The 67,390-nt window shown below is 31.1% G+C and overlaps 2 protein-coding genes and 1 pseudogene across 4 annotated transcripts; 1 reads left to right on the forward strand and 2 right to left on the reverse strand.

Annotated features, from left to right (window-relative positions):
* Positions 1-15,083: 15,083 nt before the first annotated feature.
* On the reverse strand, positions 15,084-25,429 carry LOC107923373 (uncharacterized; annotated as a pseudogene).
* A 1,242-nt stretch (positions 25,430-26,671) lies between these two features.
* Positions 26,672-34,252, reverse strand: LOC107924799 (nucleobase-ascorbate transporter 1). 3 transcript variants are annotated; one of them, XM_016855394.2, is made up of 14 exons: positions 33,546-34,252; positions 31,358-31,455; positions 30,776-30,952; positions 29,860-29,960; positions 29,697-29,772; positions 29,179-29,238; positions 28,886-29,073; positions 28,703-28,799; positions 28,518-28,604; positions 27,966-28,024; positions 27,787-27,878; positions 27,560-27,637; positions 27,294-27,454; positions 26,672-27,203 (listed from the first exon to the last, which is right to left on the reverse strand). In XM_016855394.2, the coding sequence occupies exons 1-14, from the start codon at positions 33,619-33,621 to the stop codon at positions 26,991-26,993; spliced, it is 1,563 nt and encodes a 520-aa protein (XP_016710883.1). In that variant the 5' UTR covers positions 33,622-34,252; the 3' UTR covers positions 26,672-26,990. The 3 variants fall into 3 exon arrangements, with proteins under 3 accessions (XP_016710883.1, XP_040937244.1, XP_040937243.1); XM_041081310.1 differs by lacking the exon at positions 33,546-34,252 and adding an exon at positions 32,816-33,505; XM_041081309.1 differs by lacking the exon at positions 33,546-34,252 and adding an exon at positions 32,816-33,507 and having other exon boundaries at positions 29,697-29,960.
* Positions 34,253-48,928: 14,676 nt separating this feature from the next.
* On the forward strand, positions 48,929-51,833 carry LOC107944937 (endoglucanase 11-like). Its single transcript, NM_001327477.1, is given in 4 exon segments — positions 48,929-49,183; positions 49,276-49,689; positions 49,792-50,046; positions 51,180-51,833. Coding segments are annotated over 4 exon segments (1,578 nt in total).
* Positions 51,834-67,390: the final 15,557 nt, after the last annotated feature.

Genomic DNA, 67,390 nt, shown 5'->3' on the forward strand with positions numbered 1-67,390 from the left:
CTCGTTCGTAATCACTCAATTATAAACCTTAAAGTAATAGAATACTTTTGAGAGCATTACTCAAACACTTGAAATGCACTATTTTTTTATGGCTTTTCTGTTTATTCATGGCTTTTTACTTCGATATCTTAAAGAATTTCTACAAAAATTCTCATTTTTTTAAAGTAAAGCTGACTTAGGTAATTTGAACCTAAGAAATTGCTTAAGGTCGTGCAATTTACCAAACTAAAGTTCTATTCCCGTGACATTAAAATCCTAGCCTCATGACATAAGCAAGTGTCAACAAACAAAATATATTGTGCTTATATATATAAACATCTCTGTTGGTTGTAAATAATATCTTGAGTTGAAATTTTTCATGATTTTGATTTAAGTTTCACTTTGACAAGTTATCTTCTTTTTTTTTAAAGATGTAACTTTTTTTAGATAAATATTATATTTTTAAAAAATATATAAATAAAATACTAAAAGGTATACAAATTCTTATAATAATATTTATTAGTTTTTTAAAAAAAAATTATCTTTTTTATTTCAATCAATTAACATCAAATCCTTTCAAAGCTTTTTATTTATTTTGAAAGTTTTTTTTTTGAAAGAAATGTTCAAAACTTTCATAAATTATGGGTTTAGGGTACTATTTAGTATTTACCTGCCTTTTGAATGTTGGCATGAATTGGTATTACAAAAAGATGTAGTTTTGCGACCGGCCAGCTGAGTACTGAAGTTTGAATAATGTGAACCAGGGTTATCACTTATAATTACATGAAAAAACTGATTTGGTTGAGCCTTGAAGATCTTTAACTATTCCATTTGTACGAGCCCAATTTGTAGGCCCAACTGACATAACTAAAGCCCAACCTAAAACAGGCCCAAATAACCCCCAAAACCCAATCAAAACCCAATGCCTAACCCTAGTTCAGTTGGCCCACTACCGAAAATCAGAAAAATAATAAACAAACCCTAGGTGCACTGCACCTAGAGACCTTTGACCGGCCACTTGCCTAGCCACCGCCTCTGCTTCCACTGACAGGTCATGTAACACTCCCTACCCGTATCCGTCGCCGGAATAAAGTACGAGGCATTACCGAGGAGTACAAAAAACACTTACAGATAATTTAAATATATTTTCATAACAACGTGTCTCGATTTCATACTATTTCATATTTAAGCTTTACTCACCAAAGTATTTGAAATATCATCTTTATGCAAATAGCACACATGAGGTACATAATTCCATAGTTAAGAATGAACACATTTATCAAACATATTCCACATTCATATATCAATGTCTTACATTTCCATATATCAATAACCGTCATTTTTCTTGTTTTTCAGATAATTATGTGTAACCATTGATAAGCATGTAATTCATTGTTTCTTCCTGTCAATCACAATTTCAAATGACAAATTCGTGTGAATCAGCTCAACCTCATTAGGTGTTTAAATTCTATCACTTTGATTCATATACTCATAATTTACTAACATATCTTGTCAAACACAATCTCTGAATGATAAAATCACATAATTGAGCTCAATAATAATAATGATAACATTACTTACATTTCTTTTTCCACATGTTACATTTACGACTTACCAACTTGTCCATCCAAGGAACAGCTTACGGATTTGAGTACATTGTGATCTGAAGCCCGAAATCTAGTTGAAGCACATAACTGCGAAACGGCAGCCCGAAGGCTAACTGAAGCACATAAGTGCTAAACGGAAGCCCGGAGGCTAACTGAAACTCATCAGAGCTGAACTGAAACCCCAGAAGAGTTAATTGAAACTCATATGAGTTAACGGAAGCTCGTAAGAGCTAAACGAAAAGCAAACACGAGAATTCGCAACAAATGCTGAATCTCGGTTTACTTGGGTAATTTACCGTCAATTCATCTTTTTCACTGAAAGATCGTACTCATTTCCTGCGTTCTGTTCCTCCGAAATTCTCAGTTTAATTTCATAACTTTTGTACATAATTTACTTATTTTCAACAATTAACATACATAAATATTAATCACCATTCATAAAATAATATTGAAATTTAATAATATTAACAAATGGTCACTAAATTTTGTTATATAAACTCACAAGTTCGATTTTTGTATTATAGCGATAATCATAATTTCATAATAAATATTCCAAATAAAACATTATATCATTTCTAATTCAACACTTATCGATTATAATCGGGCATGTAATCAATTTATACACGATTCATTCATATATTTTTGTATATTTTCCTCCTCCTCCTCTCCATCCACATCTTTAGTATAAACAACACACTTGTTGTAACACCCCTATCCCGTAACCGTCGCTAGAATAGGTAAGGGGCATTACCGGACTTGTAACTCATGTCAGAACAGTAAAATTTTAAACTTTTTCTTGAAATAAAGATCATTCATTTAAATAAGTACTAAGCACAGCCAGAGATAAAATTTAAACTCCACTAAGTAAACATTCAAAAGATGCCATTTTCGCATGGCTTATATACATTAACCAAAAATATTCTTCCGCCACTAGTCTATTCTATACATGCCATAAAATAGTTCTAAACATAACAGTAACAAGCAGTGGATAGTGATAGTGTGACTAGTTGCTGACGATCCCCGAGCCTGTAGCTTCGCAATGAGATCTATAAAACAGAGGAAACAGAGTAAACGGAGTAAGCATTACAATGCTTAGTAAGTTTTAAGCAGTGTCAACAGATAACAATCAAATTATAACATAGTTGTTCGAATTTTTATTTCACTCTTCCTTCGGGCATACCATCCCTTTACCGAATATGCACATCTCATCATATACAATAGGTAGATAAACTTTCACATAAAAGTGAGCTCATGTGACATAGATATATCGTATGATTTCACATAACCTCTCACACTGATCCGATGTCACATAATCATAGGAATAGTCTCATAGATTGCTCTCGTATGCATCACATAACTACCTTATGATTTAGTGCAAATCAAGCTCACATATAAACTTGGAGTACATACCTGTTTAACCTTTCGCATTGAATATATTTATAAGCAATTCTTATTACGAAGTCTTACCCGGACATAATCTCCACACGAAGTTATCGGGTCTTACCCGGACAAAATCCCCACACGTAGTCATCGGGTCTTTAGAGCTCGGATATAGTACGAGCACGAAGCTTACGGACATTAATCAATGATAATGTTCTCGCATAAAGCCTGCGGGGTTTTAACCCGGATATAGAACTGACACAAATGCCCTTCGGGACTTATCACATTTATACACTTTCACATCCATCACGTTGGCCACTCGGCCTTGTCACATATATACACTTTCACATTCATCACATCGGCCATTAGGCCTTATCACATATATACACTTTCACATTCATCACATCGGCCATTAGGCCTTATCACATATATACACTTTCACATTCATCACATCGGCTATTAGGCCTTATCACATATATGCACTTTCACATTCATCACATCGGCCATTAGGCCTTATCACATATATACACTTTCACATTCATCACATCGGCCATTAGGCCTTATCACATATATTAGGCGTTATCACATATATACACTTTCACATTCATCACATCGGCCATTAGGCCTTATCTCATATATGCATGTTCACATCCATCACATAGAATCCTAAATCAAAATATAGATTTTCATGTATTCACATCACAATTATCCAAATATACTTCACATACCACATATACTTTCACGTATACACACTGTCTTGGCTGAATCTACATCTATCATTTTCCAATATCACAATTTAGAATTCACGTATGGGTTTAATCAATAGCTTATGAGCAACTAAAACAAGTTTATCAAGGTTTACAACACAATCTCAAATTCAGCACAAGCTGTTTTTCCTGAGCAATAGTCACTAAATTATTTATAACTGGAGCTACAAAACTCCAAATCACTTTCCGTTAATTTTTCCTGAATATAGACTCGTATATCTTCCATCCATAAAATTTCCAGAATTTTAGGTTTGGCCAATCAATACCAGATTTTTCTTAAAGTTTCCCCTGTTTCACTGTTTGACTAATCTGACCACTCTTCACTACGAATCAAATTTCTCATTTTACAGAATTCAAAATGTGTTGTATTTGATTTCATTTGAAACTAGACTCATTAAGGAGTATAAGCATATAAATTTTATCTTATAACCATTTTTTTACAATTTATAATGATTTTCTAAAAACAGAATAGAGGATTACAGTGTCATTCTGCGCTGTCTCACACAACTTTAAGTATCTCATTATCGGAAATTCCTTTGCTTACACGGTTTCTTTTATAAGAAACTAGACTCATTAAGCTTTAATTTAATGTCTCATTCAGCCTCTAATTCAAATCCATAAATTTATGGTGATTTTCTAAAGTCACGTTACTGCTGCTGTCCTAAGCAGACTATTTCAAATTACCCTTAAATTCCCAAGCTCAAACACTTAAGAACTTACCATTTGAGCTTAGAACATATCATGGCCACATCATATCTTATTAAATCAACTCATCATGTCCTATTATAATTGAATTTACTCAACGTTTAATCACTTAAAACTTACCTCGGATGTTGTCGAACGATTTCGGCGGCTATTCGATCACTTTTTCCTTTCCTTTATCCAACTTTGACCCCACTTGCTCTTGAGCTAAATAAGTATAGATAGAGATGTTTAATATTCTGATCAATAGTGTTTACTTATTATTCACATTCGGTAATGAAATATCCATCTCATTTTAATATATTATCATTACCACAATTAGTCTTAAACCTACCGATTTCATAACTAATATATGTTCATACACAAATGTTACTTTCACCAAATGCTCTTGTAATTAAAGTAATAACTTATCAATCGACTATCAAAGCCAAATGTCATTATATTACTAGATATACATGCACCCACATACATAAGCTCAATAATCATAATATAACATCATGTAATTATATTATTATTGTAGCCGAATATACTTGGTCATACATACCCAAAACAAAAATCAAATTCCAAAATTTTTTTTATTTCATTTGCTCACTAACCAAATTCACTTACCATGTTCACAAACACTCTTCAACGATTTCTTTTCTTTAGTCAAACACAAAATTTTCCATCTCAAAATTTATTTTCCTACTAATTTAACTTACTCCGAGGTTGAATGCTACTTTAGCATTAAGCTTATATTCTCTTCGTTATTAAGTAATTGTTCATAGCTCAACTAGCATCCATTTTCGATTCAACACAAAAATTCATAGCCGAATGTTGTTTATCTTAAGCTATCATTATATTATCAAAATTGAATTAATTAAACTCATATAAGCACTATCAAAACCAAAATCTATGTCTAGCATTACTCAAGGTCTATACTAAAAAAATCAATTACAAAGCCGAATTGTTCAAGTAACTCAACCATTTCACATTCATCTATTTCATATACAAATACCAATACTTAAGTATTAACTAGTTAAACTTCAAATAACCACAAAAAAAACAACAATCTAACCCCTTAATTTCTACTATGGCCGAAAGCTTAAGACATTACCCAACTCAAAATTTTGTCATGGGTTAAGCAAGGAACTTAAGAACTAACTCAAAATATACTAAAATTTCAAGAATTAGCATGAACTACTCACCTTATTCTTGAGTTCAAGATCACCGAATGGTTGTTCTTTGCTTCCTTTAGAATCGGCTAGGAAGAAACATGGATGAAGACTTTGTTCCTTTCACCCATTTCCTTCCTTTAATTATTCTTTCTTTATTTTATTGCATTTACCCATGATAATATGGCATCTAGCTAATTAAAGTTAATAGAAAATTCATATTTGATTATATAATTTGTAGCATGGCCGGCCACTACCTATAGTTTGGCTAATTTGACATGCAAGTACAAGCACTTTCCAACATATATTAATAGGCCACTTTAGCATTTGCCTAGCACATTTCTAAATTTTCTCATACAAGTCCTATTTAATAATTTCGCATACAAATGATAAAATTAAAGTATGAAACTTCCACACATTCATATTCACATATAATAAGCATCGAATATGACTGTTAATTATTTTTATGACTAGGTTTCGTGGTCCCGAAACCACTTTCCGACTAGGGTCAAATTAGGGGTGTCACACTTGTAGGTAACATTATCTATAATTTTCACTATCTATTTATGTGAATATTCAAGTTGTCCATCTGTGTCATAGTCACTAAATTATTTTTATCTTGAGCTACAGAACTCCAAATTAAGATACATGAATTTTTCCAGAAACTAGATTCACATATCTTCTTACCATAAAATTTTCATAATTTTTGGTTGGGCCAATTTATACAGTTTATTCATTGAAGTCTCCCTTGTTCTGTTGTCTGACAGTTCCGACCATTCTTCACTAAAAATTAATTATCTTCTCGTACAAGATTCGAATGATGTCCTAGTTTGTTTCTCTTGCAAATAGACTCATTCAGGATTCTAAACATATAAATTTAAGCCTCTAATTATTTTTATCCAATTTTTGATGATTTTATAAATTCAAAACAGGGGAACCCGAAATCATTCTAACCTTGTCTCACAAAAGTTATTGTATATCATGATTTAAAATTCTATTGCTTACATAATTTCTTTTATAAGAAACTAGACTCAATAAGCTTTAATTTCATATTTTATTCATCCTCTAATTCCATTTCTACAATTTTTGGTGATTTTTCAAAGTTAGACTACTGCTGCTGTCCAAAACAGTTTTAGTGCAAAATATTGATTTCCATTTTGCCCCAAATTTCACAATTCATACAATTCAGTCCTTGCTCAATTAACCCCTCAATTAAGATAATTTTCTCAATTAATACTTTTATTAAACATTATAAGTTATTTCATAACTATTTAAATTTAGAATTTCCACATAAAACTCTAACTTCAAACTCTTTTACAATTAGGTCCCAAACATTCACTTTCTATTCAATTCTTACAATAAAATCAACATATAAACAATTTAAAACTCTAATTCCATGCCAAATCATCATATACTTCCAACACATATGTATATAAACTTTCAATTTCTTTCATAGAATCAAAAACTAATGAATTCAACAAGTGGACCTAGTTGTAAAAGTCACAAAAACACAAAAATTTCAAGAAATAATCAAGAATTGAACTTACTTGGAGTAAAAATATGAAAAACCAGCTTAATAGAACTCCTCCATGGCGTTTTTCTGATGAGAATGCAGAAAAATAAAGAGAAATCTAGATAATTCCACTTTAGTCCTAGCTTTATTAAGTAAATTTTGCAATTTTGCAATTTTACCCTTCATTCTCCTTATTTTCTTGCTGATTTCATGCCCTTGCCGTCCAGCCCAAATATACCTTGGGTCTATTTTCCTTTTAAACCCTCATTCTTTTATCAATTAAGCTATTTAATCATTTCCCACAATTTTGCATTTGATACAATTCAGTCATTTTTGTTCAATTAACTATCAGAACTTTAAAATTTCTTGACGAAACTTTAATAGTAACATATTAACACTCCATAAAAATTTATAAAAATATTTATGGCTCGATTTAAAATTATCGAGGTCTCGATACCTCGTTTTCGATTCTAATTATTTTAATATTTATTTTTAGTACACTATTCACTATTTTCAATTTTTTTTCCTAACTTCACATTTAATTTATACTCACTAAATTAATAATATTTTCTACTCATTTTTCGGATTTAGTGATCTCGAATCACTGTTCCGACACCACTGAAAATTAGACTGTTACAGGTCACATCCACCGCCACAAGCACCTGCAGGGCATTAAAATGAAAGGACAATAGTAATAAAAATGCTTGTAAAAAAATGGCTGTAAAAGCCAAACGAAAATGTATTTTCTTTTTTTCTTCTTCGAAAAACTTTTTACATCAATAGACTAATACACAAAGCAGTGATCTCAATAATATCAAAGCACGAGTTTAGCGCTAAATCTGGCAACCGAATACCAAAGCCATTATCGCGAGACTAAGGTGATTTCAGTTTCTCTGTTTTCGTTCGATCTACGAATTTATTCACTCTTATATTCATACATGCATCAAATATAAAAAAAAAGGAAGATCAAAGACCCATTTAAAACGCAAAAAAGGGGTAAAAAAAGAATATATATACCTTCGGAGTTTCGGTCACCCGCGCGGTGGCCGACGGCGGCAGATCGGCGACGGCAGTGGTGTGTGGTGGCCCTCTTGGCCGGAACCTGGGGTTTCCCTAGAGAGAAAGAGAGAACTCTTTCCTTTTTTTTTCTGAAACAGCAAAAAATGAATGTTTTACAAAATTTTTGGGTTTATATAAGGACATAATACGGCGCCGTTTTGGGCCTCAACTCACAGCGCCAAAACGACGCCGTTTCACGTGACCCGTGCGAGACCCGACCCGACGCCTGAGGATCCGCGTGTTTTGCTGCTACTGGGATAATTGCGCGCATGGTCCTTTCTCTCTCTGGGGATGTTTTAATATGGTCATTTTCGTTTTTATAATTTTGGCCACGGTTTGTTTATCTATTTCAATTTAATCCTCAAACTTCTTAATACTCAAATCAACGAACGACGTCGTTCAGGAAGTTGGAATATTTATCCTCAAGGTCCTTGTTCCTTTATGCGTGTTACATTTGGGCCCCGTGTTTGCATTTTATTTCGATTTGCTCCCAAAAAACTTCCATTTTAACTTCAATTTCGTCCTTTTAATTGCTTTGGTTATTATTTTTATTTTTATTATTTTGTTAATATTATTATTATAATTACACTATATTTTATCTATTTATTCATTTCATTATTAATCCATTATATTATCATTACTAATATATTCTTGTTATTTTTATTAATGTATTATTATCTGTTGCTCTACTTTTTATTGCTATTATCATTACTATATTTATTATTATTATTATTACTATTATATAATAGTGTGTTTTTCTAATATGTACGTATATGTATATATATAAATATTTTTTACTTTACTTTGATATTATTATCATCATTATTTTTGTAATTACTATCACTGTTGTATTATGACTATTATTATTTTTATCTATGTTTATTTTCCTATCATTCATCTATCTATATTTCTTATATATTTATATTTTCATTATTACTATACTTTAGGTACTATATCAATATTTATGTTTATGCATTAACATAATTATTTTACTATTCTTATATTTATCATGCTACTATTATTATTATCACTATCATGACTATTAGCACTATTTTTTTTGCTATTATTTAATGTATTATTTGTATTACTATCAATACTATTATTATTATATTGTTATTATTACTATTATATTATTTTATTATCTTTACCTATTACTCTTTAAATTATCTCATCTTTATTCCTTATTCATTGCATATTATTCATTTATATGTCCTTCACATCATTTCAAAATTAAAAATTTTATTCCTTGCATTTTTACCATTAATGTTATTATTACTATCATTTCTTAAATAGTTTTGCATAATGTTTATTCATTTACTACTAGTTCTTTCAAATTCGAATATTTTTAGCTCATTTATTATTTCCTCTTCTTATTATTCATTTGATGCATATATTTTACCATTGTTTTTATCGTTATCATTCTCATTCGTGTTTATGTTTATTTTGTTAAGGCCATCAATTTTCATTTGTTATGCATCCTTTATTATCTCGTTTCATTACGAATTTAGGTTTTTATCCAACCCCAATAATAATTCTTTCATAAAAGTGATGTTCCGTATTTGGTAATTCGAGACAACCGTGCCCTAACTTACTGGGTTTCGATTTTTCTCATTTAACTTAAATAGCAGAATACTCTTTTAAATCGCTATACGAGTTTTGAAAAAAAGCTTATTCTCGGAGATACGAAGTGTTGTGCCCTAACTTACCGGGTATGACATTTTGTCATCTCAAAATAAGAATTTGTTTTGAAATAAAGGCAATATTCGGTGTTTGAGAATTTGAGAAAACGTGCCCTAACTTACTGGGTTTCGATTACTCTCGTTTACTCTAAATAACCGGATACCCTTTTAATAAGTCAAAATACGTAAATTTTATATAAAAGGTAAGCTCACTCTCGAAAATTCAAGATGTCGTGTCCTAACTCACTGGATATGATATTTTATATTTTGAGACGAGAAGGTTTTAATATTCGAGCATTTTCTTTACAAAGAGGGATCGTATTTTAAATTCTTTCAAGTTTTCAAATTTTCGACACTAAAACACTAATTAATCAACTAGGTACCAATTTTGGGCGTATCGAGGGTGCTAATCCTTCCTCTTGCGTAACCGACTCCCAAACTCATTTTCTGATTTTTGTAGACCAGAAATTATCGTTTTAGTAAATCTTAACTTTTATTAAAATGATTAATTTGAGGTGACCCGATCACACCTCATCAAAAAGGATTGGTGGCGACTCCCTCTACCCGTTTTAATTTTCACTTTCAAATAAAGTCGATCCCCGTTTCTCAAAAAAATGACTACGACACCATTAAATCAATTCCGACCTGATTTTTTTTTAATTCTAAACAGAAATATCTCCAAACACAAATGAGTTAACTATGATTTCTTACACATTGGATGATAAACGAAAACCTTATACCTACCAACAAGATTTAACAGACTTGACAAAATATTAGAACAAGAATGAATAGGTAAGGGGATAAGGGGTCCCCTGCCTTATTCAAAGCCACTAAAGATAGCACAAATTCAATTTCTACAAACATCGTGAAAACCCAAAACTTTCGAACATCTAAAAAATGAATTTATAGTGAAGGGAGTCAAAATATTTCCCAAGGTTCACCTTTAAAGCACATTTTGGGGACATACTATACCCATGTACCAATTCTTGGGCTAACAGAAGAGTATCAGCCTAGTTTCTACCACCCAAAAAAGCCTTCTGATTACTAGAAATTAAAGCAAGTAAGCTTTGTTTAATTCTATTAGTAAAGATTTTACTGACACATTTGTATACAATATAACATCAAGAGATAGATAAAAAAATCATAAACCTATATAGGTTGGGGACTTTTTACATTAAAGTGAAAATGGTAGACAAGAAATACTTCACAACCTCTATAACATCTTGCCCCATAGGCCATAATACTACAACATGCTTGAAAATTTTTAGCAAAATAGCCATCCAGCCCTATGGCTTTATTACCATTCATTCCAAACATTACAAACTTAATTTCTTCAGAAGGAACAGGAGCAATAAACACATTCTTCATGTCACTAATCAAAATAGGAGGAAGTATTTCTCTAAGCAATTCATCAGAAATGCATTGTTTGGGATTTGTTTTAAAATATAATAAATTATCTCATACCCTAGGTAAAAAAAATTTTTTTGCTTTAAAATATAATAAATTATCTCATACCCTAGGTAAAAAAATTATGTAAAAATATATTAGTAAAAAATTATGTAATATACATAAATAAGTGGTAAAATTTATTCTCGAAAAAAGTAAGTGGTAAAATTTTAAAAATAAATGGTTGTTTTTTAAAAGAGGGTAATCTTTTTATAGAATATTTTATTTTAAGTAGTGGTTCAAATTGATTGGTCTCGCTAGAACTTCCTTTGTTAGTGGGGGTGGCTTCAATGAAATTGTGACCTCCTTAGAGAAGTCTAATTTCAAATCTTTGAACCGCAATGGTTGCCACAATAATAAGGAGTGCTACAGGATTTTCAGTTGCATGATTTAGACTTTGTTGGTTCCGAATATACTTGGGTCAGTTCTCGTAACAGTTGGCACTCTACTCAAGAAAGACTTAACAAGGTTTATTGTAGTGTTGACTAGAAGCTACTCTTCCCAAATGTGGTTGTCTTTCATCTGCCTCTGGTTAAATCGGATCATTGCCACTTCTAGTTAGTTGCAAGGTTTCTCGTCTTTGCGCAAATCAAAACGTCATTTTTGTTTTGAGGTGTTTGGCTTTTGCATAATGAGTTCAATGACTTTTTTAAGGCTAGTGAGAATTTGGGTTCCAAATTACAGGTGGCTATGAACTTGAAAGAATGATATGCTTCTCGCTTCGGTAATATTTTGCGAAGACGTAAATAATCGGAAGGACTCTATAAGATGGTTAGCGACGAGGAAATTAAAAATGTTATGTTCAATATAGGTGCTTAGAAAGCGCTTGGACCAAATTGGTTTCAAGTTGTTGTTTTTCAGCGTAACTGTAAGATTGTAAGGGAGGATGCGAGGAGGGTTGTTAAGGTGGCGTTTACGAAAGGTAAAGTACCAACCGATATTAACAATAATTTTATTATATTAATCTTGATGGTTTCAGTACCTGAATGCATGTATCAATTGAGACTTATAAGTCTTTGCAATGTAGTGTGTAAGTGTATCTCGAAGATTATTGTCAACAAATTTAAGGTGGTTTTATTGAAGTTGATTGCCCCTGATCAAAGTAGTTTCATCTCGAGTTTGTCGAGATTTAGTCTTAAGTATAGCTTATTCGTCATTTGTAATTGCAATTTTTTAAATAAGTTGGTTTAATAATTCCATTGTACTCATTAATATTGTTTGCATTTGTTCTCAACAGTTTTTACATACAAAGCAAATATTGGCTCATTGATTACCTGATGTTTAACTAATACTAAGTTGTATTACGTAGTCAAATTGTAAAGTGAGAAGATAACTTGTATTAGTAAGTAATCTAAAAGGTCCATAGTTTGATGAAGCAAAATTGAGCAATTTGAGTAAAGGATTATTATGGCATCTATCAATTCCAATTAGGAAGATACCTTATCTTGGATATTGGAGTGAGGGACTCATTGTAATCGCCTAGATTGACAATACATCAGATAAGACCCAAGTTGAATTAATCTTAGATCCGTTTATGAATTAATTCACTTGTAACGTTCATAACATGACTTACCTCAATCCTGAGTATGTGACTGACTATGTGTGCATAACTTATATATTTTGATGTATTAAAAGCTTGAGTTCAAATAACTAAAGAGTTGAAAGTTGAGACGCTGGGTATACAACTTCTGCATGACATAGTTTCATTTACAATAGTGGAATTTATAGCCCAATAAAGGGTAAACGATATCCTCTTATTGACATGAAATGATAAATAGAAATTAACATCGTCATGGGTCATTTGTTTAGGACAAATGATTTAATTACCATTTTTTAGTAATTAACTTTTACAGAAGTAAGACATAACAATTTCCATGTGATAAAATAAAATTATATTGAATGAGCAGAATTAACCCAAAGATATTAATGATATCCTATAAAGGTAACAAAACACTTACGACAATGTTATTATTGGATGGAGCATCAATTAATTTACTTTCGTAATGGTATAAAATAGGGAGAATTCAATCATGATACTTCTATTGGATTGACTCGATGATTAAATAATATTGTAATTAATTAATAGATGAAGAGTTGAAACATAATTACAAATTATTTGAGCTTCAATTTTATATGTCCAAGTGGCCCCTCCACTAGCTCAGTACAGCCCTTGATAGTTTGCATTTTGAATCAATATGATCATTAAATAAAAACGACATGTTAGAAAAATAGATCGCATATACAACTATCTACGGTGAATGCATTTTCTAGCTATGAGTAAGAAATGATTTAGAGATTAAATTAATTTCTACGAATTATTATTTAATTGATTGTAATTAAATGATTGAATTTTGAAGTGAAAGTTAAATTAATTAGTTATCATAATTTTGTTGAACAAAACAATTAAACTTATTTACTTGAATTCTAGTATGATAAAGTTGATTTAAAAATAGAAAATAAATTGTTGGTTGGTTAGATTATATGGGTTGGTTTAAAAGACCAAAGAGAAATATATAATTATACATAATATATGGAAAAAGCCCAATAGACTCACAACACATGAGATAAACGGCACATAGGGTTCTAAGATGGAATGGGCGACCCACCCCTATTAATCCTAGTAAGACTATATGTTTTCTATTAAAATATGATTATTTTATTTTCTTCTTGTTCAATTAAGACTTTGTGATTTTCTCTATCAATATAGATTATGGGTTAGGTCAAATAAATAACTTGCTACCTGTTGTTACTCTATCAAATTTTAGTAAGATTTATTTCACAAATAAATTCTATTCATGAGAGAGATTTTTTTTTTATTTCTAGTCCACAGAGAGAAATTGATTTCTCTACTGGAATATCAATAAAGTTTTCATTGTGTTTATCGGTTGAGGAATTTAGAACTCACACTCTAAGCAAGTTGAGGTTCGAGAATAATAGAGAAGATTGTGTTGGTAGAAAGCTAGGAAATAACCTAAACCACTTATTCCAAAACAGGTATGAATTTAGTAAAATATTTATTACTATAAATATCACAACCGCTCAATTTTAAAAAAAATTAATTTTTCCCTCAAATTTTCCAATGGACTAGAATTTTTATCTAGCTTGCTTGGTGTGATCGGTTAATGACCAATACAAATATAAGACAAGAAACTTGACAAAGTCTGAGCGATGTAAGGTTTGTGGATGTGTAAGAGAGGACACTCTCCATATTCTCCGTGATTGTTGGGTACTCAGGGAAATTTGGAGGAGTTTTCCATCTTTCTTCTTTGAGTGATGCGAATTGGTGGATTAATAATTTGGTTAATTCCAAGGAGAGGATGGTGGGCGATTGGAGTTGGTCCATAGTTTTTTCAATTCTGTGCTGGAGGTTATAGAAATGGCAGAATGTTTTTACTTTTGCCAGTAAAATCTGGCCTCTTAATATGAAGGTGCACAAGGTTTGCTCAAGCTTAATTGAGGCTAATTCCTTTTCTTTTAATAGTCGTTTGAACTGCAGAATGAAACGCACCATTGAAAAATGAATTAAAAAACACCTTTTATTTTATTTTCTCGTAACAGTATTATACTTTTTTTTGCTCACACCTTTATTACATTCTTCAACATGTACGTACGTGAATGATGTCTAAGATAATTTGACAGTCATCAAAGCATCATCATCCTTATTCTACGAAATTACGTATATATTATATAAATTTTTAAAAGGCAGTGTATTTCAATTATTTGTAGTGCGTGTGTAAACTTGTCAATCCAGCAAATGCAAGAACAAAATCGAAAATTTTATCAGTACTCGTAAAAGTATGGTTAACTTGTTGACAAATGTACATGTGAGGTTTTACATAATCTTTACAAACCAGAAGCTAACTATCAAAAAAGAAACTGACCATTTGGATACTATGGGTAAAGAAGGAAGAAGAAGAAGCTCAGTTAATGAACATAAAGAGAAGGAAAATAGGCAACTCCGAGAATGCAATCATGCACTCCGAGTAGGAAGAAGAAGAAGCTCACTAAAACAATCATGTCTGCCATATGAATGCAAAATATCACGTACACATGGGAGCCCTGGACTAAAAAATGGATCTAGCATATGCTTGCTTACTGGATATCGATTTCCATCTGTTGATTTGTTATGTCCAGGATTTGAGGGTTGTGATCTTCGGACTCCACGAATTCGTCCTTGAATAAAACCCTGTGCATGATTATAAATGCTGTACACCATTGCACCAAAAATATCATGCAAGATATAAGCTTAGTAAAAAAAAAACAAACAAACTGTAAACTTGAAGAATCTGACATTCAAGGGTCAAAAGTAGGTCCTTCTGCAGGATATTTTTAAGGATTGTAAACGTCCACTGGTAAAACAGTTTAATCCTTGTACTATAGAACTAAATAATTTGATTCTTGTAAGTTCTATATTGGTGCAAATAAGTAAAAACTAATAGATGTTATGACTAAATGCTGATGTGAACTTCATTATTAAGAAAGGCATTATTAAGTAAAATAAATTGTGACTTGTTTCTACTCATGTCTTGGGGTAATTCAACTCCATTCTTCTTATTTGATAAAACCATTCCCCCATAGGCAAGTATCAACAATCATATACATCCTGAGCTAAACAGGATGGATACACAGATAAAAACCCAACTGTTAAACTTTGGCCTGCAATGCAACATCAGACCAGCATTGAAGCTGAACCAGTGGAGCAACAGCATCCTGTTTATTTTGTTCATTTGTAACTTTCTTAGTTACTTTGTAATGTGATTTAAAGTTAATAGGATTTGTTGAAGATTTGAATGTGATGTAATAGCTGGTATGTCAACTTCTTTTGTGTGTAATTTTAGCTTAACTTAAGTCATGTATTAGTGGTAGCAGTTAGACATTAGGTAACTATCTTATTCTATTGTATCACGTATACTTTAGTAGGATAAAATGAAAAGTAAGAAAAATTCATTTCTTCCAAAAAATTTCTGTTTTGTTGGTAGTTTCTTTCTGCAAGTCTCAAGTCTTTGAAATTCAAACTTTTTTCATTCTTCATTCGGGTTTATTACTTTATTGCTCTATTTTCAGACAGAGCTTCATACTTCATCCGGATTACTTGCTTCTGTTTTCCTCCTTTGTTGTTAAAACCCAACACCAACTTCACGAAACATTGCGTAATGACTACTAAATTTTAGTTGCAAACATCATTGGAGGAAATATGGCCAATGCTTGCATTTTAATGTGCATCATTGTATATAACCGAATGTGTCTGTCTCTGTAGTTAAATCTATAAGATAGAATGCACCAAGACCAAAATTAATTATATGACAAAAAAATATTCGGTAAGTTACAATGTGACACCTTAGGCGATGTCTGTTGCAGGCTGTGAAGAAGGCAACAAAACCATGTAATATGAGAGCATGGAATATATGAAAAGATAACGGAAAAAAAAAAGAGAAATAAGTAAAATTAAAAAACATAAAGAAATACATATTTATCAAGTTACAATAATGTCTTCCAACCTGGGAAAAAAGGTCATTCCAGAGTGTGCGCCACATTGAAACTTCATTAGCACTGCTCACTGTAGCTTCATGATAAACACATTAATTTACATAATTCTTGTGTCTAATTTGGTTTATTTCTGAATTAATCCCTGCTTAATTGGTGTTTTTATGATTTAATATTGTCAGGGATGCAATTGGTTAAACACGAGCAAAAAAGGGCTAAATTGAAGGACAGATCATTGAGTTGGGGCCAAATCGTAAAGATGGGAAGGCCAAGGATTTAACATCAATTTTGACTTTGTAAAAAGCTAAAAATAGAAGATATTATTTTATTTTGTTTTATCATTTTTATTTTTATTTATTTTTATTTTATTTTATTATTTTAGGATTAAGCTATTTTTAGTAAACCCTATCTATATAAATAGGGGCTTTTAGTTCTTAGAAAAGCATCCCTTGTCTTTGTATTCCTACTTCTATTTAGAATAGAAATACTCTCCTTTTTCCTTTTCAAATTGGAGTTTAGCATTCTGTTAATTTTCATTTGGTTTTTTTTCTTTTGTCAATTGGGTTAATTGCCTTACAAGTGCTTTTCTTTTCTAATTTCCATCACCTTTCACATAAATCCATCATCATCACTCTCAAGCATGAATAAATTCATGCTCCACTAAATTCTATCTTAGCTTTAGGCCGGTGTTCTTTCCGGTCGAGAATTGTGAGATTAGTACTCGCGCCTAAAATCCTTCCAATCGGTATTTACATTTTTCCTAAGTATCGGAATAGACCAATCATCCCTTAAAGTTCAATTCAATTTCAAGTCAAAGTGCACGTTGGGTTGGAGTCATGTTTGCTTACAGTTGGAGATTCGAGTCGACCGTGCTGTATTTAGATTTTCGAGAACAAATCGAGGAAAAGGTGATCAGGTTTAAACGACCCACGCGGTTGAGGTCGTTGATTCGAATTGGGTTTTCAGAATGCAAGGCTATCGGAATCTTGAATCGGGAACACGTGTATCTCGGTTAGATAATCGGTAAGGGTTGGTTTACAGGTCGTACCGGAACCAGCTACTAGAGGAAGAATTGGTGGTTAGGACGTTCTTAACTGCTATAACCAGCTTATCGATCGGAGGAGAAGATTAATTTTCGAGGATCGATTCTCAACACGGAATTGACCGAGTCTAAGGCTAAGGCTCATTACATTTGACTGCAAATCCCAATTTAATTTCTGATTTATTTAATTATTTATCTTAGCAGTTTTAATTATTTAATTTCTAATCAATTTCAAAATCTTCCACTTTACTTATTTATTTGCTTCTTTTTCAGCTGGTACGTTTTGAGTCATGGGCACGACTCTAGCCACGACCCTTGACACGACATCCTATTCATAAGCCAAACTCGAAAGTTGATTATCTCATCCAATCCCAGTGGACTCGACCCTACTACCGCTCTACTACTAATTAGAGCTATTTTGTAGGAATTATTTTTGGTGGATTCGACGCCCATCAAATTTTGGCGCCGTTGCCGGGGATTGATCAAATTTTCTAACTTTTGTTTGTCTACCTTATGACCAGATCAAAACTGAGAAATCTAGAGTTTGAGCTAGAAATTGAGAAATTGGCCCGACAACTATGAAAAGAAGCCATACGACGTGGTAAACGGCCAAATCCCGGATTTGAAGCTATATCTTACACCGAAAAAATTTTTGACGAACCAGACGAGATGGCCGAACAGACGATACGCCAACTCGCAGCTGCACCAAATGAACAACATCCCTTATGTATAACTTATCCAGCAGGAGGGACGCCGTTCGAGTTAAAGTCGGGTTTGATCCACCTACTGCCCACTTTTCGTGGATTACAAAACGAAAATTCGCACACCCACCTTAAGGAGTTCTATATGGTGTGCACAAGCATGAAACCTCAGGGAGTAACAGAAGACCAAATCAAACTTTGTACTTTTCCATTTTCATTAGCCAACTCTACTAGAGAGTGGCTATTTTATTTGCCTCCGAGATCTGTCAACACATGGTCTGACATGTCTCGTTTGTTTCTTGACAGGTTCTTCCCTGCAGCCCGAGCAACCGAACTAAGGAAGGACATCGTAGGAATCCGTCCAAAAGACACTGAGTCGCTCTACGATTACTTAGAACGGTATAAAAAGTTGTGTACAAGCTGCCCACAACATGGACTGACTGAATAGTCACTATTGTAGTATTTTAATGAGGGTTTACTCCCGATGGAAATGAAAATGATAGATACTGCAAGTGGGGGGGCGCTTGTTAACATGACGCCTTAAAGAGCGAGAGAGTTGATTTCTACTATGGCTGCCAACTCTTAACAATTCCGACCGGTTACAGAATCCACGAGACAGGTTTATGGATTAAGTTCTTTGTCTCTGGAAGATAAGATTGATAAGCTGACTAATGTTGTTCAAACTTTACTTTCAGATAAAACAAGCCCAGCACGGTTATACGGAATTTGCGCCAAGCTAAACCACCCGACAGACTCATGTCCAATTTTACAGGAAGATTCAGCGGAACAAGCAAATGCTGTCGGGAACTTTCCAAGACCACCCTAAAGACGGTATGACCCCTACTCGTACTCGTATAATGTGGGTGGAAAGATCACCTGAATGTTAGTTATAGGACGAATCCGCGATTCAATCAACCGTTTCAACAGAGGCCACCGCAGCAGAATCAACAGATGCCACCCCCGAAGTCATCCTTGGAAGCCATAGTGGAAAGGTTAGCCAACAGTACTGAGAAATTCCAACAAAAAACTGACATGCATTTGCAGGAGTTGGACAAGCAAGTGAGCAAACTCGCGCTTACGGTTAGCTGTTTGGAGTCCCAAGGTAAGCTGCCATCCCAAACTGAGCCAAATCCATGACATAATGCAAGCGCTATGACGCTAAGGAGTGGAAAGGTTTTGGAGCCCGTACCTGACACAAGTCGCGGCCACGACACTAGTCGCGCCCACTACGCAAGTCAAGATAAGGAGAAAGTTGACACAGAGACTCCAGTAGAGTCGGCACCACAAAAGTCATTTGCAGTACTACCTCTGTTTCCCGGACGACTTGTTCAATGTAAGAAGGAGCGAGAAGAGAAGAAGATAATCGACACTTTCCGAAAGGTAGAAATCAACATACCTCTCCTCGACGCGATCAAGCAGATCCCTATCTATATAAATACGGGCTTTTAGTTCTTAGAAAAGCATCTCTTATCTTTGTATTCCTACTTCTATTTGGAATAGAAATACTCTCATTTTCCCTTTTCAAATTAAAGTTTAGCATTCTGTCAATTTTCATTTGGTTTTGTTTATTTTGTTAAATTGGGTTAATTGCCTTCCAAGTGCTTTTCTTTTCCAATTTCCATCACCTTTCACATATATCCATCATCTTCACTCTTAAGCATGAAATAAATTCATGCTCCACTAAATTCCATCTTAGCTTTAGGCCAGTGTTCTTTCCGGTCGAGAATTGTGAGATTCGTACTCGTGCCTAAAATCCTTCCAATCAGTATTCACCTTTTTCCTAAGTATCTGGATAGACCAATCATCCCTTAAAGTTCAATTCGATTTCAAGTCAAAGTGCACGTTAGGTTAGAGTCGTGTTTGCTTACAGTTGGAGATTCGAGTCGGCCGTTCTGTATTCGGATTTCCGAGAACAAATCGAGGAAGAGGTGATCAGTTTTAAATGACCCACGCAGTTGAGGCCGTTGATTCGAGTTGGGTTCTTCAGAACGCAAGGCTATCAGAATCTTGAATTGGGAACACGTGTATCTCGGTTAGATAATCGGTAAGGGTTGGTTTGCAGGTCATACAGGAACCAGTTACTAGAGGAAGAATTGGTGGTTAGGACGTTCTTAACTGCTATAACCAGCTTATCGATCGAACGAGAAGATTAATTTTCGAGGATTGATTCTCAACACGGAATTGACCGAGTCTAAGGCTAAGGCTCATTACATTTGACTGCAAATCCCAATTTAATTTCTGATTTATTTAATTATTTATCTTAGCAATTTTAATTATTTAATTTCTAATCAATTTCAAAATCCCCCACTTTACTTATTTATTTGCTTCTTTTTCAGCTGGTACGTTTTGAGTCGTGGGCACGACTCTAGCCACGACCCTTGACATGACGTCCTATTCATAAGCTAGACTCGAAAGTTAATTATCGCATCCAATCCCTGCGGACTTGACTCTACTACCGCTCTACGACTAAGTAGAGCTATTTTGTAGGAATTATTTTTAGTGGATTCGACGCCCATCACTTCAGAAGCTGAAGCAAGCTGAATTATGCCACTTAAAGACATCCATATATTTCCAACATCATAGATGAAGCCACACATAAGCCAGAAAACTGGCTAATGCAAGGACCAGGCGTATTGGGGCACACAAAATTTCCCAGAGAATCAAAAACATGGGATACAGGACAGAAGTTGCTGCGGTAGCATGAAAAAGGAAGAGTGAATATAATTAACATATTGAATCAATGGAACATCAATCATCTAATGACCTACTAATTTTGTGGAGAACTAAGCCAATAAAACATATAGGCATCAATACAACCTCCAAGAGATCCCCAACTAGAGATATAATAAAACCAATTCCAATGCATATGACCAAAAAGAAGCTTTCAATTGCTTCACTGAACATATTCCAAACTGGAAACAGGAAGTCCAAAAATTTCATAAATTGTCCTGCCAATGGTAAATTAAAGAAAGAGAAAAATGGTCGAATAGCACGCAAAACCATTCACAAACACTGCACAGCCTTCTCAAAGTTGTGCAGAAATAGCATAGTTCCCAAGTACTTGATCCTCGATAGCAGCTCTCAAGTTTCTATCCGATCAAAAAGTGGCCCACATAAACGAGAAGCAGTTGCCTTAAGAACAGGGACATTTTTGTATAGGTCATAAAATCCTATTAGAACAGTAATGACGGAAATCAAAAGATATAGAGCTCTGGCATAGGGCACATCCATGGACAATAGATATTACAAAAGCCAGGATATGATTGAAAAAAAAGGGCCCAAGATGGAAGACCAGCCTCTAATAAACGAAGTAACCTCAGATCAGGTGTTATTATTTGCTTTAGTTTAAATGGGAGATCCCTATCGTCAAACCTAAATAGAATAAGAACGTCCCTATGCTTTGTTGCTTCGACTGGATTTTTGTTAGAGTATTTTAATGAATTTTCAGCTTTCCTTTAGGTTTCCTCACAATAGACATCAACTTTAGCTCTAGGAGTAATTGCTGAAGTGACTCTCTTTCTCTTATAAGGCCCAATAGGAATAGTGTGTGGCTTAAAAGTTTCAGAGTCCACAGTTGTAGAGTACACCGAGGCATTACAGGTTTGACTAAATTAGCTGTTAAATGAAACAGCACAAGATTTTAACACATGTACTCAAGAATGACTTGTTTGGGGTGTCGACAACACTTTCTAGCACATTGTTATAGGAAAACTAGTTACAAAGGCAATCTAGCGCCACATGCTTAAGTGCCTTCTAAGTTTCGAAGACTACAAGCTCTTCAAAGCTTTCAACAAAAGTAGAGCTTCGGCAAACCTTAGACCAACAAACATCAAGAACCAACTTTTAGAAAAAAAAAACAACTGGAGTGAAAATTAAAACTCCATGCAGTCACAATTCCAACTTATCATAGAACTTTCATATAGCATGTTAATAAAAGACAGTTGTTGATACTTTCAAAGACTACAAGCTCTTCAAACCTTTCAGCAAAAGTAAAGCTTCGGCAAACCTTAGACCAACTTTTAGAAGAAAAAAAAACAAGTGGAGTGAAATTAAACTCCAGCAGTCCCAATTCCAACTCATCATAGAACTTTTGTATAGCATAATAATAAAAGACAGTTGTTGATACTGATCCCCTAATAAAGGATTCAAACATAGACAATGTAACAGTTGTAAATAGTGTTAAATATGACTCTTATTTTCAGTCAAATTTGAAAAATAATCTTTCAGTTAAACTCTGTTTACTTGTTTCAATCAAATACTGATTAGTTTAGATTATTTTATTATTATTTAATTTATGAATTTAGCCTATAAATAGGCTCTTTTACAACCTTAGAAAATACACCCATTAGAGATTAGAACTCATAACACATTTAGAGAATTTTGTGTTTACGTTTTGAGGGTTCTTTGTTTTCGGGTTTTCGAGATTTAGTCTTAATCTCCATCTTTTGTACTCTTCATTCTTTTGCCATTATAGTAAAATTATCTTTGCCCGTGGTTTTTTATCCTCTTTGGAGGGGTTTTTCCACGTTAAATTTGTGTGTTCAATTTCTCAATTTATTCCGCTATTTTACTTGTTCGCTGCTTAATCGGGTCGAAATCCTAACAAATAGTGTTATTCGGAGGATATACATGTTAGATTTTTTGAAGTAAATAAAATGTGAATTATCAATGTCTGGGAGTTTTTGAAGTAATTAAGTTGTGAAAAGCATTAGAGTCAAAATGTGAAATTAAAAGTATAAAATGATTAAATTGAATTAGAGGGAAAAAGAGGAACTAGAAGTGTTTTCCCTTGAAATGTAGCATTCCTTACCCGGGTCTAAATTCGGGCTCGAGTAAGTGGTGTTACAGACAAACCCTAGAACACATATTTAAGGAGAAAACAGAAGCTAAAACCACAGCTACTGATGCTAAAAGCCTAAAGAGTAACACAATGCTTGACTTAAGACATGGTTTGGTTTCTCACCGAACTCCTGAACAACGTAACCAAGTTATCCTTCTCAAAATTACTTTCAAGTGAAATATTACACTCATTTGTACAGTGGTTCCAAGGACGTTACTCTAGGTTGGTGACGACAGAGAAAGTGCTAGGGCCAGTTCTCCAGTAACTCAAAACCGCCAGAAGTCTCTATTGTTAAGAAGTAACAACACATTGAGTTCAAAGGGAACAAAGTACAGAGTATATGAGAGGAAGCTGATGAGGATTTCTAAGAGTAAACAACTCTCGTTTACCTTGTTAATAAATAAAGAGTAAAGTGGAGAAGTTATGAGCTTATATTACTAAATTTCACTTAATACACCTTCAACTGGTTTTCTCTACTAATTTTGAAATGGGGTCATTACTGTAGACTTCTAAAGATTGATTTGACCCTCCATCAATTGTAATAAACCTAGAGAGACATAAAATAGCCAAACATACTCTACTCTTAACAAAACTAAGAGGTTCTAGCAAACATGCATCTCCAGTTAGCATTTCTATATTTATAATTTAAGTCCTAAATGGGATTCAGTCTAGAACAATAAAGATAACTTTTATCCTAGTGTCTTTAAATATGAAGGCAAAAATATACCAATTGTTAACTTCAAGTGCTCTCTGAAACAATGCTGCTCTGAGAATGTTCCGGAGAACCAAGATGACATACAGCTCACTGCTTATCAATGCTGTCAAACTCCCATCTTTGCATGAATTTTGTTTCTATGGCCAGAGAGGTATCAGCCTGCAAATAAGAAGAAACATGCTAAAAGGCAAATAAAAAGTATCTAGATGGTGAACCACCAAAAAAGAAAGCAAATACCTGAAGCTCATTGTGGTAGTTAAGACCGCGAACATTGGACTATGTGACTTCAAATACAATGAAGCCATACAATGTACTATTCAGCTCACTGCTAAGAAGCGAAGAGGTATTTAGTTTATTAATAGGTGGCAACACCTCCTTTCCAGACAATGTTTTAGCATCAAGAAAAGGCAACCATCTCTCAAAATTATTGGAGCCTTCAGCATTTGATTTAGAAGAAGCTTCCTTTCCCTCCTTTTTCTCCCTACGGCCTTTGGTGATAGCGAAAGGAGACAATCTAGACTGTAAATAAATATAAATGACTCAAATTCAATTATACTCTTCTTGCCTTTAAAAAGAATATGTACTTTATTTTCTTTCAAAAAATAGAAAGGTATTTTCAACAACCTTGGTAACCATCAATTGCCACAAGAGATCTGACCGTGAACCTAAGTCACTGAGCCATTATTGGTTGTCCACCAAAATGTAGAATTTCTTACTTTCAAGGGCCAAGAAAAGGCTAAGATCAGACTGCAAATCTCTGCAATCAGACATTAAACGACAAAAGTTCAATAGACAAAAGAAAAGCAGATTACCCTGAAGATTTATTAATGAAATAACCATATCATATTAGCCTATAGAAGTCAGGTAAACTCAGTAAGATCACATATATTCAGCATATACATAAACACACTGATTTAAACATATATTTTTCATCACCGTTTCGGCCTTCCCTATAATTTGCAAATTATAGAAATTCATCTAGAAGCTAATAATAACCAAAACCAAAGCCTCCGATAAACAAATCCAAAATTATCTGTGGATTCTATTTGGAAGATTTCCATTGAAATAGTTTTACAAAACCAGATAAAAGTCCATTCTTATTCTTCTATTGTTCCTATAAAGCAATTCCTCGGAAACGTACAGCATTGCCAAATTTAAAAAAAAAAAACATATAATCTCGTCAGAAAAATGTAATCAGCAATTGGAGAAAATGACAATGTACGAAGAATTTTATTCATAGAATTAAATTATAAACTAATAACTGAAGCCAAAGATTTTTAAACTAATGAAATTCAACATAGTTACCTAATTTAGAGACTGGTTAAAGGAAAAACAGAGCGTCCATCCTCGTATTTTCCCATCAAAATTATGCTCAAAGCTCTGTTCAGCAAATCACTCACGTGAGGGGAAACAAAACAAAGCTCATTAATATCCAAAAAAAGGTACAGTAATATTTAAATATATATATATATAAAGAGAGGAGGAGGGTAAATTGACCTTGATGAAAGGAAGTCCATGACAATTGAAGAGTAAACGATGAAAAACAAAATATCGAACTTCGTAATGTTTTCATGCATTATGATTATGTTCTTTTCCCATGGGGGCCAAGAAACCTGGGAAATAAGCGAGACATGCGGTGGGATGAATGTTACGGCTGTTCCCATCCTATTTACCTGCGCCTTTTGTCTTCTCTTCTTCGCCAATCGCCATGCATGCATATATTAAATAAGATATTTATACTACTGCTACTTTTCTTCCAAAAAGTGTTTGTAAATTACATGATGTCATCATTTTTAAAATATAATTGAGTTAATAGTCAAAATATATTTCGTCATGCTATAAGAATTTGATCATACACATTTAAAAATAAATACATCAAATTATTTTTATATCAATATCTGTGTTAATAATTTAAAATGATCAGATCAAATCAAATCAAAATTTTATATATAAAAATATAGATTAAACTAAAAATTCATATATAATTTTAAGAATTATTCTTAAAATTTAAATACATCCATTATAACTTGCTATTCTTGTCAATCATTTCTTGCAACCCAAACACCATGCTCGGGGCATCACATAACTCTCTTGGGAAACACCTCGCAAAGCAATCTCTTAACCCAACAAAGAATCTCTGTTCACATCCATCCAGGAATAACCTTGTCCTATCTAAGGGAACTTGTAAAGACCGTAGCTGTGAATACGATATGCTTGCTCAACCAAACTTCAACCATAATCCGACATGAAGGAGCCCACATATATATGCTGAGCCTTACGAGAAAAGTCTTGCCAAAAGCTAAGTTACCTCCAACTCTGTTCAAACCACTCACCTATATTACCTTCTACCACCGTATAGCTCTCCGCACCTCCTTACGATTCAACCATCTTGAGACATCACAACCTCCTTTATGCATCAATAGAATCTATAACCAATTTAACCAAAATGAAAATCTCAGAATTTTCAAATTCTCAACCTTTATAATCCCAATGTTAGAAGAATTTACAGTTAAAATACGTAAATATTGAGTTTGTTAATTGTAGTTAACCATGAATAAGAAAAATTTTACCTGAATTTTGAGTATGGAGAAAGATGAGTTGGATTTGAATTAACTAATTTTCTTTATTATTATTATTGTCGACCATCTACAAACTTAACCAACAAGACAACTAAATGCTCTACAACCTTACCCAGGACCCCTCTTACATCGGCCCACAAATAAAAATATATTGGAACCACAGTCAAAATAAAAGGAAAATTAGGTTACTCTACTACCAATATGCTTATCTCATATGATGAACATGATCCTTCTTTTCAACCTAAAAAGAAAAACAAAAACTAAAGAATCCTTCATGTTAATCAAATCGGATTGGATCAAATTGTCAAATGTCAAATGGAAATTGGCTTGATGTTCAACTCCACTAGGTTGGTGGAAAGAACCTGTTGAGATTGAATGGTAATGTGTAAAACTCTTCATTTCTATTGTCTCCTCTGAACGTTCTGAACTTAACCCACCATGGCATTCCACGATCTTTCTTCGATTTTTCCACTTCCAACGTATTATCCAAAAACACCGCCACAATCAGACCAACCGTTGCCGGAGACAAGAATACGGTATTCAAAAATGCGTTGAACTGCAGTACCAACACTGCCTGTCATTAGGATTTTACATACCTTACCTACAATGTCAAACTGATTCTATTTGGTTTCGGAACAAGGCTTACCCATCCGGCATTTGTGTGAACGAGCCCTCGGTGCTTGAGATTCCAATATTCATTAAAGAATTGAGGGATGGAAATTCCAAGGAAAAGTGATAGCCCTATGATAATGAGGTTTCTCATACAATTCATGTTTGTGAATTGGAGAAATGATAATCCAACTGAAGCTGCAACCAAGCAGGAAATTGTGATTTAAAGTTATAAATACCATGAAAACAATAGTATAGGAACTTGGATAATCCTACTAATATAAAACATAAATACATACATACCTACAAGACCAAAGAGTACACAGTACAGTGCCGCAAAGATTGGGAAAGGTATGGATGCAAACACAGCTCCAAATTTTCCTGTAAAAAACTCATGTCAAAATACCATAAAGGGGGAAGAGCATGTCAAGATTTGTAGATTCAGAAATGCAACACCGATAAGTACGTATACTTCTCATAGCAGATATGAAATTAACTTTGGTTATCAGCACATCAAAGTTTGTAAGTACCTAAGATGGAGAAAAATATCATGAAGGCAGCAGATAACTGAACAACTCTGCGACTCCCAACTCGGCTTAGTCCAAGGAGTCCAACATTTTCCCTGAAACATAAGAAAGACGCTTATCAATATAAGGGAAGTACAACACTAGCAGCATGCAGCAAAAGCTGACCTAAAACTATATCTTACACAGAAACAGTAGAACCAGTGCCTGTTCCAAAAAGGCCATCGAGCAAGATGCCAATACCCTGTAAAATGATCATGAAAACCATCCAACTTAACAATTTAATAGAGAAGACAAGAAAAAGTACTTGAATGAAATGTCAAAGTACTACAGTATCTGAAAAAGGTTAAATAGTTTAAACAAATTGTGGATGGTTGATAGTGTGTGCAAAGCTAGAGAGATGATGCTCATGGCTGAGGGTGAAAACCAAAGCATAATTTGAAGTAATCATGGAAAGACTAATGTTCTACACCACATGCAAGCATCTTTAATTGAAAGGTGAAGCCTCTTGAACAATATGGCCCTAGGTTCAAGTTTGAGAAATTTGGATATTGGATTTTCTTCAGCTACACATTGGTTTGTTGGTTATCAGTTAGTTTTATCTCGACATGGCTTGTTTGGTTTATCACAAATGTGTTTCTTATCATACATGTACTTGTTTTGTTGATTAAAGAAAAAAGGACTGAATGAAATAGAAATAGAACGATAGTAATGTTAAAAGTTAAAAAACCACCCACCTGCCAGCCAATGCCACGGCTTAATACATAAGCAGGAGGTGGGGTTGCAATAGCCAATCGAGATGCTGCCTTGTAAGCTCCGGTCGACTATACCATGATATGTAACATTGCGAAGCAATTTCGTTAATTAAAAAATTATTCATAGTAGACTTTTCCGTTTGAAATGTATCATCAATGAAATGTACCTCAACCATAGACACTAGAACAGCAGACATCATAGCAAACGAATGGCCAGCTGAAAATGTAGGGGGTCCCCACTGAAGAGGGTATGGGAACATGAACCTGGATCATAGAACATTTATGTAGGAGCCAGCAAAAATAGAACGCGAGTCAAGAAAGTGAAGATTTATATATAAAAATGTATGTACCATGGAGCAGTAGATATGAGATTTGCTCGGTCAGTACGGCAACTAAGTTGAGTAGCATTAGGTTTGTCACGGTAAGCCCCACTGGCAGTCAGTATAAGGGAATAGATCCAAATGATTGCAACACATATCAATACAGGAAACCTTTCAAAAATAGGGACATCTCTTATGGGCCGCACATGCTTTAGATACTGCAGTTCCCATAAAGCCAAACCATGTGAAACTTAAGCAAGATAAAATAAAATAAGGAGAGAAAAATAACTAATATAACGGCAGCATCTATACGAAACACTTACTTGAGACAATCCAATAACCAACAAAAGCATTGGCAGTCCGATTTCTACACAATTTCCCAGCTGAAACAAATATTGCCAAAAATGATTTAGAGTTAGAAGTGTGTGGTACTCGCATAGTAACAGGGAATTCATTATTCAGCTTAACTCAGTAAGTTTTGTTATAGTGGTTAAGTACTCTATTAAATTAGATCATATCATTAATATCAAACAGCCACTAAGTGCAAAAAATGACGGCACTTGGACAGAACTATAATACGTTACTTAACATCAACTAGACTTATGCATCCATTACTTGCATATGTATTTCTCAATAGAATCTTAATTTCATATATGTTGACATTTTAAGAGACTCGGCTAATCATCCAAGACAATGAGGATGGTTTAGTAACTTTGCATGACACTCCTAAAATGAATTTTGATAGCACACTTAGATAACTATCATGGTCAATGAGCTAGAATCAATATTGTAAAATTCAGATGTGATTGCAAGAGGTGCTAAACATATTGAACAGGCCTACCAAAGGAAATCCTCTCTGAAACAATCCCAGGCCTACTAATGCAACCACCGGTGCCATACCAAGAGGGCTGAAAAACCTGCACGGAAAACTCAAGCGGTGAAGAACAATATAATCCAACATTCCTGGACTAACAACTTCACATTTTAGTATGCTACCAATGTACCGTGAAAAGAGACCCCAAACTTGACTGTATCCCAGGATAATTTGTATGCTTGAGGCTACAATAAGAGCTCCTTGAATAGCTCGCATCGTTTGTATAAATCTCTGCAAACCAATCACATGGGAAGATCTCTTTCAAATTACCCCTAGCAAATGAGAAAGTTCAATTTTTGAGAAGGAAATCAAATCGACACACTAGCGGGATATAAACTTGGCATTGATGGCATACCGTACTAACAGTACCACAGCGTTTGGTGAGTTAAAAGAATGTTAGATATATCTACTTAAAGGCATAATTCTGCAGAGTAATAAGCATCTTACTCTTTTTCCCTGGTCCATTTTTTGAACCAGAGGTGATGGGTAGGTGTAACAAGCAATTCAATACTGCACATTTTAGCATCAGTAGTTGATGACAATGATGTCCATGATGAATGATTTTACAAGCTAATCTTGTTAGGACAATGATGTGTGCTCCCCGGAATCGACATATTGCTTTGAAAGGTTAGATTTCTGTGTCAATAATAAGTCCTGAATATTAGGGTGACGATAAAACAAATCTCACTTCAGTTAAATTGAGATGGCCAAATAAATATAACAAAGATGTCTCCACATATTGCTAATTGGTTTTAGGCTGGATGTTCATTCTAAACTTTAGCACCGCATTAAACCAACCATAATGCTTTTAAGTTGGATTTCCATCTAAATTTTCGCACTCACACTTGTCTTTCTCCAATAAAATATCGAGGTCAATAAAAGTTGCTCTTTCTCTAAGACTCACCGAAGCTCCTGTTTCTAGGTTAGGTGGCAAAATTTGACTACAATGTTTGCTAGCATGACTATGTTCACACAGTTCTAGTGTACAACTGCTAAAATTGGTTTTTTTTTTTTAAAAGGTGATCAACAAGGCACAAGAAACTTACCTCATGTCGATTACTAATCCGTTGTAATGAGGAATCATTTATTATATAAGCTATTGGGATGATGTAAGCAAAAGAACCTCCAACGATTGCTGGCAACCTTGTTCCGAAAAGTGCTTGGAGAAGTGTGTTAATGCCTGCTACAAAGAGCAAAGTCTGTATTACCCGTGCTTTGTCCCCCTGGTTATGAACCAAAACATAGGTAAATAAACAGAATAGGTGTTACATAAAAGAAAGAAATTTTGGCTAAAGGATAATTGTATGACCTATCATAGTATATACTGCCTCCAAGATCCTCTAGACCAAAATCGAACCACATATGATTACCAGTTCCCAATATACTGTGAAGTTGAGAAGGCAAAGAGAAGACAGGACAAGATCTAATTTCACCTCCTTAATCAATGGCATATTAACCTCAAAATGTTATACTAGTTGGGAACCAATGTACTGGTTCAAAGTTACCAGCATAGTTGCATTGACCTGGCAGCAACTTACGATATAAAATGGACAGAAAACCAACAGAGGGTAGCCGGACCCTGAATTAAGATGATAACAAACTAATATAGTGAAGTATAGCTAGCTTACATCACTTCCACCCATTGCTGGGACGAGCACTGACGGGATCATTACACTGGTACCCAACATCAGGATGTAGTTCTGAAATGCTAGTAGGATAGTTTCAGCTGCAAGAAAAAAGACATTTTATAAGCACTGGCAAGATATTCAGGAACAAAATCGACACCTAGACATGTGAACTCGACAGGGTCAAAAAGAAGACTAGTTTCTAGTTTGATGAATAATTTACAATAACAAGGCATAGAGTGACAAAGCAATATGTGTACATTACAAAAAATAGAAGTGCATACATACAGTAGAAATGAAATTGCAATGCAGCTAGAGGTATGAATAAAATACTACAATCCCTTATCTCCTAAAATTTACACAGCATTTAGAATCCCTTAATACTTACTGTTGATCCACATTGATTAATGATGCAAAAAATTTGTTATTACGCCCTTATTTTGGGGGCACTGATGAGATATACATCAGTGAAACCGTTTATAAGACATTCTTTGTATACCAAGAGCATAATATTTCATTCATTGGCTAAAGATGGGAAAACTCATCAGATTCCAACAACTTTTTCCTAATCTGCTAGACCTAAATCGCAACCACCATCATAAAAACTTTAACATCCATCAAAAGCGTCTTATCTTAGACGAATCTACTATGGGATGCGATCTTTAAGAAAACTTATTCCCTAAATAGACCACAAATGTGTTTTTCCTTTTGCAAATATTGAATGTTAACCACTAATTTCAATGGCCTAGTTATTCATCTAATTCTCACCTTAACTTTGTCTCTATGTCAATGTCATGCTCCTAATTTTCAAATAAGAGACTAGAAGAAATACCCTTAACGAAACTGGACTAATTACTTGAATCTTCACTTCTTTAAGCTGCATATCACTTATAGCTTGTGTATAAAAGCCATATGAAATTTGCATAGAGATTATAAGAGCCAACAAAAGCACCTAACCTTAACCTATCTTTTACTACTAGGACATTTAGCTCACATTATATACTGCTATCCACATACACCAAGTTTCATATTGTATTGAAGTAGTAAATAGGCAGAACAGTTGCCGGCGGAGACCGGTGAGACCATCAGCAGTCTGATTCACTAGCAGAGACAGTTGTGTGATATGTGGGAAGCTCGTTCTCAAGGAATGTGGCAACGATGCCCAAAGAAAAAGAACAAAATAAGGATCAAATAGGTCATAACCATCACGCAATCACCAAATAGTTCACAAATTTGGAGCCTGGATACAAATCAACAAGCCCAAAGAAACAACATATGCTAGTACAGATAATAAAAGCAAATGCACTGTGCTGCTTGATATCTTCCCAACATGGAATTGGATCATATGCTGGAATATTTAGCAATGTGTCAGCGTTAAAGATAGTTATTTTGTCAGTGCAGTCACATTGAAGAGCTAAAACTTGCATGAGTTTACTACATTCCCAAGTTGACGACTAATACCACAATAAACAAATGATACCCAGTATTTGCATTCATCAAGCATGACCACTTCTATAGGCTGGTTAGTATTATGGAAAATTACGGAAATGCCCGTAAGTCCCAATTCCCACACCGTGAATACAGAATATCGAGGAATTCTGTTTGGAACCCGAGAAAATACAGAAAGAAAACCCCTATATATAACCATTGCAAAAAAAAAATGTTTTCTTAATCATTTCTAACTATCTAAAGAAATCATGAAAAAAGAATCAACGTTTGCAGCAGAAGGTTGCACTGATTTAACATTACAAACAACACCGTAAACGAAACTCAAGAATCCCAATTTTTTTTTTTAAAAGTTAAAAAAGTAGCGTTAAGGAGACAAAAACATTTATTTTCCATCTGTTGGGGTCAAGTCAAGTTCATAATAATGCCACAAACACAAAGTATAGCTTTACAGTCTATAACTATGACCCACAGTTTCATTCTTTTTCCTTTCATATTTTTTTCTTGTTTTTGGTTGCAGCATCCCAGTGTCACAACTCACATAGCCATAAAGCATAAAGCCATTATACCCATCCCAAAGAGAGAAAAAGAAAATGGAAGAGACCAGAAAAAAAAAACACTTGAAAAGAAACTTTAAGATCAGAAGTCGAGACCCACCATCCCATTTTTCTCATTTACCGTCATTGTTTCTTTAAGTAATTAAAAGATGATAAAGAAAAACAACACCATACAAAAGAAGACGTACCCCAAGGAGGGTTAGAGTCTATGCAGTACTCAAGGTCTTGAAGCTGGTCCATAGGAGGATGGATTATTTCTGCCATTTCAAAGCTTTGGAAAAATAAAAAGAAATATGAAGAAGAAGCAGGAACAAGTAGCAGAAAAACAAGAAGAGGAAAGAAGAAGGGAAACTGAGAAGAAAGTAGTGAAGTACAGATATAAAGTGAAGAAGAAAAGAGGCTTCCCAAGGAAAATTAATAAAAAGTTATAAAAGGAGAATAATATGCCGCCAATGAACTAAAGCAATGCCAGCAATAGGCTCTAACACTCAAAGCCCCCCTGGTTCGATAAGCTTCAACTTTTGATTAAGTTGTTAATTTTTTTAAATAAAATTTAACTGTTTAACCTTGATATCTTTATTCATTTACCAAACAGCCATCAATTTGGCCCCCCATATCTTTTTTTCTTTAGCAGCAATCAATGAAACAAAAAAACACACACAAACACAACAATCAACAATGACAACATACAACAGTGTACCATCTAAAACTCATCTTTAAAGCTATCCCATTTGACAAAACAGAGCAGCAAATCGTCCTCTAGGCCAGGTAACTTGAGACCCATCTTTAAAGCTAAAAATTTCAGTAATAAAAAAAATCCCAAAATGTTTTTTTTTTTGAGGCTTTAGAGTCGGAATTTGGTTTTTTTTGCCAGATTCCATAAGGAGGATGTGATTTGTGGATTATGAAATTGTTTATGTCAATACCATGATTATAGTGTTTAACTTCATTAAACAGAACCTTATATGACATGTTTGCGTGCAGGTAGAACATCTAAAAGAAGGGGAAAAGGGAGGTGGGGGGTCCACTCCAATTGTATTGGGAATCAGAATTTTGAGAATGATATCATCATGTGGACCCTTACATTTCTGTTTTCTTTTATATGCATGTCTACATGTATATACACAAAATAATTTTTTTTAAAAGAACCCAGAAAGAAAAAAAGTTTGCACAGAAAAGGCATAGGCAGGGCAATTAGCAGAAGAAGCAAAGGGTTGGTGGAGGGTAGGTATACAAAATGAAGGATGAAATTAAATGGTCTGACTCACTCATCATGCTATTGTGAAGTGTGTTTGTTTTTTTTTTTTTGGGTAAACAAGTTAGATATAAGCATTAAATGTTTTGTTTAAATTTATTGCCCTTTGCTTAATTATTTTATGTTATTACTTTAATTTGTTTCTTGATTAACAAATTTCAAATTATGTGGGTAAAGGAAAATAAAGGAAAGAATATGTGCTGATCGGGTAACAATAGAATGTGACATATCAGCTTTAAAAATGTTAATAAAGAAGAAAAAGGAGGGAGGGGAGGTGACAGCAATTTAATCTTAAAATATTTATTTATTCATGATATTGGTAAATTTTATCGTTTTGCAACATCATATTTAAAAATTATCAAACTTTAAAAATAAAAGGGTAAATTAGCTTTCATAAGTCCCATTTTGAGCATTCAAAATAAAAAAATTACAAAAAGAGCATTGTAATTACAAATTATTTTCATTTTGGTCACCCACTAGTATTTGAGGTTAGAAAATATTATTGTGAACTCATTTTTGTCACTCATTTTATCTTTTTTAATAAATTGGTATTTTAATCATTTATCTTTTTATTTTTTTTACTTTTAGAATTAATTTTAGTTTTTACTAAAAGGGAAAAACCCTGATTTTAGAGGGAAAATCATGGTATTACAATGAAAATTTGGGATTTTTACAAGAAAAAATCTGGATTTTTATGTAGAAAAATAAGTTTTTCTTTGTTTTTTTTCTTTGTTTTTTTTTTTGAGTTAAATTTTTTTCTAGTAAAAGGGTTTTACATGGAAATTAACTGAGCTTTTATTTAAAAAAAAACTTGGGTTTTTACATGTAAAAATCTATTTATTTTTATAATTTCTTTTATTTTATTTTTTAGAAATAATTTAAATTTTTCAGTAAAAAAATTACAAAAAGAGCATTGTAATTACAAATTATTTTCATTTTGGTCACCCACTAGTATTTGAGGTTAGAAAATATTATTGTGAACTCATTTTTGTCACTCATTTTATCTTTTTTAATAAATTGGTATTTTAATCATTTATCTTTTTATTTTTTTTTACTTTTAGAATTAATTTTAGTTTTTACTAAAAGGGAAAAACCCTGATTTTAGAGGGAAAATCATGGTATTACAATGAAAATTTGGGATTTTTACAAGAAAAAATCTGGATTTTTATGTAGAAAAATAAGTTTTTCTTTGTTTTTTTTCTTTGTTTTTTTTTTTTGAGTTAAATTTTTTTTCTAGTAAAAGGGTTTTACATGGAAATTAACTGAGCTTTTATTTAAAAAAAAAAACTTGGGTTTTTACATGTAAAAATCTATTTATTTTTATAATTTCTTTTATTTTATTTTTTAGAAATAATTTAAATTTTTCAGTAAAAAAAAGGAAATCTAGATTTTTATACGAAAAAAACATGGTTTTCACTTGGAAAAAATTTAAGTTTCATCTCTGAATCATTCAATATCTTATAAAGATTCGATTTTTTTATTTTTTGGAAAATAAAATTAATTATAAAAATGAGTGACAAAAATAAAAATATACTAAAATTAAGCGATTAAAAAAATAAAGTATACAATGATATTGCTTCATCCTAAGGTGACCAAATTAAGAACAGATTTTAACGGCGATGCTTTTCTACAAATTTTTATTTTCTGCGCCTAAAATGAAAACTTGGATTACCCAAAATAAAATGTAAAGCAAAAAGGAAAGTCTTTCGGTTGGTAAGGGCCAAAAGAGGAGATAGCGAGGCCCTTTTTCCACCCCAAAACTCGATTCCCATTGTATTTTAATTTTAAAACGTAACCAGATAGATGCATCCCAACCCCAAAATAACAAATATCTGTTTCAAAGATATCTTCTTTTTTTAAAAATTTTAAATCTTAGTTTTTTATACTTTAATTTTAAGAGATTAAAATCTCTATATTTTTTTCTATATAGAAATTTTAAAATTTTTTGTACTATTTTATAATTATAAAAAAAAACTTTTTTAACTCTTTAACATTTTATAATTTTAACCAATTTAGTCCTTACTCTTTAAAACACAAAATAATAATAATAAAAGAGGAAACACCATACTCTGTTTCTTAAAGAAAGCAAAATTACAATATTTAATTGATTTAGAATATCTTGAATTGCCTTCCAAAATACAAACATCGGATTCACCGTGTGACAACCTCCAATCTCTTCCTCTTTCTATATATATTATTGTTAATCTGTGGGTCAGCAAAAAGGAGAAAGGAGAGAACACAAAAATGAAGTGATATTTATATCCATATCTCAAATGGTTTAATTGAATATTTATCTATTTATTCCTTCAATCTTTTATTTTGTTTTGTTTTTTATTTATTATTTCTATTTTTTTCAAATTTCTTTTTTAGTGTTTTCCTTTTCTTTATTTTAAAATTTGTTTATTTCTTCTATACAGGTTAGATCTAAATCCTTCTTTCTCAAGTTGTACAACTTGAATCGATCCTTCCCCTCTCTCTCCTTTATTATTTGGTATTAGATTTTGGCATTTTTAGTTGTTTCCTTGTGCTATATAAAGTCTTTTGTCGATTTTACTTATACAACATCTAAAAAAGATTAAACTTTTTTTGGGTTAAATTTCATGCCCAACATTTTTAGATTTGATATTTATCATATAAATAGGCTTTGATTTAATTTTCGTATTTTTAGCACATCAAAAAACACCTTGAACAAAATATTTAAGTTGTTGTCCATTATTTCAAGTTTTCAGTTGATAGTTTATTTTCTTTTATTCTAACATTAGTTTTTATTTTGTTTTAGCTTGTTTTATTCCATTACAAATTCTATCACATTTCCACTTTTATAGGTACAAAAAGAGTTGTCTTTCCTTTCTCTACACAACTTACTTCATTTGAAGTCGAAATTTTTTTTGGCTTCTTAGATCCTTAAGACAACTTTATTAAATAGTGATCTCACATCTTTTTTAATGTTATTAAGTTTTATTACTCTTTAAAAGTTACTAGCAAGAAAATCTTAAACTTATTTTATGTACTTCTTAGAGTTGTTTATTTTTTATTGCGATTTAAATTTTTTTGACCAACCTTTCTTGTTTGAGTGTTTTTTTTATTTCAACCTTTAATAATGGTACGTGCATGTAGCATGTAAGAGGAGAATAATAAACCTTGAGCAAAGCATAGATGTTATATTTGTAAAAAAACCCGCACAAATATGTTGTTTCTAATGTCGTTCAACCTTCTATTGTTTATGGACTTGTTAAAAAAAGATATTGGTACAAAACACATAGTATCTTCTGCGAGCTTAAACAACTTATGGCAGAACAAAGAGAACAAGCTAGCAAGTGTATGTGGTGTAATGTAAAGGATCATAAGGACTCTGAATGTCCAACAAACTCAGTAGTCATTGTATTTAATTTAGTCATACAAGCCTTGCAAGTCTAATTACATAAGTATGACATAAAGCCTAGTGAGGAGTCTTCTTCTACTGCTATCATTGACAATGATTATATGAATGAACAAGAAACTTCGAGTGACACCATTTGTGAAGACAGTAAGTGTGGTTTTGTGCCTATTGTTGAGTCTAGATCTAGCATTGCACATTGTTTTGAAGTTGATAAAATAATGCAAACTATGATGATAGTGAGGATGCTTCATGTAAAAAAACTAAGAGGCAAGAAACCTTGAGCTTTTTATTCTATCGTTTATCTATTTATTTATCATTTTGAATATTTATTACTTATTCTTAAATTTATTATTTTAGTTATTTTTTTAAATCTGTTTTTTTTTTCAAATCATATCCAAATCTTTATTTTTTGAATATGATCCTTCTTCCGCCTTTTCCTCATTTTCTTATCAACAGGTGAAGAAAGCATGATGGAAGGTTATTGAAGGCAAGTTGGCAAAGTATATGCAGGAGAGTTAATCCCTTATTCATTGTTTGGAGGATTGTTTATAAGTGAGATCTTGTGTTTGGTGGTGTTAACGTGGTAGATTCGCCATCAAACCATCATTATGGGACGCGTAGGGCTGACATTCCTTCTGAATCATGATACGGAATGGTTAAACCCACGTGGGATTTGACGGCCAGAAGGATCATGTTCTCCATAAAAAGTCGAGCTCTTAGAAAACTCTAGTGGTGGCATCCTTCTAAGGAAATCGGTGATCAATCTTACCTAACCAAGTAGCTTAATCAAGGGGTCAAACTTGTAGAAACTACCTGGTTCACAGCAAGTGAGAGGCATTTCTCTGATGACTTGTCATGGTGCCACATGTTCTACGCTGGTGGGGTATAAACTTAAATTAAGTTTATACGTACACACAATAGATGTAAACCTAAATTAAGTCTATGTGCTTATATAATTTTTTATTAATGCAACCATGACTTTTTATATTCATTAGTACATGTTATAAATATCAAATTTAGAGTTTGGTTAATAAACTGAAAATTTAAGTGTGAAAAAATGAAGTGCTAAATTTTTATTGTTAAATTTTGTAAGTGTTGAATTTATATTAGAAAATGTTTGGTAAATTAATAAATATATTTGATATAATTATGTTGTTTGATAGATTATTTATTTTTATTTTTAATATTATTAATACAATATTTTATATTATTTTTAGATAGTTTTGAATGAAAGATAAATATGGTAATTTGAATATTTCATTCTTAAAATTAATATTTTATTTATTTATAAAATAAAATAATTTAATATTTTCTTATCTTATTCAACACTTTTAGATAAATTTATAAAATTTTAACAATTTGATTAATATAAAAAAACTTTTAATTATTAAATATATATTGGAAACAATATTATTATTTATATAATAAAAATATTCGATCAATTTGAAACTTTATATGATGCTACAATTATATTATTAAATCAACTTAATTGTAGATACTCTTCCATGTATAAGTATGGGATAATAACATATTTGCCCCCTGTACTTTAACAAAATGAGGCACTTAAAGTTTTTAAATGTCCAATGTGTCCCTTATACCTTGCTTCCGTCTTCCAAAAAGGCACACACCGTTAAAATGCAACGTGACACTACACATGAACCACTATAGTACTGCCATGTGGCACTTTTCTGCCGAAATAATCAGCCAAGGACTTCAGAGCAGATATATCCTTTCATACTTTAAAAGGTCAAATAAAAAATGTTAATAAATTTTAGAACCTTAAAAAATCATTATCCTAAACCATTAATTACTCTATTTTCCTTTCCTTTTATTAATTTCTGGGGGAATTGCATCTATCCCTCTTCTCAGTAGGTCCACTTAGCTGAATTTTTTCTCTATAAAAGTGCTACGTGAGCAATACTATAGTGGTCCTCCTGTATTGTCACATCGCATTTTAACAACCTTAGATTCAAGTACTTTTGTTGAAATATAAAGGTACAATAAAAGAAATACATTGAATATTTAAAAACTTTAGGTACCACCTTAAATATTTTATTAAAGTACAAGTAACAAATATGTGATTATCCCTAATAGTATTTGTTTCGCTTAATTTTACAAAAAATTGTGGTGGGAAGTTTACATGTTAAAGTTATTTTCTCTTGAGTACTCGCTTTTTTTTTTATCAAAGGTTGAAATTTGTACTAACCAATCCATTTTTTTTTGTGTATATTTATATGTGTAATGTTTCATGTTTTAGCTTTCTTTAGTTTTGGTTGTTTAATTACAAAAGTATGTTAACTATTATGGTTAGATACTCCAATTATTTCTTAAATTTTAAATTGGTTCACTCGTCAACTTATTCATCAATTTAGGCATTAAATATCAATTTAAACCTAACATGAAACATATTTAAAATACGCAGATTGAACTATAAACACATACGTAACTTTTGGAAGAATAAATTAAATTTGGCATGCTAATATATATATATATAGTTTTTAATAAAATTTAAGATGATTACACATCAAATTTAAGTTGTCTATACAATGTATACACATATATTTGAAATTTAATGAACATGTTTTAAATATATTTCACATTATATTTGAGCATACGTTTATACTCATGTTAATGACTATAGTGTCAAGATGATCCAATTGATACACCATTGATACTTTGAGTGCTCAATTAGAATATTTTTAAATTTAAATATTAATTTATAAATTAATCATAATTTGAGGATGTTTGATAGAATCAACCCTTTTATTGTAAAAAAAAAACTAACCCTTTTCCTTTCCTTATTAACCAGATTTAAAACTAACAGTTGGCAAAGGCTGCCGCCCCAAACCTTAAGGACATAGGTTTTAGTTGTGCCATCTACAATTGTAACGTGTAGGTATCCAAATCTCATGCATCTGATTTGTGCAGATTTTATCCAATTCTTTCCTAATTAAGTCGACTTTTATTTGATCCTTAAAGAATTTTATTTCATTAATTCTAAAGTTTTAACATGATTTAACTTGACTTGAAACCAACCCATTTCACCTTCAACATCTTTTTCACTGAATAAACCTTAAATTACCATGTACCTCACGTTTTAAGCTTATAACACCTAATGAACTTAATAATGGCAAGTTAAGCGAACTCATCTAATAGAAAATTCTAATTGATGGGTTAAGTAAATCAAGTTTCCTACATTAGAAATGCATGAAATTATTAAAAGAAAAGCTTACTTAGCACTTAAATTTGGTGGTCGGCCATGAAAGCTCCAAAGTTTTTCTTTTTTTCCGGCTGGGAGAAGAAAAAAAAGAAGACCATCTTGGTTCTTCCCCCCACGCTTATCAATATATATAAGTTTAATTATCTTTAATTAAAATTAATTAATCTTTAATTTATTAATAAAATTAAATTTAATTATAGTTTACTGGAGAAATGATGGAATATATCCCTATATATATTAACAACGGTTTTATTAATCATAAGTCCTTGGTAAATTTTCTCAATAAGCCCACACATTTTCTTTAAGAAAATTCCATGTGTTTAGTCTCTTACAAATTTGTCCTTATACCATTTCCAAAATCCTTCAAATAAATCATTTTATAATTCTAACTACCAATTTCTAGTCAAAATGTAAATATTCTTGGTTTAATAATCGAACTGTCTCAGTTTAAAAAAATTTAACTTTGAATCATATTCTCTGACAACAGCAAAAATTGAGTCGTTACACCCATGCACTATAATAAACTATAATTCACTACTTCCTTAATAAGATAAAACAAATAAAAAATTTATAAATAAATATTAATAGAATTATGATAAACCATAATTCACCACTTCGTAAGTAGCAGTACTACAAAAGCATTGGGGATTCTTTTTGGTTAAATGAATTTGGCAAATCAAAAAAAAAAAATTCATCTTCATCCAAACAGCCTCTCTTTATTAAGTATTTATTTAGTTAAAAATATATAAATAATGAGTTTCTTCCCTTTCTACAGAGATGGAATCTGCTCATACCTCTAATTTTTTTAATTAGGTTTAAATAAATTTATTAATAAGTGTTTTAAGTTTTTTTAGGTAAATTACATTATTCATCACTTATCACATTTTTTTTGGTCACTCAAATTTTAAAATTTCTATTTTAGTTATTAACGTTTACTCGATGCAAAATTTAAGTCACTCACCCATTAAAGCTCAATGGAAAAGTGACGTGATTTTTTTCTAACTGATATAATAACACATTTTTATCAATTTGATCCTCAAACACATAATTGAATGATTATTATATATTACGAAAAAGTACAAAATATAATATTATTTATATAAATGTGTTTATATTTAATTATAATTATAAAGCTCAAATATTCATTTAGTCCCTCGAATTTAACACTTTCTCTCAAGTTGGTACCCAAATTTTCATTTGGTCAAGGGTTTAGGTATTATTTTTTTGTAAAGGTGTTAAATATAAGACACATGACACTCTTAGGTTGTGACACACGGCATTGATGGTGCCATAGTCTATTTTTTATTAAATTTTTTAAAATATATAAAAATTATAAAATAAAAGAGATTATAAATTATAAAAATAAATGTATGTAAACAGTTTAAAATATTAGGAAAAAAAATCTAAAATTAGTTGAAAACTCAAAAAATGTACATATTTTTTAAATAAATTGCAAACAAATTAAATAAAAATAAATTTTATGTATAGAGATGAATGCAATTAAATTTGAATGTAGGGCTTCTAATTGCTTAAAGTTGCTGAAATAAATTATGCAGCTAACCACCCTCAAAACATAGGTTCAACATTATATTGTTTTTTTCCTGTGAAAAATTCAATAGTTAAGACGATTAGAACACACAGACGTACAAAAAATGGGTGCTACCGTTTCTCATTGGATCCAAAGCACACTGCACAAGAGATTATGATTAAGCTGGCGTCCAACATCTTGACCCAATAATGTGCCCATTCCTCATGGCCCATATAACATCTAATAGGCTGTTATTTGATCAATTTAGAATTTTAAGTACAAATGTTGAATTTATATTATAGAATTATTTTTTATTTAATATAATGTTCTATACTAATTAGATAAAAGGATGGTTGAAAGAGGAGGAATTTGAAATTCAAATTACAACAACATAAGTTGATAAAATTTGAAGATGGAACTACATTTGTGTGGCTATATATATATACATATAGCAAACACCAGGAGAAGGAATTTTTGAATTTTTGAATTAAAGATTGATTGAGAGGTTGAAAATATTCAGGGTTTGTTTGAGGCAAATGGGTAATAGTAAAAAGTTAGCAGAATGTCGGCCAGGGAACAACGATGGTCCACTTCAAGTAAAGCTAGTCGGTGCTCCTTTCTTATTTTCATAGTATACATAATTCCTACCTTTTCTAAATTATTATGAATTTTTTATATCCTTTTCATGTAAATTAAATAATTATTTTTAAAAAAATTTAAATCTAATTTTTCCCCAAATTCAATGTGTTTTTTATAAGCTGACCTGATTGATCCCAAATCGAATCTGAGTTTTGACCAGCTGTTTACCGCTTTCTTTGTACACGTGGAGGCTGGCAAGACTTCCACCGACAGAATTTGGTTCTCAAGTTCTGAGTGCAAAAACCTTGTACCTTTTTTCTTTTTTCCCTCCCTTCAATCACCATTCACCATGTTTTAGGTATGCATGCCAACTGCCAGGTGCCAACCATGTTAATTTTTACAAGTTTTCATTAATTTAAAATTTAAAACTTATTACATGAAAATTCAAAGCAAAAACTAAGATTGTTAATTATTATTAAATGATGTTTAAAAGATACTTTTGGTAAGATTACAAATATTGTTTTTATTAGTTGGAGGGTCGTGATTATGCTCATAATTAACTCCTTAAAAGAATATATAAAGAATGTTGAAGAGTTTTTTTTTTAATTAATTGCATGTTCATGGTGGGTATAATAAGATCCAAAAGATTATGATTACATGTTCAATCATAAACAAGTGATGGTATATGATTTTTTTTTTTAAAAAGAAAAGAACAGTGATGCATGGACATCTCCCTCTATGATTAAAACTTTGGCAGCCAAAAGGAAATGTTCAATTTGTGTATATTTAAAAAATAAGGGTAATCTATAAAAATAGTTATTTTTGTTTGTCTCAGATTACATTTTAGTCATTTATGTTATTATTTTGTTATGAAGTAATCACTTTACCGTTAAGTTCTGTTATCTCTCTAACGATAATCCTACGTGGCTGTCTAACTAGATTTTAAGTGCCAACTTGGATTTCTAAATGGGAAATATATTTTTAATTAAAAAGTTTAATTAATTAAAATTTTAAACCTAAACATTAACTAAAAAAATTGTTCATCTCCTCTTTTTAATGGGTTTTTTTTTTCTCATTTGACTGAAAAAACTATTATTAGGATCAAAATAGTTGAAATCAAATTGACTGCTTCATAAAGATGGATTCAATGGAGGGTTCAGGTATATATTCTTTGCATTCTTCTATCTCTTTTATTCAATACTGAAAAACAAAAGATTAGATTTTTTTATTGTTTAATGAAAACCTTAAATTAAAATTCTTGATATTTTCTTGTACTTTTTGAAATTATTTGTAAATATGTATTTTATTTTGCGTCAATATACATCTCATAAAATACAACCAGAAACATGTTTTCATGTACATGTTTCATTCAAGCTAATTTTAAAATTTTCAGAAAAGGGTTGTTACTTTCACTGTTATTGTTCCTAATTATTATATTTTCTAGTTCTTTCATAGTTCATGAATAATTGGTTGCTCAATTAAATTTTTCTAATCTGAATCAATTTGTATGTTCACAATCTCTTTGTGGGTATTCCAAATTATTCTTTCTTATTGATGATTTCAACTATTTTGATCTTAATAATAATTTTTCCAGTCAAATAAAAAAAACCATTGAAAAAAAAGAGACAGAAGGAAAATTAAAAAGAGGAAATGAACAGTATTTTTAGTTAAGGTTTATGTTTGAAAATTTTAATTAATTAAATTTTTTTAATTAAAAATTTATTTTCATCCCATTTAGAAATCCAAGTTGGTACCTAAAATCTAGTTGGACTACCACTTAGGATTACCATTAGAGAGATAACGGAACTTAACGGTAGAATGATCACTTCGTAACAAAATAATAGCATAAGTGACTAAAACGTAACATTTTAAACATAAATAACTAAAATGTAACCTGAGGCAAACAAAATTGACTATTTTTATAAATTACCTTAAAAAATAATTAAAAAAATAGAGTGACAAAAATAAATATAAAATGTTATTGCATTAATTGAACATAAAAATAATTACTTTAAGTAATAGTAAATGGTTTTCGTAACAAAATGCAATACTTATCACACTCTTTTAAGGTTAGTTAACTTACTCGTGATAATAATAATAAATTATACTAGATACAATAGTTGACCACTATATTAATAATATTATTGTTTATGTTTCCATTAGCTGTTTATTAATAAATTCACAATATTTTACTTACTATTAAATAATGCCTTTTAATATATATTACAATCTAAATCATTAGTCCTTACATTAAATACAATATCACTGCTATAAATGAATCAATTAATCTTGAAAAAAGACAAAAACAAAAAATTAAAAGAAACAAAAGGGGAAGTGCATGGAAAACATGTTGAACTTTCCCGGCCAGTGCAGATACTGTTTGCTATTATGCAATGGGATTGTCTCTTTCATGGCCACAAATTTAAAAAATAAAACAAAGAGGATTTCATATTGGGCAGTGGAATTTTCAGCACCACGCATTAAAAATTAGCACTTCCTTTCTTACCACTTAAATCATAAATTTTTTTTAGAAAGATAAAATTAAATTATAATTTTTATGATAGTAAAAATATTTTTTAAAAAAATTAAATTAAAATTTTATCATTTTTAAAGGGAAACAAAATATAATTTTATTTTTATTAATTTTAAATTGGTTAAAATAGAAAATTTTCTATTTTACAGGGACCGTGGCTCTCACTAGCCTCTCTAGATTCGCCCCTCGTCATACATACATATATATTAGACATTGTAGGTCAAATTCTACAATTTGACCTTGTACTTTGTGTAAATTATGGATTTAATACTTATACTTTAATTTGATCATTTTTAATCCTTGCATTTTATTTTTAGAATTTGAAAATTTTGGTCCTATCTAAATGATAACTATAAAATCCATTAAGTTTTGTTATTTTTAAAATTGAAGTGTGAAACATATTATCACATGTGTAATGTTATGTTTGTTTGATATTTTTATATATTACTTAAAAAAAAGCAATGAATAGATTTAACAAATTTTGTTTGCATTAAGACTTAAGTTTTGAAATTTAAAAAATATAGTCATTACAAAATATCTAATTGATGAATGCAGATTAAATCTATAACTTTGAGCATAATACAAGACTAAGAACAAAATTTAAATAAATAGATTTACCTGTTACCAATGGATCAAGATTAAATTTTAAAAATTTGAAAAATAAAGAGACTAAAATCGATTAAATTAAAGTACAAGTATTAAATTCATAATATACCCAAAGTGGAATTTGACCTATATATTATAAAATTGTGGGCAGCAGGCCACTTATTATGAGCCTTGTCCTCCATGATCTCATGGGAATTAGGAGCTATTGCTTAAGATGTAGAATAGACAAATAAATAAGCATTATTTTAATTAGATTATGAATTTTCCAATTTACTTGGTGCACATGATCATAAAGAATGCTTGAACCGATCATATTATTAAAAAATAATTGTTTAATGGACCTGGAAATTTTTATTTTGTTTAATAGAATTTGATACATTCGATATGCTAGTGGTTTTTTTTTTTAATAATGTGCTTGATTTTTTTAAATAATTGTATTTTGATACTTTAACTTTTAAAGTCTTACAAAATTTTGGATTTAAATTAAAAACATGGTTTTATATTTTCAATTTAAAAATAACATAATTTTTAAAGTGAAGGGAAGGTATCAAAATTTTGATAAATTTTAAGATGAAACTAATAATTTTTTAAATAAAAAATTGACTAAATTGAAAAATTAATGATTTTATGAGGTTTTTTACTAAAAATATAAAAAAATAAAAAATTCGAAAATAATACACCTAAAAAAGTAATTACGAAAATTGTATGGTCAGGGTGGTCACGCCACTCTGACAGGCGGCACCACCCTGATGTGACGGTAAACAATGACTCGCAACAGTAAAAAAAAAATTAAAAAAAACTGAAAACGAAAAAAAATGGATCACGTTGGTGCCAGAGGGGCACCAGTGTTGCCTCCGGCAGAGGCGGCACCAGTTGTGTGGGTCCCACAGGCTTAAATACATCGAACTTAAATACAAATATTATTATTATTTTAAAATGATAATAAGTAAAATATTTTCGTATATTATTTTTTATATTATTTTAGCAAAAAATATTTCAAATGTATTATGTAAGTGTTTTTTTATATTAATTTAATAAATAACCCTGATTTTGACACTTTCTTCGTATTTTTTTCGTATCTTATTTTTTAAAATATATTATTTTCGTATTTTATTTCTTCATGTTATTTTAGTACATAATGTTTCAAATGTATTATTTAAGTATTTTTTATATTTTTTCAATAAATAACCCTGATTTTAGCACTTTATTCGTATTTTTTTTGTATCTTATTTTTTAAAAATATATTATTTTCATATTTTATTTCTTTATATTATTTTAGTACATAATATTTCAAATGTATTATTTAAGTGTTTTTTTATATTTTTTTAATAAATAACCTTGATTTTAGCACTTTATTCGTATTTTTATTTTCGTATATTATTTTATTAAATTAATATAATAAAAACACTTACATAATACATTTGAAACATTTTTTTCCTAAAATAATATAAAAATATTTTACTTATTATCATTTTAAAATAATAATAATATTTGTATTTAAGTTGGATGTATTTAAGCGTGTGGGACCCACACAATTGGTGCCGCCTCTGGCACCAACGTGACCCATTTTTTTTATTTTTTTTCGTTTTCATTTTTTTTAATTTTTTTTTTACTGTTGCGGGTCATTGTTTACCGTCACATCAGGGTGGTGCCGCCTGTCAGCGTGGCATGACCACCCTGACCATACCATTTTCGTAATTACTTTTTTAGGTGTATTATTTTCTAAATTTTTAAATTTTTTTAGTAAAAAACCCATTGTAAATATTTTATAAAATGTGATTTGTATATTCTTATGCGTTTATGGGTATATTATAATTATGTTTAAACCATTTTATCTTCATATAATATTTTTGATAGATATATAAAATTTAAATTGTTAGTGATTTTTATTATATAGAGTTTGGTTAAAATTAAATATTACAAGACATAAATTAAGCGTAATCTACATAGATTAAAATAATTTTAAATAAGACTCACGTATAATAAGATTTAAACAAAAAAAATAATCTAAATAGTATATTGAAAAGAATTTAAATCTTAGAATTAAAAAGTTATTAATTTAATTTCTTTTTTGTGGGTTGAAATCACTTCTAGTGTCTTATTAATTAATGCTCAAAAAAGAGGGATATGGCACATTTGCTTAAATCACGCTTTCTACGTTAAAAGGGAAAAAAAGAGACAAAAAGCCGTCTATTCACATTCTAATGCAAAAACCGAAATCAGTAGAACTACTAATTTAAATTTCCATAATTAAAAAAAAACCCCAAAATTTCTTAAATTATAAAATTTGAACTAATTTTTGTAGATACACATTACCTCCTACGTAACGTAATGCTAAATTAAGCCCTCCAAATAAAGAGAGAAAGATAATGCTTTTTCTGTTCACTTCACTCCTAAAAGTAAACACACTAAATAAGTAGCCAAACAAAATGGTTGGTTTAGGAGGGAAGGAGGGGACAATGGAGAAGAAGATGATGGTGAAGAAGCAGCTAAACAACAATCATCAAAATACCCCCAGATTTGCCTCCCATTCGACCCTTCTTCTCTTCTCCGCTGCTGTTTTCGCCATTCTCACAACAACGGCAGCAGCTCAACCATTTGATTATGCCGATGCATTAGCCAAGAGCCTCCTTTACTTTGAATCCCAACGATCCGGTCGTTTACCCTACAACCAACGCGTCACTTGGCGCGACAATTCTGGCCTCACCGACGGATTGGAACAAGGAGTATGTCCCCATTCATTGAATGCCCAGAAACTGGGTTTTAGTTTTTTTTTCCGAAATATTGTTCTAAGTTGAAATGTTATCTGTTATTGTAGGTGGACTTAGTGGGGGGATATTACGATGCTGGGGATCACGTCAAGTTTGGACTCCCAATGGCTTTTACAGTCACAATGTTGTCTTGGGGTATCATCGAATTCCACGACGAAATTGCCATTGCCGGGGAATTGGAGCATGCTTTAGAGGCTATTAAATGGGGGACGGATTACTTCATCAAGGCACACACCAGCCCCAATGTACTATGGGCAGAGGTGGGTGATGGGGACACTGACCATTACTGTTGGCAACGCCCCGAGGATATGACCACCTCGCGCCAAGCTTACAAGATCGACCAGAGCAATCCCGGATCGGATCTGGCCGGAGAGACGGCGGCGGCAATGGCGGCCGCCTCGATTGTGTTCAAGAAAACAAACCCACATTACTCTCTCTTACTCTTGCACCATGCCCAAGAGGTACCGAAGCCCTTGTTTTAACTTAAATATTACATCTTCCGTGATTATGAAAAATTAGATTTGGGTTTTGAAATTTGGTTCCTTTTTTCGGTGGGTGTTTAGTTGTTTGAGTTCGGGGATAAGTACAGGAGGAAATATGACGGAAGTGTTGCGGTGGTGAAAAACTACTATGCGTCGGTGAGCGGATACATGGATGAGTTGCTGTGGGCAGCTTTGTGGCTTTACGAGGCCACCGACAAGGAGGAGTATTTGAAATACGTTGTAAACAATGCTGATGCTTTTGGTGGGATTGGCTGGGCCATTACGGAGTTCAGTTGGGATGTTAAGTACGCTGGAGTTCAAATTATGGCCTCAAAGGTAAATCCCTCTCATCAGTCATCACTGCCAATTTGCTTATATTATTAGAATGTTTAATTAGGGGTCATTTCATATTTAACAAGAAAAAGTAAGATTTGAAAGTTTTGAAGAAAAAACAACAAATTTAATGATGCCAAATCGATGTCAATGTTTAACCAACGTTTTGGTGCTTTTAAAAATATTAACAGGAGCAAAACAAATTACGCTAATGTTTCTCCATATACAAAGATATCTGAATATTTAAAATTTATTAATCCGAATTGAGAGGAGATATCGATGACTCCCCAAAATCTTCATGAGATTTGCTTTTTTCTAGATTCAAAGATGTAATAATGAACATGCACTTCCACCTTTTCTTTTTATTATAAAAAAAAAACATAGCAAAGTACACTGATAGAGTCATCCCTAATCAAGGAACCCTCTTTTGATTTTATTTACTTAAAAGCATAAGTGCACCGATGCATGTGCAATTGATGCCTAGATCAGTGCCACTGAGCTTAAATCTAGTGGAAAAGCAACAGTAATTTCTCATGCTTCGCTACTACATTGTTGCCGCTCCAAAACCATAGGAGGTGTAAACTAATCCGGTAAACAAATATATAATAATATCGTAAGCATTTTGAGGTAGGGTCTTTTGGTAGATGTCTTTGCCCCACTGCCAATCAAAGTGAAGTTACAGGCTGCTCTTTCATTTATGGATGTTGGGCATACCTTCACCTTCACAAGCTTGTTTATTTTTGTAGACCCACGTATTTTCGACCTTTTATTTTTGCAGTAAATCTCTGCAAAAATCCTTGAATATTTGTTATTACGACTCATCAAACACAACTCAAAACGGTTGCATTCAATTTAAATTAAATTGGTCTGCTCCATTTTTGAATAAATCTAGCGTGGACCTATCATAGTGTGGTCAATTTAAATGTTGTTGAATTTTGGATCTTTTCTATGGAACATTCATGTTTTCTATCAAGACAATGATAATTTTTTAACTCAATTGTTTCTTCTTTCATTTTCGCTTTTAATTAACTCTAATATTCTATTTTAACTGTTAATTTTCGATTCAATCAGTTTAGTTTTTATTATATATTAAACGAAAATGGTATCAAAATGAATTCTGTTTTTTTCCTTGGTAGTTGCTGGAGAAGGAAAAACACAAGCAGCACGCTCACATTCTGAAGCAATACCGATCAAAAGCCGAGTACTACCTATGCTCATGTCTCAACAAAAACAACGACACCACCACCAACATTGACCGAACCCCAGGAGGCCTTTTATACATCCGGCAATGGAACAACATGCAATACGTGACGACGGCAGCATTCCTTCTCACCATCTACTCAGAATTCCTCCAAGATTCGAACCAAAACCTCCATTGTCCCGCCGGAACAGTGGATCATGAAGAGATCCTCAGTTTTGCCAAATCTCAAGTTGATTACGTACTAGGTTCAAATCCCATGAACATGAGTTATTTAGTGGGTTATGGATCAAAATACCCCACCAAGGTGCACCATAGAGGGTCCTCAATCGTGTCATACAGGGAGAATAAAGGGTTCATTGGGTGCACTCAAGGTTATGACCATTGGTATAATCGAGCCGAAGTGAATCCTAATGTGTTGGTTGGGGCAGTGGTCGGGGGACCTGATTCCGAAGATAATTTTTGGGACCAAAGAGATAATTACATGCAAACCGAGGCTTGCACGTATAATACAGCTCCATTAGTTGGAGTTTTGGCCAAATTGTTACAGTTAGAGGAAAACCATGAACTAGAATTGTTTGCCTCTTATTAGAAGCAAATATAAATATCAAGTGAGCAAAAAAAGAAAAGAAAAAGAAGAAATTAGTGTTGATGAGAACTTTAAAGCACCTTTTTTTTAGTGTGGCTGAACAAAGGCGTTCAAGCCCCATTTTTATTGTATCTTCATTTTTGTTGCAATGTTAATAATAGTAAAATATATATATATATAAACTATCAAATTCAATATATAATATTGGGCTAATGCCATTCCTATGGAGCTCTCTGGTTTAATACTGTTGTTTTGACACTTTGATTGAAAAAAAAATATCAATATATATGTTTTAATTTTAATCTGTTATATATTATAATCTTCTCGGATGACAAAAATGCTTGGAGAACACAGTTTATGTTAAGATAGAATTGTTGTTCCTTGAGAAGATTACTGTGATACAAATTAGTCCCCATCATCTCTTTTTTTTTTTTTTAAAGAATTTTCAATGTCCAATAAAAATGTCTGTTTTTATTGGCTTGTATCATGTTTTACATAGATTGAAAGAAAATTAACAATTTAAGTGCCCCTTTTAACAAAAAAAAATCTTCACGTGACTAAGTGACAAAGCAGTATAATTTGACTAATTTTACATTTAAGGGCAGTTAAATTTGAAAAAATAGGAATTTCAATGAAAATGCAACTTTAGACTCATAACTAGAACGTGAACCATTTAGGTTCTAAATTCTATCTAAAAAGTGAGGATTTAGTAAAAAAATATAAGCTCAAAAAATAGATATAGACAAAAAAAGCCCATGTGGGCATATTTTTTAGCCCAAGCCTAGTTCAGCCCAATAAGCCTATACTTTATTTTTTGTTATTATTTTTTGTTGTTTTGTTGCTATTTCGTTATTATTACTATCGAAATTGAATTGTACATCTAGAATAGTCCTTAGAAGATATGATTGCAAGCGAATACTTGACATGTCCCTCCTCTTCCAGGCCCGTCACAAGGGATATGAAAATCGAGATTTACTTTATCTGGTATCAAACGCGAGCTGCGAGCAAATAGAACACCTTTCAGAAATATCAATACTGTCACATGAATTGTAAATGTATGAATGTGATGGACCAAAAAATCTGTAGTTCCTAATGGAATAGGTAACAAAGCAAAAAATCTGAAGTTAGAATATTGTCAAACCCTATGGTTCCTCATCGCTTTCTATACAAATTGAGAACCCAAGTCTAGATTGTGATCTTATGAAGGTGAGAAACTGAAATTTATATTTAATCTTGTCTCCTCCAATCGGTGGAGAGGTATGGAGTTCTATTTTTTGCTATTTAATTTGGGGTTTAATGCTAAACTCTTCCTTATTTTCATTACCCATATATATAGGTGGATCAAAATAGAAGAGCAGAAGTAGAGTTTTGGGTGGATTTATAAGGCATTCGAATAAGTAGGTAAAGGTGAGGAATGAGTTTAAAGTAAGAGGTGTCTATTTATTTTGCCTAAATTTACTTATATTTGTAGAAAACTAACTTAAACTCATTTTAGGCTCGACCATATTATTTTTTATTTTTTTAAAATATTCATATTATATTATTTTAATATTTAATAATTTTATATATTTTTTATTTATTAAAAATTTTTCTATAATCATCTTAACATTATTTTAATATTTATATTAGAGTAGTATTATATATTTAGTATAGGTTAATTTTTTTAATGTATTCTAAATTACATAATATGTATAAAGTATTATAAATTTAAAACGGGTCGGGTCCAGCCCTTGAATGTTCAAGCTCGAGCTTGACCTATATATTAAATGAGACTAATTTTTTACCCAAGCCTATTTTTCAGACCTTATTTTCTTCCTAAACTCTTTCAAATTTCAAGTGAGCCTTTGGGCCTGGGCGGGTAGCTCGGTGTAACAACTCGATTTTCAGTGGTATCGGAAACAATGGTTTCAAGACCACAAAATCGACGAATAAGTTTGTATAATTAGTATTTAAATTATACAAGTCAATAATAATTTTTATATTGAATTTTGATTTAGAAATTTTAATTAATTGAATCAATAGTTAATATAAGTGGATTAGTCCAAAATTCAAGTGGTTGTTGAAAATGAGATATTGGGGCCCCGTTTTCGTAATTTAAGGTTGTAAATATTTTTATTTTAATATTTACAAAGTTGTATTATATGTGAATTGAAGTTTGGCCCGAAAATTTTGATGATTTATTGCTTAATTAAGGTAAAAGAATTAAATTGTAAAAGAGATAAAAGTTAATTACTATAGATTTAAAATAGTAAAGGGACCAAAATAGTGATTAAACCATGGTCAAAAAGTTCAAGCGGTGGTGGATGTCAATCATTCCACTAACTTTTGGGTTATTTTTCATTTAGTCTTAATTAGTTTAAGGCTAAATTGTAAATAAACTTGTTTAATTGGAATTTAATATAATTGAAGGGCCAATTGTGTAATTGGACCCTCCTTAAATGGCCTAATAATAGAAATGATGTGGAATTCTTTAGATTGTGGTAAATTACAATTAAATCCTAATTAAATAAGGATTGACCAATTAGTCCGTTTTCTAATATGATTGAAAATGGTAAAATGTCATGCATTAATTAATGGTAAAACAGTAATTAAGTAAATAAATAAAATTTAAATAAAATAAAAGCCAAATTGGCTATAAAATTCCATTTTTTTTCTTCTTCCAAAGACCGAAACACCATTGTTAAGGGGACAACAAGCTTCGGCTAGCTAAGGTTCTCTATTGGGTATGTGTTTAATGTCTGTTTTTAGTAATTTTTATGTTTTTGAGCTCGTATTAGCCTAATCTAGCTAACCTTGAGACAAATTTATAAAACTATCAAATGTTATGGACTGTGCCATTGATGAATTTGAGTTCTTGTTGAAGTCTTATGGTAAAATATTAAGCTTGGTTGCTAAATAGGACTATTTTGTAAAGTAGTTTTTGTTAATTTTAATGTTCAAGGACTAAAATGTGAAAATAATAAAAGTACAAGGACTTGGTGTGAAATAAAAGCAAGTAGGGGCTGTAGAAAGGTATTGAATAATTCGGCTGAAATTAATTGTGGTTAAAAATGGTTAAATTGCAAGTTTTGAGCTTAATGACTAAATTGTATAAAAATAAAAATTGGGAGAAATTTCGTAAAAATGTCAAAAAAGACTTAAATTGCATAAAGTGAGTTAATTTTGTTGTTGGAATTAGTGAATTGAATGAAATTATTATTTTATATTAAGAATGAGTGGAAAATCAAGGAAAAGAGAAATTATCATATAATCCTTGTACCTTTGTCAATGCCGCAATTTAGTCAGGAAAGTTCGTTTGGTTTAATTTTAATACAATTTAAGTGTATGTTATATGAATTTAATTGTTGAATGTTGAATAATATATTGATGCATGTAATTGAAAATGAAAATAACAAATTGATATGGTATCGATCACTGATTGAGATATTCTGAGCCGATGAATGTTTGGTTTTTGAACTAATGCTTGCATATGAAATATGAGATACTGAGATATTCATGTATTGTTCTGTGATGGAATTCTCTAAATCGATGAACTTAGGTTAGAGTACGACTGCATACCAATAGGTTATATTATGCGCGGTACGAGGTTGGGTTGAGCAATGGAGATGATTTTGTATATTCTCTGTTCATTGGATATGTCGAGGTCCTGCATTTGTTATGAAATTTCGTGATATATTACAGTGTTATTTGGTGTGATGGATGGATTTACTCATACGAGCATTTGGTGTGCTGGTTGGTTAACCATGTACTCGTATCCAGTTATCATTCATCGGGCTATGTTTATTGATCTCTAAAAGTTATTGAAATATGGAAATTGATTTGTTCTATTGTACTGTATAATACTTACATGTTGTGAGTTGCGATTGATAAGAAATCTGATAATAACCTTGTGACAAGAACTCTGTTCTTTAATCTTGTTATTTGATTTGTTGAGTTTTAATTCGGTAAGATTTACTGTTCAATCAATGAACTTACTAATCTTTACGAAAGCTTACTCGTGTTATTTTTCTTATTTCTTGTAGATGTGCTTTGTAGATTAGGAGATCAGATAAGCTCGAAGAAATCACATTATCTGAGGATCATTTTGTAACTTTTGAATACATCTTGGCTTATATGGCACGTAATAGGAACATCTGGTTATGTTTTGAAATGGTTCATAGTATTTGAAATGCATGTGCATTGTGCATTTGATGATGTGAAAGGAGTAATTAAGTGAAGTACGCATGTTTCGTCCTGAGTCCATGTAAGAAATGATAAGTTTGAATGAATATGGCATGATAAATTTGGTTTGAGTTAATTATGATATTATGGGACCCATAGTAAGTCAATTGAAATATGTTGTAGCTTAAAAATGTAATAGGCTAATAGTGAATTTTGGTGAAAGTTTTAAACACATATGTTGTAGTTTGACGTTCTTGAATCGTTGTTGTGCTAAGTAGCTATTTGAGGCTTGTATGCTTAATTCTAGTTGAGGCATGAGTAGATGATGCTAATCAAGCATGAATTGACAAGTTTTGTTATTAGTGATGGTATGCATTTATGGTTTGAAAGTTTAGCTTGATAATGGATTTGTATGTAATTGAAATTTAGTGTCAATTATGGCACATTGGTTAGGCACATAGGTTGGTTGTTTAACTTGATTCGGAATAGTTTAAAATGTACTCTTGTGTAAGTGTATAATTAAGTACTTCAACATTTGTATATGAAATGAGCATGTTTTGGGATATTTTTGCATACACATGGTCTGGGACACGAGGTGTTACACGACCGTGTGTCACACACGGGCGTGTGCCCTGAACGTGTTAGGTGCAAGTTTCACACGGTTTTGCACACAGCCTGTAATACGGTCGTGTGAGGGCATTTCAAAAGGTACATGGTTTGGCACATGGTTGGACACACGACCATGTTTGGAACTACACAATTTGAGCTTTGTCACACGGCCGTATGACCCATGTTTTGAAAATTTCCATAATTGCCCTAAATATTTTGATTGGTTTTGAATTGGTCCCTGTTCATAAACTAATTTTAAGGCCTTGTAACTCGATTTAAGGCCCATAAATGTATGTATTACTCTTATATGAATTGTTATGAAATTCTGTTAATTAAATTGACAACTTGATGCTATCTGCTATTAATTATTCTGGATCATACGGTAATATGCCGTAATCCTAATATGGCGGTGGGTACAGGTTATGGGTGTTACACTTGGCCCATGAACAAATTTAATTTAAAATTGGTGTATTTACAATTTGGTTGTTGAATCTCAAATTTCCATTCTCACGTATCAATACATACCCCTGTCACATTCATAAAAATATTTATTTAATTTCACCTACTTTCCAAAAATGTTTAATGTGCACTCTAGTCCTTCAACTTTTAAACATTTGCAATTTAATCATTACTAAATTTTATTATTCATACTTTCTCTTCAAATACTTAATTCATCTTTAAAATACTTTTCTTTTCTCAAAGACTAAAATTTTGGGTATGACAATTTTCTTATTTAATTTTATATTTTGTAATATTCAATCATTCATACATCATAGTTACATTGATTTTATTTTAGTCATGGTTAAATTGTTATATATATATATTTTTTAAATAGTAATTTTAAATTTTATATGCAAAAGTATTTGTATCGTGTAAATGTATTTTATAGAATATCATGATACTCGTACTAAAATTAATTGTTATTGTCTCATGTACAAAATTAGAGATTTTTGAGAAATTAGAGATGATTCATAAAATTTGGAGAAGGTAAAAATATAATTTTATAAATTTTAAAAATACTTCAAAATGTATTTATGATTTTTGAGACCAAACTCTATCAACTCTTATTTACCACCAAAATATCATATTATACTCTAGTTAATATAAATTAAAAGCTTTATTACATAATATTATATATATATATTATATTGTTCTATGGTTCTCGGTGCTCCATGTGTGGGCACATAATCAATTTCATTTTTTTGTGTGACATGAAAGTAAAATAACTAGACTGTTGGATTGGACCGTGCCCTCTTCAATGACACGATTTTTCACGTAGAAAATTAAAAGTTGTTTTTGACAAATGGCAAATGAGAAAATGGCAGACCACCATTTATGATCATTTCTTCACATACTACTCATTTAAAGCTTGCATTAATAGATAGACCAGCATTTTCCCCCCTAGGAGGGCATCCATGATGGCTCAATTTAATGTACGGAACATAATGCCTAGAATCAAATTTATTTTATTTTATTTATATAATTATTTATAATTTCTAGTTTTACCAACAATTATGCCCACACATAATTTATGCATGTTAAACTCGAATTTAATATCTTAAAAATTTTCAATGATTTTATTCAATCTGGTGCTTATCTACTTGGTGGTAGCCATCAAATTTTCAAATATTGTCTAACTTTGCCCTTAGGGAAAGGCAATGCAAAACAAAGAAAAGACAACCACCCAAAACTTGGGAGAGAAAAAAAAAACAAATGAAATGGGAAATGGTTGAGTTTACAAGCCTTCTATTTTTGTTTTTTTTTTAATAATCTATAATCTCTTTATCTATATATATATAAAAACATGAGTGAAGAAAAATATATTTTTTATATTTCATCGTATTAAATTTATATTTACAAATAATTATAATATTTAATTTTAAATTATTAGTTAAAAAAGTTAAAATAAAATAAAAGGTGTGATAACTATTCATTTAAAAATAATTATAATTTAATAGAAATTGTGATTATTACAGAATTTAAACTACAATTATTAGTTAAAAAGATTGTGTTAACTTTAAAAGAGAGTTATTATTTAAATAGAACTCTAAAAATAAAATATATGAAAAAAGTTGTGATAATTATAATTATAATTATTAGTTAAAAAAATTACTTGGAAAGTTGTGGTAATTTTATTATTGTAAAATAGATTTATTACTTTAATAGAACTCTAACACTACGTTTGATTCGTTGTAATGGAATAAAGTTGTAATCAGTAATTCAACTGTTTGGTTAAATGAAATGATGTTGTAATAGTATAAGGAAAAAAAATTAAAATGACCATAATACCTGTAGCAAATTTTTTTACGTAGATGATTATCGTTATTGTTATTAAATTTTAATATAATAATTATTAAAGTAATTTAATAATAAATAATAAATAATTTAATCATATTTTAATATAATAATTATTAAATATAATTTGATAAAAATAAAAATATATAATTTAATAATATTTTAAATATAATTATTTTTATATCACATAATATTAAAATATTTCAAATATTTTATTTTACATTTTCTAAGTCTAAGTTTTAAAGGACTAACCTGAAAATTCTATTTTTTTGTTATTCAATGTTGCATGGAATAGCCTTCTTCGGTGATACCAAAGAATAACTATTACAGGAAGACAAGTAATTGGGAGGTAAATGTCATTCAATTGAATGAGTATTAGATTCAATCAAACAAATGAATGGTTTACTATTCAATGAATAAGAGGGGAATGCTATACTGTTCTCCCAACCAAACATGGTGTAAGTAATTTAATCAGGGGCAAAACGTTATAAGGGTCTAGGGTAGACTGTTAGCCCCAAAAAATTTTGGGTTGAAATTTAAATTTTTTTAATTAAGTGCCCTCAGATTTTTTTAAAAATCTGATTAATCTTACAAAAATTTTAATTAAACCGTCATTTAAAAAAATTATTAAACTTTCAAAAATTTAGAACTTTTTCTAGTCTTCCCAAAAACTCAGTCCCAATATTGACTAATGATTTTAATTATCACTTTATTAATGCTAGAGTTAATTATGTTAATTAGTTATTATTTTGAATAATGTTATTTTGCATTAATTACATAAAGTAAAATTATATTGTATATTGAATATATTAAAAAAGTTGTAATTATTATTTGAAAATTTTTATTTATAATATGTGAATTGACAAATTAATATATTTTAATTATATTTAATAATTCAAGTAACAAATATTATTTTAAGTCAATTCCTGTAATTAAAGATATAATACTTAAAAAAATAATTAAATATTAAACAGGAAAAATTACATGCAACACATATGGCATTAGAAGCTTGAATTATATATAAAAAAAAGGGTTTGAAGAAAATTTTGAACTAACTAATATATTATTTATTATATAATTTATTTTTTAATTTGAAATATATATTTTATTATTAATAAAATATTTATCACTTTTATAAATAAAAAATTAAATTTATTTAAATAAATAATTAACTAAAATAATTTGATTAAAAATGATCATTTTTATAAATATTAAAAATATTTGTTAAATAAATTTAAATAATTGCACATAAAAAGATTAAATTTTATACTGAATTCTTTTATAGATGTATTTTTTTCTTTAACTAGAAAAAGTAAAAAAGAAAAAAAAAGGAAAGTGTTATTTTAGTTTTAAATATCAAATTTTAATTATTTACGTTTATATATATATATATATATATATTTATAAAGAATGCATTTCTATAGCATAGCATAATATAATATAATATAATATAATGTATTAATACGTTATCTTTAAATTATTATGATGGATTTATTTGATTATTCAAAAAAGAAGAAATAAAAATTGAAGATGGGAGTATTAATTTATAATATGTTAAAATTTTTGTAAGATACAAATCCTTTAGTGATAATTAGTAATTATCATATTATTATAATATTTGATTTATCAAAATAATTTATACATTTTAATTATTTTTATTCGTTATTATTTTGACTAATGTTAGCTCTAATTACATAAAGGTAAAACTATGTTGTTTATTAAATTATAAAACTTAAAAATATAAAATCAAGTATGATGTATGTGGCAATAAAAACTAATCTATAATATATATATATAAAAGTACAAGTTTGAAATTTTTTTTGACTTGATAAAAATATTTTTTATATTTTATCATATTATTCGATTTATATCTAAAAAAAAGTTGAAGTAAAATAGAAGTAGTTATAATTATACATTTAAAAATAATTATAATTTAATTTTTCAAATATTAGTTAAACATGTTGTGTCAATTTTAAAATAAAGTTATTACTTGATAGAAATCTAAGTATAAAATATAAGAGAAGACTTAAATATAATTATTATAGATACAATTATTAGTTAAAAGAATTTGAGGTAAAAAAGTTATGTTAATTTTATTTATGTAAAATAGAGGTATTACTGAATAAAATTCTAAGTATCTTAATTATCATTTAATTAATATTAAAAATAAACCCTACGGGATCAAACTTATGCTTTATTATTGTAAAAGCTTTATGATACTAAGGAAAATATGTATTGTATAATATGAAAAGTTTATAATAATAACAATAATAATAAGTAATGAAAACAATGTTAATTAAATTGAAGTGTTTAGTGTAAAAAAAAAAAATTCTTTGCACATCACAAATTTTAGGGGAGGGGATTGTTGTTACTAGGGATTGGATCTTGACCTTTGTGGTACCTACAAAAAAGCCTTACATACTTCATTGGGTTATTGGTAATTTACAAAAATGTATAAAAAACATAAATATTAACTTTCGAAAAAATAAAATACAATTAAAGCATTTCAATACAAAATAGAAACAATATTTAAAATGTAAGTAAGAAAAAAGTATTATAAGTTTGATTGATGGTAGACAATCTGAAAAAAATATTATAAGAAAAATATATGGTAATAATAGAAATTTAAATCAAAGGCAATCTTCAATATATGCTATCTAAATAATAATGTAGTATTTAAATTAATAAAAGAACATTATCTATAACAATTTTAAAATCATTTTAAATAAAATACGACTCAAATTTATAAAAGAAAGTTGTTAAATTTTGAAAGGTTAAATATAAAACTAGTATCCATATTTGTCTACTTCTCCCAAATTAATACTTATGATTTTTTGTCCCTGATTGGTATTTATGGTTTTTTGTCCCTGATTGGTACTTATGGTTTTTTGTCCTAGATTGACACCTAAACTTTTTTCCTGTCCACTATATTGGTACCCAAGCCTAATTTTGTTATTTTTTTACTGACTTGGTAGTGCTAACCATTCACGCACAATGTGTCGTCCTATTTGGCAATAGTTTGAGTTTCTATCTCTTACATTTCTTTTCCCTGTTCTTTAGTCTCTTCCTTCTCTCTCTCTCTCTCTCTCTCTCTCTCTCTCTCTCTCTCTCTCTCTTGTTTCTCCTTTCTTCTCCTTTCTATTTCATGAATATTTTTCCTTTCACCAGATTTCTAAAATTTTCATTATTTTCTACCTCTTTCATTTTCTACCTTTTTCATCGGTTCATCCTTTTCATTAACATGGTCTTAGGAATTCTCTTAGCTTTTTTGATGAAAGACAACACTGCAAACCTTCAAAGCCCAACAAATACTTTTAAACAAATCCGACCAGATGTAAAAACGTACAAATATAAAAATAATTTTTTATGATGATTTAAAATAATATATAAAACTCAAAAAAGAAATTGTACCCAGAAAAGAAATCTATCAACTTTATTACTTCTGTTTATTTACTGGTAACTTAATTACCAATAGAAAAGTAATATTTTCTGGAAAAAATAATGGAAAGGAACACATAATCGGGATGAGGAAACAAAAGATTAGAAAGAAAGTTGAAAAAAAGTGATTATTTTTTACATACAATAATGGAGAAACAAACAAAACCCAAAAACACCACCATCATAGCTTCGAGACTTTGCCATAGCTTGCTCCCAAGCTCCACCACTTCCTGTGATCTCTATCACACCATTATTACTCAACCATCACCTTAAATATACCACCACCATCTACTCAGTTTCATCATTCTCACCACACCAACCCAACGATTCAAATGCTGCCATTACCATAAATCAAACCCAAATACCAAATCCACCAAACAAAATAAGAATCAAACAACAACAATATTAAAAAAAATAAACAGAGAATAGAGAAGCAAAGAAGATGAAAAAAGGTGAAAGAGACCATCTTTTTCACCTTCATTTTAAAAATGCAAAACCTCAAAATCTTCATCTTCTTTGTCTGAACAATCTTACTCCACTTCCATAAAAAACAATTCAATCTTTTATTTGAAGATTCAAATACAATAAATATCGATTTTTGGGTTGTTCGGTATTAGGGTTTCAAACACAGTTGCATCAGACTTCTATCGGCGTCAAAATAAGGTGGACCAGGTGGTGATGGAAGGAGAATAAGAATCTGACGGCGGTTCGACAATGACGAAGATGAGAGGAGAACTAGACTTCTACCTGCGTTGGAGTGCAGTGGAACAAGCGACAATGAAAGATGAATTAATACTATTAAAAATTTCTTACAGATTACCAAACATTTCTTAACAAACTTGTAACAACCAGTTTTCCAATGGTGTCGGAAATTACGATTTTGAAATACCATTTTTATAAACTGTGTTTGTAAATATTAATATTTATAAGACTAGTATAGAAATATATTAAAATTTAGTTTAGTAATTTGTTTAATTGATAGTTAATTAAGGTACAAGTGTAATAATCCTAAAGTTAGTAGTTTTGGAAAATGAGATATCAAGACCTCATTTTCGAAAACCGTGCCTGTGATTATTTTTATTAAATATTTACAGAGTTATTGTATAAGTGAATTATATTTTGGATAGACTATTTTTCTGATTTAGTGATTAATTAAGGTAAAAGAATTAAATCATAAAAATTGATTTCTATTGATTTTATTTGATAATAGAGTTAAATAACATTTAACCCAGGCTTAAAATGACAAATTACTTTATCCTTATGTTAGTGTATGTTAAAAACATGGAATTAGGTGCAAATAAAGTTAAAATTTTATATAATAATAAAGAAATAAATAAAAAATGATGTCATCTTTCACTTCCTTTATTTTGTCTCCACCGTTTGGAAAAAAAGGGGGGGAATAGAGTTTTATTTTTTCTTCCTTATTTGTTCGACTGGAAAACCGATTGGAGGTAGGCTTGATGTGTTGTAACACCCCTAACTCGTATCCGACGTCAGAACTGGGTTACAAAGCATTACCGGACTTATAACTTAAACAATCATACATTTCATAATTAATTATCATTCAAATAAAAAACCATTCAAATACATTCACACAGCCCCTAATACGAGCGCTCAAGGCCTCAAATAGGCATTAAAAGTGGTTCAGGACTAAACCGAGTACTCAAGGAATTTTTTAGAAAAAAACATGAAAAATTTTTAATGTGCAGGGGACACACGCCCGTGTGGCCAGGCCGTATGTCTCACACGGCCAAGAGACACGCCCGTGTCTCAGGCCGTGTGGGCATTCGAAATGGGGTCACACTACCGTGTCCCAGCCCATGTCCGACTCCGTGTAACTTACTAACTTGGGTCATACGGCCAACCACATCCCCGTGTGCCAAGCCATATACCCTTTGAAATGGCCTCACACGTTTGTGCCAGGCCGTGTACTAGGCCGTGCAAAAATTAGAAGGTATACTGACTTGTGCTACACGGTCAAGCCACACGCCGGTGTGCTAGGCTATGTGAAGCTACTGACTTGGTTTTTATAGGAGTATCAGGGGACACACACACGCCCGTGTGGCCAGGCCGTGTGTGAGACACACGCCCGTGTCTCTGCCCATGTGGACAAAAATAGGTCATTTTTCAGGCCATATTCCTTACCCACATTGGTATCAACCTATACACATCCATTTGCACATAACCAAGGCATAAATAGGCATTCAAAACCACCAATATCAAGTTTATAACATGTAATATCCACACATACTACATGATAACCAAAAACACATTCACTTGACCACTTTAACACATATCAAACATATTTCCAAAGTCTACCTAGATGGCCATGTATTTTGGTATGTATATATGTATAAATGGTCATGTATTTTCGTATGTATATTTGTTTTTTAAAAATAATTTCTTTACAATGCAGCGAAATTTAGGGAACAATGTCAAATTTTACTTAAACCAGATATCATGCATTTTTTGGTTATTATGCTTAAGTAATCCATACATGTAAAAATCCTTATATGAAAACTTACCAAGCCACAAACCAAAAATAATTAAAAATTACAAACCAAAACAAATAGGGACTTATTAATAATACTTATTAAAAATATTTCGAGGTCCAAGGTGATTCTTCGCATGCCGGGTCCAGTCTTAGTTTCGAGGTTTACCTGAAAAGTTAAACACTACGGGGGGTGAGCTTATGAAAGCTTAGTGTGAGTCAAACAATTGTTTAAATGGACTTAAAAATAAAATATAGTGAAACATATTAGCATTAACAGAAGAACACAAAACCATCATTACAATTTCATATCATTACATAGCCATTATCAAATCCATGTCAAACAGCATATGAGCATGGGTTATCATTCATTCAAGTAACAATGATTAATTTTGATACTACTCATTACAATACAAGACAATACGTAGCATAAATCATTAACATTTGAGTATGTCGTGAGCATGATGCAATGCATCAAGGTTCTTACCCAAATCATCCACTACACACCACAAGTTCCCCAGAATTTGTCTGCCAAACTCTAACGAATGCGAGGAAAGCTCGATGTGGTAAAAACAACATAAATGTATAAAATCTGCCGAATAACATAAAATGCGATAAAATCACCAATCCTGTTGATACTCTAGGTGCAATGCATTGACTACGTATAAATACGAACTTAATTTGCCGTCAGAACTCCACGGAATTCCTCAGTCAACCACAATAATTACCCACCCCAATGCACATGCAATATGTCACACGATCTCATACATAGCCATAATTCAATACTTTAACATTTAATTGGCATGTTCAACACACCTTTAATTATCAAATACTTTCGGAGTATGGAATCAATAATCTAAATTTCATATTGCCATTAAGATGTTATCATTCACAAATCACAATTTCATGTACATTCACAACTTTTCTGTGTGTATGTATAGCGGTCTTATGAACATTTCATAGTATTTCACTTTGTACGCATATATCACGCATAAGCTGTATTTTAATTCAAAAACATGCTATACATACAATCAATCATACATCAAATTAACCAAACATTCATGACAATGTCAATTATTCAATCCTTCAGTCAAACTAGTAACATTGCTACCATGCCAAATATTTAGGTCTCAAAACATACCTGATTCAGCCACTTACAAATTTAATTACTTAGATATTAAGATAAGCCCAATAAGCAAGCTAAATAACCAATTAAATCATAATAATTATCATTACCAATCAAGTTATCAAGTTTAGGACCCACATCTAATTTTATGCTATTTCACAACACACTTGTAAATCTTTCGGTTTCTCTAATGAGCTTTAAAATGAACCTAAATTAAAAATCAGTATTAAAATCAATCAATATGCCTCTTAAATAGCCCTCAAACACCCATCTATGGGGTCAATTCAACCTTTACAATTATAACAAATTTTCAAATCCAAACTAGTTAAGTTTCTTACATTGATCGAATCGGACGCGTGAATGTCTTTCAGCTTTATTGCTGATTTGGGATATTTAAGTCGACACCTAACACATTTAATTACTGAAAAATTAGTAGCTAATCTACAAACTACTCCCCTTTTGGTCTACAAATTGAGTACCTCGCAAGATAACATAAATCTTTCAAAGAATAGTGAGACATGCTCTACAAACTACTTCAACAACTACAACTAAATGAACCCTAACAAAATAACTACAAAAGTAAGATGCCACAAAGTTTATGGGAGTAAAATGGGTCGATCCTTTGGTAGTCGAGATATGGCTAGATCCAACGAACTGAGTACTTTAACAATTAGAATGCACAACTCGTGAATATGTTATGTGTGCCATTTCTCTTTTGTAAGGAGAAACATATACTTGGTGGCAGACTGTTATCTGACATGTGCCCACTAATTAGATTGATTGAGATTTCTTCTGCAAGGAGAAGCATATACTTGGTGGCAGACTAAATTCCATAATTTTTATTACTGGCAGTTCATCTGCAATTACTAGTGGTTCATCCATAAAATAGAGTGTTATCGAATGAATGAGTTATAGGGAACTTTTACTGTGGAGTGTAGCAAAGTATGGGTAGGAATTTTTCTGTTTTACATGAATTGTATTGACATTCATAAACATGCACAAAAGAACTATTGAATTCTGTTATGCTATACGATTGTGATTGTTTAAAGAATTGTTATTTTACATGCTTTATCTACTATTTTGCATTGATTTTTTGTGTGTGTAGAGACTCACACTAAGCTTGTAAAGCTCACCTCCCTTTAATTTCCATCGTTAAGACGTGAACTCGACATTTGGAAGGTCTCAGCTTGGATTAATATTTTCATTAAAAGTATTTTAGACTTAATATTATAATTTCTATTATTTGGAATTGTATTGTTTTATTTGAACTGTGGCATGGGACTTATATTTTGGGTTTATTTGACATCTAAGATATTTAATTTGATTTTAGGATTGTTGAAACATAGAACTTGATTTAATGTTGCATGAAATTTGGTTTTCATTAAAAATATGTTCAATATCACTTTTCTGCTGCATTATTATGTGAATAATTTTTGAATA

Source organism: Gossypium hirsutum, chromosome A11 (genome assembly GCF_007990345.1).
Source record: "Gossypium hirsutum isolate 1008001.06 chromosome A11, Gossypium_hirsutum_v2.1, whole genome shotgun sequence".
Lineage (NCBI taxonomy): Eukaryota > Viridiplantae > Streptophyta > Magnoliopsida > Malvales > Malvaceae > Gossypium > Gossypium hirsutum.

What these genes read in the sequence shown, in the direction of transcription:
- LOC107924799 (XM_041081309.1), bottom strand. Translation starts at nt 33,002, where the DNA reads ATGGTTATATATAGGGGTTTTCTTTCTGTATTTTCTCGGGTTCCAAAC. An exon ending in CTCATATCTACTGCTCCATG is followed by an intron (nt 28,800 to 28,885) that starts GTACATACATTT and finishes TCTATGATCCAG; the next exon opens with GTTCATGTTCCCATACCCTC. An exon ending in GATATTTTTCTCCATCTTAG is followed by an intron (nt 27,638 to 27,786) that starts GTACTTACAAAC and finishes AGTTTTTTACAG; the next exon opens with GAAAATTTGGAGCTGTGTTT.